We start from the raw sequence: 72,089 nt of genomic DNA on the forward strand, positions 1-72,089 counted from the left end.
GAGGCATCTCAATAATCGAGTAATCCATTGCACGCCAGACGAATAGACAGTCATAAATAATTCTTTTGAGAAATGGGCGTAGAAATATTCCAATTTTTCCCACTTTCACATGAGTCTACCTGTTACCTGTATAGAAAAGCAAAAAAGGGAATAAAGCAGAAAATTCGCGTGAGGCATTAATTATGCACCTTAAGAAGAAAGTGAAAGTAAATACAAGTAGAATAAAAGACTAACCAAGGAAGGCGGTATTTATAAAAAATCGTTGATTCTACCCCACTTGAACCGATTACCTCGTGAACTATGCCATTGTGTTGTAAGTGAGATGAAAGATAACCGATTAAAGTGATGCTCTGTGCCCTCACTGAATAGTGAAGTGCCGCGTACTCACCAACTTCGACTCACGCCAACAAATCGTACGGCCGCATTGCTAAGTTTCTGTTGGGACTTATTTGAAGCAACAATAGTGCACAAAAGTACATAAATGCTTTGTATTTTTCACTTCTCAGCCATTCAGTTGACTAACAATCAAACCACCATTAATGCAAGAAAATAAATAAAAAAATAAAAAAAAAAATGTATGTGCATACATATGAATGGGTGGTACAGAGGGAATATCAAGGAGATAAGAAACAAAACGGTTGGTTATTTAATAAAAAAAATAGAAGCTCAGGAAAATATTTATTTTCACCTTTCAACTGTGCACTCAATCATGAAGCTATTCGAACAATTGCAACTTGATATAACAACCAACGCATCGCCTGCAACAATCAACATTTTGCCACTTTACCACAGACATATTTGATAAATAAATAACAAACATTTCCTTTCAAATAAGGAAATACGTACATACCTACATTTGTGGTTGTGTCATATATACATATGTATATTTCATGCTACCGCTATTGAACAATCGTGCTTTGAATATATGTGTGTATATGTACGTATCTCTCTAAGCACCAGGCTATCAATCTGCATCTGCACATTTCCTTCACACTATTTTCTTTACCTTATTTTTGCTTGTTACTCTATTTTGTATTTCTGCTAGGGGTGTTGAAATTATACCAATTGATGATCCCAAAATTTCGGGACTCGTTGTGGGCTTCGGTCTAGGATAGCATTTTTTTTTTTAATTTAATAAAAATTACAGCTATTTTTTCTTTTTAATGCCTCGTTAAAACATTTTGCTGAAAATTTAGCACATGGGTTTTGAATATTTTTATTTGGTTAAAAAAAAATTTCCTCCTGCAAATTAAAAACGTAGGTTTTGCATATTTTTAATTGATTAAAAATAAGAAACAAACAATTGCCGATCCCGAAATTTGGTGACTCGGTCTGTGTCTCACAATTTTTTTTAACTCAATAAAAATTACTAAAATTTACTACAACTGCCACAACCGGAATACAATTTTTTTCAATATAATACAATAAAAATTGTAAATGATTTATTTTTTTTAATTAGAAAATATTCATATGCCTTTTAAAAAAAGTGCTGTTGAAAACTATAGAAAAAATAAAATAATGGTTAAAAATAAATAATTGTTGATCCCGAAATTTTGCGTATAAAACTTAGCTTTTGAATATTTTTTAATTGGTTAAAAGTAAAAAAACAAATAATTGTTAGTCCGGAATGTCGGGACTCGTTTCGGGATTCATCTCGGAATACAACTTTTTTTTATTATTGTACAATAAAAATTACTAGGTAGTAGTAACTACCGGGATACAATTATTTTAATATAAATAAAATTATAACTATTTACAATTTTTTGTTTTTAATTAGAAAAATTTAAAAATGACACGCTAAAATTAAAAACTTAGGTTTTTAATTGATTAATTAATTCATTCATTAATAATTTTAAAATATCAAATACATATAATTTTTCATTCCGAAATGTTGGGACTCTTTCCGGGATTCTTTCTATATCGACAATTTTTTGTTTTAATTAGAAAACTTGTAACATGTTTGTTAAAAAGTGCTACTGAAAACTAAAGACATAGGTTTTAAATATTATTTATTTAGTTAAAATTTTAAAACAAGTAATTATTGATCCCGAAATTTCGGGACTGCTTTCGGGACTCGTTCCAAGATACACTTTTTTCTAATTCAATAAAAACTACTACAATTTACTACCACTTACTACTATACTTTTTTAATAAAAAATTATAACTATTGTACAATTTTTTTATTAGCAAAATTTTAACATCGCCCATTACAATTAAAAACAAAAATAAGAAAAATTTTTTTTTTTGTTTTATATTTGAAAAGGCAATATTTGATTTCATTTCACAACAGTAATGAATTCGTTTCGATTATAAAAATGAAGTCTAATTTAGTTGAACTTCTCTAAGTAAAAAATGAAAGTGAATCCAAAGTAAATACTGAATACGTGTCCGCAAATTATACGTATCCACTTCAATGCTCTTTGGTAAACCAAATTTTTTGTTCTTTGGTCTGACGTTAACACAAACAAAATGGATGGTTTCCGAACTCGTGAACACGCAACGTATAGCTGCCCATGTGAGAAACAATGATTTTCTAAATTTTTTTGGCATTCGTTCCAATGCTGTTTTGAACATAATAACCACAGCGTTATTAGCGCGAAAAAATGCTTGCAACTGTTCAATAATTCGTCTCTTTTACTGTTGTGTTCCCTGTATATTGCACCGCACATTCAGCTGATCCACCATCGGCGAAATGAAATATATTTCCAGAAATTGATGCGATTCATCTGGTGTTGGCACCATTGAACCATGCAAATGATATATTTGTCCTTGTATCTGTGATGGCAAACAATTAAGATAGAATAATTAATTTATTTATTTTTGAACAATACGGTGTGACTTCTGATCGTGTGATGGTGTAGTGTGTGGCGTATGTGTAGTTGTTATGTATTGGAATTAATTGTGTTGGTGTGATTGATTCGTGTGAGTGATTGGTTGTGTGTGTTGCTTGCAAGTTGGCATGAAGCCGCCTTCTCGAATTATATTAGCTCCAGAGGAAGTCATGCGAAAGCAGTTATTGTATTCAAGGATGCGTTGTAGAAAATGGTTGGGATCGGGATCAGTTCCATCGAACAATGGTTTCAGTGGCTGTGGTGGTGTAAGTAATGGATCCAGTTTGACTTTTCCATTTGCGCAGCACAATCCAGCCGTTTCTCTTTTGAACTTTAACGCATTGCAATATCGGCATACAGTCGTCATTGGTCCAATATCTAAATTGTCATCATCACTGTAGTTCGCAGTGGGATCATATTGGAATGCCAAGCGATTGTATGATGCCAATGATCTTCGTGTGCTCACGCGTTGTCTCAATCGGGCATTTTCTCTAATTATATATTGCTTTTCTTCGCTTAAATTGAGTGAATACACTTGTTGCTGGCTTGCATGTCTTGTGCGGCGGCCGATGTTCGCACGTCGTCCTCTCGGCATTTTGAACAATGGACAGACTGGTGAATTTAACCTAAAATGCACGATCCACATAATTTACACAGTTCAACTTACCACCTTAAAGACAAATACCTGCTGTTGAAGTTGAATAAAAATTTCCACAATACGCGTGATTGATTTGATGGTTTCTAATTGAACTGTTAGGAAATGAATAACTTTAACTGCAATTTCACAATTTCACAGTGAACACAATACCGGTTTTAAGTTAGCGTTTGAAAGAACGTGCACATAATAAATGTCACATGAAATTAACTGAGCAGAGTATATGCTATAAACCTCACGGAGCCCGAGACCTTTTCAACGAACGCAAAACCATGGAAATCGGTTTGTGCGCTCTGGAGTTATAGCGTCAGGAAGGAAAACCCGTATCATTTTTATATTATAGATTTATAATTTTTAGTTTCTTCTTTAATTTAATTAAAATTCGTTAGATTTTACAAATTTTATTTTTAATAAATATTTTAGTATTTAAATTTTTTATATTTGTAAGTTTTATTTTTAATATTAAAATATTTTAAAAATTCTGTATTCATATCAACTATTTCCGCGATTTTCGCTACTTTAATTACATCAAAATCCCGGGATCCCCCAATATCGGAATATCAGGACTAGCATCCCTAATTCCTGCTATTTTAACAATTGTCACATTTGACACACGTCATTGCGGCACTCGTTATTCATGCCATTTTAGAGTGTCAAATGGAGTGCAACACAATGGCAGCATAAATGTTAACAAAAGTAACAGCAACAACAACAACAAATACAGTAATACTAATAGTGGCGCAACAATGCATTATATTGGCAGCTTGCGGCAGCACAACGAAGATTGGCGAATTTCACGTGAAGAAGGAGTGAGTGTGGCAACAAAGAGATTCGCATGTTTGTGTGGGCTTGTGTGTTTATGTGAAGGAGACCCAAATAATAGCAAACTTCGTAGAAGCAGTAACTAAGCAGCTCTGTGTAAATATACGTACAAGTAGGAGTAGGTTTGTTTGTATGTTTTTGTAATTCTACAATTCAACGCTGTGCATCTCTGCGCAACCTAGGCAACACTGACTTTTGTTGCCGCTGCCTTTTGTCATGGCAAATAAATAATCGTATCTCACGAATTGCCAAGCGCCATGCACGCTTCATTTATCGCATACATTTATTTATTTGTGCAACAACGAAAATAATTTATTTATGCATATTTACTTAGTAAGTTTCTTTGTATATGCGTGTGTGTTCTTGTATGCGTGTTTGTGTGCGTCACACTATTTTAACTGCGCATTTCAAGGGAGCAGCAGTCAGCAATTGTTGCTCAGTTGAGCTGATATTCCATTTTATGCTGTTGCTGACTTGCTGACTGGCTGGTTGCCTGCAAATTCCTTGCTTCTACGAGGGTTCCTTATGTATTCATTTTTCGAGTTTATGGACAAGAAATCAATAAATGTTTTCAAGAAATTTTTTTCAAAAAAAAGCTAAGGGATGAATAACACAATTTTAGAAACCAGATCCCCAAGCTCTGGAAAACTACGCGTATTGGATTACTTTGAAAATTTGTTGTTTTAAAAAAATAAATCTACGTAGTAGAACGTTGACTGTAATTTTTTTATTAATTTTTTTTTTGTTTTAATGAAGCGGTTGTCAGATAAAGGTCGCATGGTCTGGAAGGATAAGTAAAAAATGCATACTAAAAATACTGAAGTCCATAGTAACTAAAAAAATTATGTAAACCAAAAAATGTCGGAAATAATGTCGTACTTATAAACAGAACCTGGTAAAATATGCTTCAAATTGCAGAATCGAAACAAAAAGTACGGCGGACCAAAATGTGTATACAAAAATAATAAATTTAAAAAATTCGAAAATTAAAATCTTTACAAAAATTTCGAACTACATTAGTGTCGAGGCACCCAATAACGTGGTTTTAACAGTATCTAGTAATATGCGTTTAAAATGAGAGGATCGAAACCAAAAATGCCGCAGACCAAAGTTGGAAAAATAATAATAAAATCGAAAATTTTAGAAAAATAATATCGAACAAAATATGAAGAATTAATATCGAAAAACAATATTAAATTAAATATATTATAAAAATTTAAATAATATTAAGAAAAAAATTGAAAAATAATATCTTTAAAAGAGTTTCGGAAACAAAATGCCAACAAAATATGAAAAAACATAGAAAAAAAATATTAAATTAAATATATTAAAAAATTTTAAATAAATAATATTAAAAAAATAATTTTTGAAAAATATAAAATACGAACCACTGGAATTACCTATTTTTAGGAGACCTTGTAATATTAAAATTGGAGGATCGGGATATAATATTAGTAATATCAAAAATATAAAAATGTTAATAAAAAACACATTTCAAAGCCCAAAAGTGACAAAATATTCTAATATTCTGCTTTCAATAAGGTCTCGGAAGATACGCCAAAATATCCACAATAATATTATTGAAATCAAAAAATTTTAAAAAATTGAAATCTTGAAAAAAAATTTCAATATCGGAAATTGACAAGACACTCTACCACAGGGCTCTTCACAAGACTGCTTAAGATGCGTTTTAAATATGAGGATAGAATCATTAACACAAATTGCAAACAAAAAATTAATACCAAAATCGAAAAATAATAAAACATAGAAAAAAAAAACAGACTTCAAAGCCCAAAAGTGACGGAACGAACTAATATCGTGGGTTTAGTAGGCTAAGATGAGTTAAGTTCAAAATTTAATTATCGAAGCGAAAAATATTAAGCACAAAAATGTAGGCAAAATAATACTCAAATCCAGAAATTTCGAAAATGAGAATTTAGAAAACAAAAATTTTGAAACGTAAAAGTGATGAAATATCCTAATAGTAACGCACGCAAATTAAAAGGTTTAAATGAGAAAATAATATCAAAATTGAAAAGTTGTGAAAGAGAAAATTTTCGAAAACAGACAAGTTACTCTGCCCGCGCAAAAATGTGAAATTTTTTTTCTGCAAAATATAGTGCTTTTCTTAAGGCCATCACCTCATTTGAAATGGTGTTTTTTGGGTGTTCCCTTAAAAGTGTGTAAAAGGAAACGAAAAAAGATTTTTTATTTTTGTTTTCAGTATTTTATTTTTGAATTCACTGTTAAAAACCGAAATTTTTTCTTGTAGCCATACGAGGTTTGCTCAAAAAATTGTCAGCCTTAAAAAAGTGGTATTCCAAACAAAGGTATGCCACTGGCGACACCAATCCTGGTGTCTGAAATCAAAAAGACAAAAAGGTTATTGTTCAGTATGAATGTCGTTATTGTGTGAGCTACGATCGTTAAAAAAAAATTTTATAAATTGTCGGATGCTCAAACACCCTTTTTTACTTTAAAGGTCCGAAAAAGTACTCAAAAAATTGTTTCCGAATGAAAACGAAAATAAAAAATATTTTTTCGTTTCCGTTTTACACTTTTAAAGAAACACCCAAAAACACCATTTCAAATGAAGTGAGGGCTTTAAATTGGAAATTTTCGGAGTTTCTGTTTGTTTTTTGCAATTTTCTGTAAAAACACAGTTTTTGCCATTATGAGACTTTTCACATTTCGATATCTTAAGATTTAATTTTGTTTTTTGGTTTAGCTTACAGCTTCCATGAGTTGGCGCTCAATAAGTTTTTGGGGAAAATATTGCTAATATTAAAGCAAAAAGCAACAAAACAAAATGGCATGAAAGTTTTAATTCCAACGACATTCGGTTCGACGTTGCCAAAACCGGCCAAGGGTGGTCACTTTGAACAGCATTTGCCAATATTTTATGCGGGATGTTTCATGATGTTGTAACAACAACAACAACTCTTAAGAAATGATACTGAAGCGTAACAGTCCTTGATAGCATCCGATTCGTTCCCCCGGAGGGCACCATTCGGCCGGTGAATAATCAATGGTGCCTTTATTCTTCCTGTAACGAAATTGGCTGTTATAAAAATATGTACATACATTAAAAAATGTTAGCGTTAACAAATTTTTTGCTTGCAGCTTTTTTTTGTTTCAATCCACATATTTCAAACGCATCTTACGCAGTCTTCTTAAGAGCCCTGTGGTAGAGTGTCTTGTCACTTTTAGATATTGAAAGTTTTTTCAAGATTTTAATTTCTGAAATTTTTCGATTTAAATACTATTTTGCCGACATTTTTGTGTCCAATTTTTGGCTTCTACCTTTCAATTTTCACTTATCTTCCGAGGCTCCATTAAGAGCACGGTATTACGATGTTTCTTGACTTTTAGGCTTTGAAATGTGTTTTTTATCAACTTTTTTTATTTTGGGTCGTTTTGGATATTAATTTTCGATTTCGATATTACTTTGCATCGATCTTCCAATTTTAATATTACAAGGTCTCCTTAAAAATAGGTAATTACAGTGTTTCGTATATTTTATACATTAAAAAATATTTTTTTTTTTTTTTTCTGACTACGTCCGACTGATTATTACCGACCGCAATTAGTGGCTTTTGATAACATAAAGATTGCTTGATGGTGAACAAAGGTATTAGCCGACCTTCAAAAAATCTGCTTTAGGATGGCGAATGGTTTGTTGCGTGACTACCATTGGGGACTCACTCCCGTTCAAATCCGTGCATGAACGTCAAATAATAGAAAAAGTTTCTAAAAGCGGTCGCCTATCAGCCGACAAGGGCAAAAATTCGAGTGTATTTCTGCCATGAAAAATCTCTTCATAAAGAATATCTGCCACTCGAAGACGGCTTAAAACTGTAGGTCTCTCTATTTGTGGAACATCATCAAGACGCGTACCTCAAAGTGGAGGAGGAACTCGGCCAAACACCTAACAGAAGTGTACCGGCCAATTATATTTTTTGCTCTTTGGGTGACTCTAAAGTTATCTGACAGTTATGTTTCAAATCTTTCTAGTACACCCCGTCACATGCAGGGAGTATCGCTGCCAGGCCAAGCGGCCTGCCTTCCTCTTTGCAAGGCTACAAAATTGACCGTGAATTCAAGCAAGAAAGTCTTAAGCCGTTTTATTATAATTTTTAGTAGCACACAAGTCACCTTTGACTCCGGTAAGACTCCACTAACACATTTTGTCTATTAACTATCTTGCGTTATAGCTTTTCGTTCATTGTTGTTCGTTGTTAGTACGACTTTCTGTATTTAACCATAGGCAAACGTCATTACATATAGTCCCCGTAGGTTAAGAGTCATTGGGGCTCTTTATCATAATAAAATTTATTAAAACTCTTAACAATATTTCAATATCAATAAAAATATTTAATCATAACTTTAGTTCATGTAAGGTCTCAGAATCTATACTCAAAACTTTCAAATTCTCCGTTATCGTGAAAATGGCAACCGTTTGCCTAGTTGCATGGCAAAGAATATGCAATTTTACGATGCAGTGCGTAAATTATAGCCCAACAGTAACAATTACTTCATCGCGAAAAAGAAGTAGTAACCCTTGTACAAAAGCGCATACATACCTTCATATGTATATTTGTATAAGTATGGATGGTTATTCGGAGTTAATATTTTTCTTTTGCTTTAAAAGTTGTTTACATTAATTTCCACTGAATTCATGCTGAAATATGAGTTTGCCATACGGATGGCACATTTCCATGGACGCTTTGTTGGTTATATTGAAAAATTGTCAGCTCCAGTGAATGCAGCAATTTTTGAATACCTATTATTTTGCCGCCAATGTAAACAGTTTCGTTTTCATTGCAAAATAACAGTTCTCGTTGCATCAGCTGCAATGACTTTACGACGAAAAGCGACACCAGCGGGTATCTTTGTTTGCAATTCGAGCAGTTATTTTTGATAATTTACAAGAAAAATACACACTCAAGCAAATTAATGTATATGTACGAATGCACGCGATTGCCAAAATGAAAAAATGATACTTTGATTTTGCAATTTTTATACGAAAAATTGCTTAGTTAAAAATTGATTCGTTATTTGACCTAAATTTTAATGCAAATTTTGAGTGTCGCTTCGTTTTCAATAACATCCTGTTATTATTAGATAAATACTAAGTTGAAAGGAATTATGAATTACCCTTTGAGAAATGGGTAAATATTTGTATGTACATACATATGCATGTGTATGTAAGTTTATTACCCTGCAGCCAAAAGTAGTGATTCTGAACTACTTTGCTTCCAGTTTGCTTTGCAGCTGAGGTAATTGGTTTTCCATATTTTTTCAATGCAAGCAACTGGTATTTTTAACATGACGAAGGTCTATGAAATGTGAATTGTCAGTTTATGCATTAGCATTATAAAGGGTGATTTTTTAAGAGCTATAGGAAAGTTTTTCAAAAAAACGCACGTAAAATTCAGAAAAATGCATGAAATTTTTATTTAAATCGATGATAGTACAGTCCATATAATTTAATGTTTGAAGATTATATCATGCAAATGTTGACCGCGACTGCGCTTCAAATGATCCATCCGCTTAGTCCGATTTTGGCATACTATTTCCAATGCTTCGGCCGGTATCTCACATATAAATGCTTTAATGTTGTCTTCCAATGCGTTAATTGAAGCTGGCTTGTCTGAATAGACATGAGCTTTAACATAGCCCCACAAAAAATAATCTAAAGGCGTTATATCGCACGATCTGGGTGGCCAATTGACAGGCCCCGAACGGGAAATAAAATGTTCACCAAACTCGCCTCTCAACAAGTCCATTGTTACGCGTGTTGTGTGGCATGTGGCACCGTCTTGCTTAAACCACATGTCATGCAAGTCAAGCTCTTGCATTTTTGGCAAAAAAAAGTTGGATATCGTTTCACGGTAGCGCTCACTATTCACAGTTACGTTACGATTCGCCGCATCTTTGAAGAAGTACGGTCCAATGATACCTCCAGCCCATAAACCGCACCAAACTGTGACATTTTCTGGATACATTGGTAGCTCTTGCAATTCTTCTGGCTGATCTTCAATCCAAAATCGACAATTCTGCTTATTTACGTAACTCCATTGATCCAAAAATGAGCTTCGTCGCTGAACACAATTTTTCGATAAAAAAGTGGATCTTCGGCCAACTTTCCAAGAGCCCATTCACCAAAAATTCATCGTTGCGGTAGGTCGCTCGGCATCAATTCTTGCACCAGCTGTATTTTGAAAGGCTTCACTCCTAAATTCTTTCGCAAAATTTTCGACGTTGTTGGGTACCAGAGGCCCAATTGCTGCGAACGGCGACGAATCGATAATTGATGGTCATCACTAACACTGCCCGATACAGCTGCGATATTTTCTTCAATTCGCACTCTACGTAAGCGTGTTGGTGGCGGGGGGTTGATGTCCAATAATGTAAATTTGGTTCTAAATTTGTTTGTAACCATTACTGAGTACTTTTTGGTCCTAAATTTAGCCCGAATAGCCGCTTCAGTGGGTCGGTTAAACTGACCATAAAATGGAAGAAGCGCACGATAAACTTCCTTAACAGAACACGCATTTTTATAATAAAATTCAATGATTTGAAAGCATTGTTCGTTTTTAAAACGATTCATGGTTAAATTATAGACGAAACTGAAGATGTTTGACAGTGAAACAAAACACAAAACGTGCGTCAGCTGTTTAAACCAACTGTTTAAAAAGATAATAGCCAAAAAATCACCCTTTATTTATTATTGAACTAGTTAGGCTTTTCATCAGCATTAAACCACTTAATTAAGCACTATATTAATGCGTCAGTGATCCACCAGAAAAATGCGAATTATTCCCCACAAACATTTATTCTCGTCTAATCCACATTTCGTTTCACCCTTAATATCTCAAGTAATCACTCCAATATAGTAATATAATAATGTTTGTTTGGCATCTACCTCTAGCAAAGAGACCAACTTTGCAATTACTACAATTCAAGTCACTCTCGAGTCACCCACTGCAGAGTAGTCACATATAAGGATTGATGAATTTAGAGGTATCGGGTTTTAAATTGAAATAGAACAACGAAAATTCAAGTTGATTGGGCAGTCTTTATTATTTTTGAGTAGTACCAGTCACGACATTTATTTTTTTTAAATAATCCCTTTCAAATGTTGGCCGGAACTGCGCCGTAATTCGGCTATCCGTAAACATAAATTTTTAACAATTTTGAATGGTTCGCGAGTTGCTGAAGGACTTCGGTCTGTATCTCGTGAATAACTTTAGTAATGTTGGCTTCTAATGCTTCAATCGATGCTGGTTTATCCACAAAACATTTGGTCTTTACATATATATATGTATATATATACATATATATATATAATTGGCGCGCACACCCTTTTTGGATGTGTGGCCGAGCCCCTTCTCCTATTTGTGGTGTGCGTCTTGATGTTGTTCCACAAATGGAGGGACCTACAGTTTTAAGCCGACTCCGAACGGCAAATATTTATATGAGGAGCTTTTTCATGGCAAAAATACACTCGGAGGTTTGCCATTGCCTGCCGAGGGGCGACCGCTATTCGAAAAATGTTTAATCGAGATTCGAACCGGCGTTCTCTCTGTGAATTGCGAATGGTAGTCACGCACCAACCCATTCGGCTACGGCGCCCTCTGTGGTCTTTACATACTATCACAAATAAGAGTCTAAAAGTGGGATATCACACGCTCTGTGTGTCCAATCCACTCGCCCAAGACGCACGGACTGTATCACAAGTAATGTCGTCTTGTTGGAACCAAGTCTTGTTGTGAGATTACGGATTACCGCTTTAAAAAAAAAAAATTTTTTTCTATTATTTGATGTTCATGCACGGAGACTCGAACCTCCGCACTCTCGAATGGTAGTCCCGCACCAAGCCATCTGCGGCGGCCGCATATTCTATAATTTTCCTTATTTCTTAAAAAATTGCATTTCCTCTTTTGATTTTTCCCTATTTCTCTGGCTATTTTGGATACTGAGAGTCTCTACACATCTCATAACTCGATTTTAGCATTAACGTTAAGGTTATGCGGGTTCCACACACTCCGCTAAACTGATGGAGACACCGTATTTAGTAAGAAATTACGAAATTATGATACCAGATTTGAACGCACTTTGATGCCTATTACGAAGCTTGCCCCATTGGTTATGATGATAGAACATATATTTAGTTTGTTAGCATTACGAATTCTTTCGACTACTTTTCCTCAATAATGAGCACTCCTTCCTGGTTATATTTATCTAAACTGTCTACGTCAGTTTCCATGCAACAAGATATTCCATTTTCAATGGCACATTCGTGCTCTACTAAAGCGCTCTTGCATTTTTTGCTTTTCTTGCTATTCTCACGCGCTGCCCATACGCTTGACAAGTAAGCATTTATTAGCGATACAAAGTAAGCGTAGTCATTGCAATTGCAATTTGTCACATCAGCAATGAATTACTGGCATTTTGCTTACGCTAAATATCAATTTACGCTGCAACATGTCACGCAGAGGAGTACTCGTATAAAGAAAAACAACAAGGCAAAGCAGCAAAACAAACAAGAAACAGACTTTCAAGCGCGACATTTGACGGCCGTTCCGTTCAGACACAAATGCATGTGGCTCTAGTGGCGACAGAGAGGCCAGCGACGCTGTCTGCAGTCGACTGTTTAGCGAACTGCCTGATTGGAGTGGCAACTTTGCCAACTTTAAATCAAAGCAACCACAAACCAAGTGGTCGATTTCTTTAATCGCCATGCAAACATAAACATTTTCAGGTCTCCACCAACTGCCAACGCGGCAGTAAATTCACAAGTACTTACATTCATACGTACATACATACATACATACATATCCATAATACTCGTACATTACAAAAAGTAGCCAATGTGGAATTGAGAGCGATCGACGATGCAGATGTCGAACGCCGAATATGGAGCGTCGCTTGTGACAGTCGCCGCGGTCGCCATGTCACTTGGCTGTAACTTTGTGATTGTGGCTTTGTGCCACTGAAGGCGACATCATCTGCATCGCTGCATCTGTGGCGAAATTAAATGTCAGCTGCGGATCGAATGACAGCTGCGGTTCAACGCCGTAATCGCGATTGCCATGCAAACGGCAATGAATCGTTTTACGAGTACTACATTTTCAACGTTTTTTCCTTGGTAAGTTCGCGTTTATGTTTGCTTGTGTGTATTTTTGTTTGGCGTATGCAAAAATATGACAGATCAGCGGTAAAAATCAACAAGCAATGCATTTCTGCGCTGGTTAATTTTTTTCATTTTGCAACATTTATTTTTCTTTTCTTCATTTCTGCGCTCTTATTTCAGCCTTGCCGGCGAAAACGTTAACGTTCACATTTCTCTGCTTTTAAGATTTTTGTCTTTTATCATTTTTTTTCCTTTTATTCTTGTTTGCTTTTAATTTGTTCCCCTTCTTGCCCCTAACTTTTTGGCTCTGGCAAACTGGCTTTTGTAATGACGTCGCGGGGTGTGTGTGTATGTGTGTAACAGTCGTTGCGATTTTATGGCGCTGATATGCGCATAAAATTGGAGTAATTGAGTCAGCAACAACAGCTACAACAACAGTGCAGCCGTGTAATCTGCTTTTTTAATATTTATATTTATTTTTTAAATGCCGCATCTGCTAAGTGGCAGTGGGCACGACGACGAGCAACCAGTTCTTTAACGGTTAATCTTTTGATGCAAATGCTGTAACAAATTGGCATCAAATTGAAAATTAATTGAATACTTATTGGCCAAAGACAAGTTATAAACACGCATTCACACATCTGCTTTGCACATAGAATAAAATTAAAAATATCAGTTGATCAAATTAGATGTCAGCCACTGTCGTGGAAGCGCATATATGGCCTAGAAAATAGTGTCTGATTTTTCACTTTACGCGAAAATTAATATAAATGAATACTTAAAGCCGTAGATTGCTAGCTACGACTATATAACAGACGTATACCTATGAAACCGGATTTTCTGATAATTTTTTTTATCTGAAATTAACACACACAACCTTATTTTTTTATTTTATTTCCGCATGAGGGCAGAATCAGGGATATTAATAAAATAATTTATAAGATTTAGACAATTGGGAAGTGACTTGCAAAGCGATACAAAATTGTTCGTCTTCCATAACATTTGTGAGGCTTACTGCGCGATTGTTGAAATCTTTTTTGTAATAACATATGTGTATTGAATTGTTTTGACTATTTATTAATTTTTTGTTTTTAATTTAATAATTTTTTTTTTACAAAAATTAATACAAAGTTTCAAAAGCTCGATAAATTTCCAAGTTTTGAGTAAGTATTTTTTGCTAGTTTAACATCATCCACCATTTATATCAACTCGTCCAAATGGCCGGTTTAAAAATTATTTCCTAAGTCTTCTCCATTAACCCTCTAGTACCCAAGACCGCCTGTAGACGGCCTAAGTTTATTTCACGCTTATTCCCTTTTAAAATACCATTTCGTTACTTTTTAAACTCTTTCTAATTCCGGAAAGTCCCAAAATTATTGCTGGTGCATTTGCAGCAGCGTCTTGTTTTTTAATCAGCCGTCATAGTCATTTGAAGTCGGAAAATAGTGAAAAGCGGTCAAATTAATTATTCTGCAAAAGTGGTGTATTTTAAAAATTAAATAAAAATATTAGAAGTGTATTTAGCTTATAATAAAAATTATCATAGTGTTGCTGGTTGTGTTCAAAATACGAAAGTTAAAAATAATAACAAAAAAAAAGTGTTTCCTGTATTTTATAAACCTTTGAAGACAGCCCGTCTAGAGGCGGTCCTGGGATAACTCGGAATAAATAACACTATGTGGTAAGTTTGAAATTTTGATATTTTTAGAGGGGGGCTAAGCTTAAAGTTTTGGTTTTTTAGAAATGGATCAACGACAAAAGTGTAAATTATCATCCCTCAATGATGAAGATATTGCAACATTTTTGGATTTACTAGAAATCGACGATGATACAGACGTGGAAGAAGATTTCGAAGATCTTTTAGACGAAAATGTGGACGATGCAGAATTACCTATCGACACTGGAATTGACGAGGTGATTAACAGGGCGGTAAATTTGTCAGATTCTACGCTGGAATCAAAAGTGTGTGTCAATTTATGTATCGTTGATCATTTCAATAACAGGTTTCAGTCCATTCCGATGACTCAACGTTTATGTGACGATGAACAAATGTGCGCACCGAAGATGAGGACTTTCCTTCGACAATAACTGCAAGATAAACCACATAAATGGGGTATAAAACTCTTCCTTTTGTGGGACTCCTTCGGATTTTGTTATAACATCGAAATATATTGCGGCGCAGGAGACAATGCTGTTCTGACTGATACACCAGATCTTGGGGCATCAGCGAATGTGGTAGTCCGATTTTCCCGTAATATTCCAGATTTAAAAACCATATAACATATTTCGACAACTATTACACGTCACTGCCACTTCTGGTTTATCTAAAATCACGCGGAATACATTCGCTGGGAACTATTCGTTCAAATCGAATTCCGAATTGCAAACTTCCCACAGATCTTGATCTCAGGAAACAACCCCGCGGGTATTCAACTGAATTTTGTGGTTCTTCTTTAGGAGTTGACATTTCTTTATCAGTTTGGAAGGACAATAAAATAGTGTGACTCGCATCGAGTTACGCAGGCGAAAAGCCCTTCCAGAATGAAACAAATGTTATAAATAAGGTGTCGCGGTTCGTCCGCCCAGAAAAAAAATTTGTTGATGTCGATTGCCTCAATGTAGTCCGTGAATATAATAGTCATATATGGGGGGCGTCGACCTCATGGATGGACTAATTGGGCGATATAAGATTCCGGTAAAGAGCAATAAGTACACAAACCGACTTTTTAATCACCTGCTTGATATGGCCATGATAAACGCTTATGTTTTGTTCAGAAGAATTAACAAGATTGACACGCATGCTAGGCAGTACCAACCGCCGAACTTCCGGGCAGAGATCGCATACGTACTATGCAAACAACAATATTCTTCAATACCAAGAGCTCCAGGTCGTCCATGAAAAACTCCTCAAGTAAAATTTACTGGAAGAAAAGCTTACTTACCTCCTGACGACGTTCGCTACGACGGAGTTGGACATTTTGCAAAGTTTTTATCACGCACCGGTAAAAAAAGGTGCGAATATCCTGGCTGCACCTCCGAAACTCAAATCGTGTGCCGAAAATGGAATCTGAATCTTTGTTTTTCCCAGCAAAAGGACTGCTTTCACAATTTTCACCATAAATAATTTGCACCAACTGCCTATTTATGCCCAAAAGCATGCCTTTCTTTTGAATACATTTTTCTAAAACTATTTGAAATAAGACTGACTGTTTGTTTTGTATTGATTTCTGTTAAAAACTTTCTGTTTTGTTCAATAAAAGTACGTAATACACTAAATTTGCAAGTTTTTCATTTAGATTTTTTTTGGCGTTCTTTCCTAAAGCCGCCTGCAGGCGGGGTAAGGTTTTATCCCTATATAATCGGGTGAAGGAACAAAATTTCACTTTCCTGATAAAGAACCTTTAATTTTACATAATCCCCACCCAAAGCAATTTTTTTCATTCAAAAATAAAATTTGGGCACTAGAGGGTTAATTCTTTTTCTAATTTCTTGCTCTTCGCGAATGATATAAAAATATTCTCTTCTGTTAAGGACTCAGTGGATGGTCAGAAGCTTCAACTGAACTTAAACAATCCTCAACATTGGTGCAAAAGATCGCGCCTGTCCTTAAATATTAAAAAATATTTTCATTTAACATTTTCGAGGCATCAGTGCATTTTTAGCACATCCTACACCATTTCAAATGATGTACTACAAAGTATGACAGAGCTTAAGGATCTTGGAGTATTATTCGATACAAAATTTTCCTCTGTGGCCACATTAATATTATTATTTCAAAATCGTATTCGCTTCTAGGCTCCATGTCGCAATACAACTGAATTTTCTCATACATATACCTATAATTTGCTGTTTACGTCTCTTGTTCGTTCTCCCTTAGAGCAGGCTGTTATCATTTGGAGACCGTACGAAGAACTCTCGATTAATATATTAGAACGCGTTCAAAAATTTCTTCTTAAGCAAGCATTACGTTCCCTCCGATTTGTTCCATCCTAAAATTCTCGGCTAAAGCCAATTAATCTGGAATCTCTTGAAAAGAGAAGGACAGTCCTTTCACTTTTGTTTATTTTCAGTGTTGTTAATGACATCGTCGACTGCACAGATCTATCTAAGCTTTAATGTTCCCGAAAGAAGTGTTCGAAATTTTTAACCTTTTTATGAGCAAAACTGTAAGACTAAATTTACGAGTAATGCACCCATTGCTCGTGCACTTTGAGACTAAATAGAAGCTTCAGAAATTATAAAGAGGCTGAAACGATTTCTCGTTCTCCCTGTGTAACGATCTGGAAATGGATAAAAGCGAGTTTCTCAGGCAAATATGGATTGTAAAGATCTGAGAAGATTCATCAGACTCCGTGAGTGGTTCAAGAAGTGAAACTAAAACCTAAAATTATATAATGGGCCAGCCCCATTATCCTGCGTGTGCACTAGCCACTTCTGCTTACCATCGCACTTACTAAATAATGCCTCGGAGAAAAATATGTATTCTCTCCTTCATAAGTGACAACTTTTTAAACAACGCTCGTATTTAAATACGAGTAAATACGTACATTCACACAGCAATATTTGTGTACAACTTTTAATTGACCGGCCTTCTTAAGTTTTCGAAGTTTTTTCCATAATTTTGATATTCCTATTCTGATATTTCAAACTTTTCACATACATTTTTGAGAATAATTGTCCGATTGTTTTACAATTTGCAGCAATGTAAGTTTGCGAAAAGGACTTATTCACAAGCAATTAGCAAAAATATAGAACATACTTACAATTTGAGGCATGCATATTTAGGCATCTACATGTATGAATATTCTTCTAAGTATCAGTATTTTGTTTTACTCACATCCATATGCATATATCGAAGCGCTGCAGTGGAAAGCTGAACTATTCCACAAATATTTCGCATGAGATGCAATTTGATGGAAGAAGTCCAACTAGTTCGAAAGGAAGTAGTATTGTACTAGTTGCAAAATCATCAATTAAAGTGCAAACCCAGCAGCCATTTGATGGAGCACGCACTAGTTGCAAAATTCCCAATTAAAATGCATTTGATGGAATAAGTCCAACTACTTCGAAGGGAACTAGTCTTGTACTAGTCGCAAAATGTCCAATTAATTTGTGAACTTACCTACCATTTGATGGAAGAAGTCCAACTCGTTCGAAAACCAGTAGTATTGTACTTGTTGTAAAATTACCAATTAAAGTGCAAAATTACCTGCCACTTGAAGGAATAAGTCCAACTAGTTCGAAAGGAACTAGTCTTGTACTAGTCGCAAAATAACCAATTAAAGTGCAAGCTTGCCAGCCACTTGATGGAAGAAGTCCAGCTGGTTCGAAGGGGACTAGTATTGTACTAGTTGCAAAATGCCCACTTAAAGTGCAAACTTACCTGCCATTTGATCGAAGAACGCCAACTAGTTCGAAGGGGACTAGCCGTATACTAGACGCTCCATGCTGATCCATCTATTTTTCTACATACAAGAAACATATGTTCAGTTAATAGAAGTTTTAGAGCTTCTTTTTTAAGTACTTTTGCCCGCGCATACACACGCAGGCATACATTCTCGTGTACACGTATGTACGTGCATCAAAAGATGTATTGTTGTTTCTGGTTTTGTAAACAATTAATTCCTTCGTATGATTTCTATATTTTTTCTTCTTTTTTTTTGTTTGTTCATTATATTTAGTTGTTCACTCTTGTTTAGATCGATTTCCTGGCATTTCTTCTCTATTTTTCATGTTAAAAATAAATGCTAAAAAACGTTACTTTTACCTGATAGAGTTTGCAAACTGCATGAAAAATTTTTCGATACGAGTAGTAGTAGATAAATTGAACTTTTAAGTAATGCAAGACAAAATGTTTTATTAGTATGCAAACAAAATATACTTACACAATAACTTCATATTTGGCTCCAATTAAAAGTTTTAAAGAGTGGAAAGGAAAACTTGAGTGATGAAAGAAATAATTTTGATAAACTGCCGTTGAAAAATACTAAAGAAAGAAGGAGGCTTTATATCTTTTATCGAGTACGTTGCCGTAACGGTACTTTATGCGCTTGAATACATCTACTGTGATCACATTCCTTGAAATGCGTTCATTTATCTATTTCTCTTGAAGAGTTCGCATTGATTTTTTGCGTTTTATAGGATTAGGAGCACAGATATAATATTTTTGTCAGAAATTTACTTAAGAAAGAGTCGGACTACATCCAACATTTTTTCATTTATTTTCTGGTTTGTATTGGAACTTGTAAGTAAGTAAAAAAATAAAATATTTGACGTATTTCAACTTATTTTAGATCAAACGATTCAGTAGAGTTGAGAGGAAAAAATTACACCCCAGCTCTTCGAAAAGCAGCGCTATTTTTAAACAATTAAACCTTTCAAAAATGATGGCTTGTAATGTTTTGAAATACAATACTTGTTTCAGTTTAAAACAACAGCAAACGTTTGCAGAAATAATAAAGCGCGAGAGACTACTAGCCAGATTGATTGCGGGATCTTTAGATTGTCAAAACAGGACTGCATGAAGATTGCTGCTGATATTCATCGAGAAAATGTTTGTTTACCTGGAAAAGCCAATAACGACGGAACAGTGTTTCGATTGGCAGAAGTAGGGCTTAACAGTCAACTGGCATGGAAGAAACCATCGGTACCAGCATCGGAACGATAACACCGAATTGAGTTCGCTCGAGCTCACATATTTTCGACTCAAAATCAGTGACGTTATATTTTTGTTCAGCGTTGAAACGAAAATAAATAGAGTTGGTACAGATGGAGATGGCCAAAACGTGTTGCATTCGACTCCAAGTTTGTGTCACGAAACATAAAGCACGGAGGAGGTCCAACAATGGTGCAACCGCACACCATTCCTGGAATGGTGTCGAGCCAATTCATCGCACTAAAAGTAATTATGGAAGCGTTTACGTGTGTTCAGATACTTCAAAATGTAATTCTCCCTTATGCGGAAGAGAATTTACGATTTTTTTTGGAAATTTCAACAAGACAATGATCCGAAGCACACTGCTCGTGTAGCAAAACTGTTTTTCGAAGACAATTTGATCACTATTCTGGATTGCGCATCTTCGAGTGCCAACTTAAATCCAATAGAACATCTTTGGAGCGACGTGAAAAACGTACTCAGCATAGAATATCACAAATTTAGATCAGTTTTTTTCAAAGGCCGAGGTAGCGTGGAAATACATTCTTGTTGAACGTAGTAGCGGTTTAATAATGTCAATGCAGGCGCTTTGCAGCAGCCATAGGTTAGATTAGGTTGAGTGGCTGTCATCCGACACACTTACTATAGGCCTGAATAGTCCTATTGTGATACTACAGGAGCTCATCATTCCCGCTATTGAATCTTTTCTGAACTAACTTGTGGATTTAAAAAATTTTGTTAATTTCGGCGACTTTACTTGAGAGACCTCTTCAAGGTGTCAAGAAAAGCGAATCCGAGCGTTGCAGCAGTAATAAAGTAAAAAAGATTTTCAACAAAATATTAATGCATAATTTTGTCTTTCGCCTGCACATTTCATGATTTTACTATTATTTTGCCTCGTTCTTAAGTATTTGTCTCGAAAAATTTTCGCATTGTATTAATTTTTATACCTGAGGTAAAAAAAATATATTTTTCTTAGATAAAAAAGCTAAAACAGATTGAAAACATTTTAAATTTACGAAATAAAAACTACTATGCAAAATATTTAAGTGATTTTATTGAAAAAAGTCCCAAATGGAGAGAACTGGGTATTGTTCTCAAGCATTTTTCAAGGGTTGTATGTACCAGGTGGGGCAAAAATGAATCATCCTATTTGGTTTTCGAATATATTTTCTACTAAATAAAACAAATATGAATTTGAGTGATGGAAATCTCTATTTTGACCATTTTGTACTCCATTGATTGTAGGTTTGTATACTGCAGCTGTTTAGTTCAAAAGTGTCAAATAAGATTGGCGTACGATGTCATTTGCAAAACTGTATTTCTTTCGATTAATTTTGCGCCACCTTGCACATCGCGGCTTAAAAATTGACGCTGTTGAAGAAATTAAACCCAACGCAAGCGCATGACCCAGATTTATATCCGGCCAAGGACTGTCACTCCAGCAGCATTCCCCGGATCCAAGTATGGTGATTGTTTATGCTGCTACAACAACAACAATAACAACTATTGCCACACACAAATTCTTTGATGAGTTTGCTGATTTTACAGGAAACCCAAAATCAAGGAAGGCTGAAGCGCAAAGTTCTTAACAATTAATAAATCTTTAAATAGTTTATTTTTCTTTTTTTTTTTTTGTTCTTTGGAGAGAAAATTGCATCTGCAGAGGTAGGTTAGAAGCGATATCTTGCTGTTGAGTATTTGGTGACCTTACCTGTCGAGCTCACCGGATCTTCCTTAGGCTTGTAACATATGAAAATACTCAAAGTTCTTCGAACTACAGGTATAAAAACATGAATTTAACTCCGCGAGGAGTTCAGTCTCCAACTAGTGGCTACCGAAATTTGCAAAATCTACTTGTAGAATATTCTAGCCGAACAGCATCAGCAACGACGCGCTTCAAAAAGAGGTGTTTTTTCTCAATTTTTTTTTTCGAGCCGAACAAAGCGACACACAGAAATAATCTCTTGCATTTATTTAAAGACATAATTGAAGAGTAATAACCAATTTTTTAACATAAATAAAAAAACAAAATAGCGGACATATAAGGGATCTCGCACAGCTTCTCGTTGCGCGCTAGTAAACCGGCCGCGGCGTGTAAGATTGCGGTCGTAGTTTTGACCTAAAACACAAAAGAAAACTATTGTCTTATTCAGAAGGCTTTCCTGCATATATGTTAATAGACTACTCTTGTATAAAAATATGAAAAAATGAACACACAATTAATTATTGAAATAAAGTGCTTTTTCGCTTTTTTTCAAAAAAGGTGTTAAATAACATTAAAAAAATGATTTTTTTTTTTTTGTATTTTGCTAGTTAATTAGTTGGAGGCGCATTTTAATTATATTTATATAGATTACCTTTTTGAAATGATAACTTTCGTCGTTTTTTTTTTTAATCTTACACGCCATTTTCAAAAACATGGTGTTGAGAAAACGTGTTGCAAAGTTTTCAGAAGGTAGACAGTACACTCACACGAGGTACGGTACACAGGCCTGTAACTCCGAAATAACTTTCAATTCCGCCATAAAATTTTGAGGGCATATTGTCCTATAATGTATCTATCGATTGCAGTAAAAAAATCGATTCTTTTAAGTCGACTGGTAATAGGCCCCTCTGAATGAATGAAGAACCCATCTTATGGCAAATCAAATGCAGAAAGTGGCACCAGATAGCATCACCAGAATGACGTTGCACTGGAGCCCGCAAGGGAACGGCATGCACGTCGGATTTGGAGGTGCAGAATTTTGGTTTATATGGAAATAGTTTCACAACTGAAACTTCAATACTTCTGTGTTCCATTCGGAGCAAAAAGGATTGGTGATGATGCTGATGATGTCTCTAGGACCAACTTTGCCAAAGACAGTAGGTGTCCAGCGGGTCGTTGTTGTTTTAAGTAGGGTATTATTTTTTTTTTATATTTAGGCGACACACAGTGCGGCCGATTCCCGAAAAGCTGGCCAAAACTCAAAAAATTAAGTAATTGATTCAAAATTTCTTACTCGGTGGTTGTCGGGGTCGCTGATTACGAATTTGATCTAAAAATTTTGAAAATCCAAACCCTTCCACCCCTATTGGCCACCCCCTCACGTGAAATAGCGTATATTCTAGAACATAATCAAGATGCATGTAAATTTATATGTTTTCGGGGTCGCAAGGTAGCAAGTGGTAGCAGCTGAATCTTGTTTTATTCAGTAACCATTACTTTTTTGAGTAACCTTTAATAGGTTTCAAAGCAGCATATGACGGCGTTGTATTACTATACAGTTTGAAAACTCAAATTTTATAAAAAAAAATTGCAAAAAATGTATCTACGTATTGCTGCAGCAAAAAATTTTGTGTCGAGGTATTGATATGTACTAAAGATTTCTCGTATTTTACTAACCTTCCGAAGATGATTCCATTTGGTTTTGTTCAATTTACTCCATTACAAAATCTTTCAAATGTGTACAACTTTCACTATTCATCGACAGTAATACAATGCTCAAACGAAGGTCACGTTGCGACTGAAAATACAGAGGATACTTAGGGTACAGGACGTTGCTATGAACGGTTTTCACTACTCAAGGCATTACTGTAGCCAACCCAAAGACAAAAAAACTCTATCTAGAAACTTTTTTTTCGACTTTTGGCCAGCTTTTTGGGAATCGGCCGCACTGTGCGACAGTGCGATTAGTTGCTTGAAAATATTGTAGTATGGCATTTAGTCCCTTCGCGTGCTATTCGTCCTGCAATTTGTAGTGTGCGTTTTGATGTTGATCCAAAAGAGGAGGGACTTTCAGTTTTATATAACCTCCGAATAGCAGATAATTTTCTTGTAGCGATCTTCCAAATACCTTAACAGGAATTACTTAAAGTCTCAAGACTACTTTAAAAACAATAAAAAAGGAATAAAAAGGAAAAAATTAGAAAGGATAAGGTTCGGGTAAAAATTTCATCTTCAGCCAAGTGTTCTTCAGTCTAACTCTTCTTACTTTGCGTAAGCGAAAGACAACCCCTTCTATAAATGTCTAACCATAAACTGTTTTTTGATATTAATTTAGCGATCAAAGTAAAGAAATCAAAAGTTTGAATACCAAAGACTGTATGGGTCAAACTGTATTTCTAAAAACGCTTATTTTTAATAAAAAGGGTGGTTAGGTTTCAAGGGCTGGTATTGATTTTGAAAAAAATACAATTTTTTTAGAAAATTATTATCACTTCTCTTTATTATGATAATACTAGTATGGCTCAATTAGGTATGGAGCAAAATATTGGCCAAATTGCTGCCGCGGTCTCGGCGGCACACCTCTATCCGATGGCCCAAATTTTCGATGATGCTGAGGCATTATTGAGGTTCTATGCCGTTGCTGGCTTATCGACGTACACCTTTTCTTTCAAATAACCCCAAAGAAAGAAGTCCAACGGTGTCGTTGACGTTTAGGTGTGGTTCACATTCAACATCGGCCCTTGAAAATTAACCACCGTTTATAAAAAAAATATTTCCTTATTTTTTTAGAATTATTGCGGAGACCTGCTGCTACCTGCCTGGAAGCTCCTGCTATTGACAAAATTTTTTATTTCATGTAATATTTCACATTCCACAAGGACATTGAACTCGAAACCAAAATAAAGGCAATCACATGAACTCGAACTCGAATTTTCATTTCTTGCTTATTTATTCAGTTTGATTTGATCTCTTCAAATACTTGTTTGCATTCATTCATTTTAATTATTAAACATTGCTGAATGCAATAAATATCCAAGGCTTAAATAACTATTTATGCTGCTCTCCCCCCTTTCCCTTATTTGCACCCCCTCTCAATCATTTTCATCGTCTCAAATGGCAATTTAATAAAATATTGTGATTCAGTTACAAAATCAACAAAAAAAAAAATTGTAGTAAAGAAAGAAAATACTTCACTTGTACAATAGTTGAGGGAAAGGAAACAACACAGCAAAGCGTAACGAAAATTGCAATTGAACGCAACAGCAGTTTGTACAAACTTTTAGATGGTAATGTCATCAGCTTCTGCGACCACTCCACTGTTACTTTACTTTTCTTTTATCTACTTGAAGATACACTGCGTTAAGTAACTATAGCACTAGGACTTTTTCACGAGTTTTTAACTATTTATTTGTTTCTCATTTAATTTTGAAAAATGTTGTATACAAATATTTCTACAAAACCTTATAAATACAAGCTTCGACTTTCTGCAAATTAAAAAAAAAATACGTATTTTCAACAAAACTTCACACTTTTTACTCCGAATTTTCAGTAAATATTTTCGAACAAGCAGCTTTATAGCCCATTGCATTTTGGTAATAATAAAGTGTTTAAGTCGCCCATAAATCGCACTGTTTTTTGAAACTTTTTTGCTGACGGTCTGTGCATTTTTTCCATTTAGGTAAGCTGAGTTTGGCAGTCGCATTGCACATAGAGACAGCGATATGACTTAGACCACGAAATGGGTCCGTTGTGAGCCGCATGGGCTGGGCTACATTTTTTTCTCCATGTAACGAATGGTAATTTTTTTTATGTGAAAGAAGTGACCCAGCTCCGTCAACCCGACAAAATTGTCTAAAATCAACACCATTTTTGAGCTACTTGAGACTCACATTTTATTACACTAAAATTTAATGGGTTTAAACTCTGCGTACTCGAATGTTTTTCTACAAATTTTGATTAAAAAGCATGAAGTTTTGATGATAATTTATAACTTTGTTTTTAATTTGAGCCAAGTTTGGAACCAAAATTTATTTGCATTTGTAGGAGAATGAACTAAATTTTCATAAACATAATTACTGAAATTAAACGAGAAACAAATAAGTTGTCCAAAGTATTTTGTCAATTTGTCAAATTTGTCCCAGTGCTATAGTTTCTTGAAACAGTGTATTTATAGTTTTTACGAAGTACCATACAACTCATTTTACATTTTATTTTGTGTTGTTGTTTGCTTTCAATGTTTCACTTCTTCCTTTGTTGCTGACATACTTTTACAAGTTGTGAATGAAAATTAATTTCTGTTACGGCAATGCGGCGATAGGAAGTGCAGTAAAATGCGCTTTAGTGGAAATATGCAACTTAATATTCGTAGAAGAGCGAGTGACACAACAAAAGAGTGCCTACGTGCATATATACATACATACACGCATACAAGTACATAAGGATTGAGTTCAAAGCGTAATGCTGCACTATGGAACTGAGAAGCTTTCAAAAGTTGATCACTTGGATGTGTACAAGTAGAGGACATGGTTTGCATGTCAACAAAGTGAAAGTGGCTTTTGGCTTTGAAAAAAAAAATAGTTAAAAAATTTCAATACTGTAATTTTGCCTTACAAAGTCAAAAATATTATTTTCGGCGATATTTTACCCTGAGGCCAGATTTCTTAGGACGCTCAGTGCTGTATGATAATTTTCGAAAACAGTCATACAAGGTGTATTCAAAAACTAGCGCGTGTGTGTTTTTTTTCAAAAGTTATTTATTTATTCCAGCTTCCATTGTGATGACTGAGCTTTGGTGTCCACGTCATAACCATAAACTCATGATTCATTACCAGTTATGACCCTCTGCCTCTGGAGTAAATTTGGGTCGTCGCGGACAGAGTCCAACATCTCATCATCATGCGATGCTGCTGTTGGTCGAAATTGAGGAGTTTTGGTACGAATTTCAATTTTCATTGAAACAAATCGAATGGCACCAGCCAATCGATATGGTTAGGTCCTCAGCAACTTCTCTAATGGTGATTCGACGATTGGCCAATACCATTTTCTTCACTTCATAATTTTTTCGTCTGTTGTTAAAGTACTTTTCGTCGTTCACATCTTCTCAGCTTTCTGAGAACATTTTGTACCACCGATAAACGTTGCTTTGGTCGAAAGTAGCTTCTCCGTGTAGCTTCTCAGTACACATTCGGAATGCATCCGCGCACTTAATTTCGTTTTTCACCAAAATTTTATACAGGTTCTTTGATCCATCTTTTTGAATAGGTAAAAATCGAAGACGAGCCGAAACGCTTTCAAGCAAAGCAGCTGTCAACAATTAACTGGACATTCAAAATGGCCGAACTCGTTGGCATATCGCCACAAAAAAATCGAAATTCGAATATACGTAACCTGCGAAAATTCAAGATTCGCGATAGTTTTTGTACACACCTCATGTATTAGGGATGTCAATCCCGAGATTCCGGTATTGTTTATAATCAACAATCCCGAGATTTTCGGAATTTATAATTTCTTATGGATTAAAACTTCTTATGAAGTACATGAAATGTAAATAAAAAAATACGCTTTTATGGAAAAAAAGTAACAGTGCAAAGCACTTAGCGTTTACAACAATTCTATGGTAGAAATCAGCTGGGTTTTTTGTGTTCAATATTCGCCTCTAATACGACTGAAATATTACCATTAGAGTTGTATCAGATAATATTAAAATCATATGACTGAACGGTCATCTACCATAGAAATGTATACAGGGTGCGTACGGTATTTGAGGACAACTTGAGAGGAAAATTAATTAGCTTTTATTTGGAATAAAATTTAATGAAACTTTAAGAATTTTCCACACAACATTAACTTATTATATGTATATCTATATATCTTATATAGTTGCAATAACCTCCGTGACCCGCGTTCAAAGAAGATTGCATGCCCGCATCAAATACTCCTTATTCATATTGACCATAACGGTGAAAATTGCAGCCCTCAGAGCAGAAATGGTGTTATGAAGATGTTTATTGGTTTCAACTTCAACTACGCCGCATACATAGTAATCCAGGTAATAAGGTCTAGGGAGCTAGGCGGCCATAAGTTCGTTGTTATTTCGTCATGTAAACTCACAGCCATCCAATCTTGTCTCCTCATCGCTTTGTGTGAAGGAGCAGAGTCTTAATGAAAGATGGCATGTGCGGTCACTGCGTACACTATGAATTCAGGGTTTCACTACTGTCTCTAAAACCGCGATATATGCAGCAGAGTTAACTTAAAATCCTTGAGTAAAACAATGCAGTAGCATGACTTGTCTTATGTTACAAGGGGCACCTAAAACCGTAACAGGAACCTCTGTAGTATTAGAACACAGCCACCTGTCACTTCTGCAGCTAGTTTTTTGGTCTTGATCAAAATTGTTTTCGTCAATAAAAAACTCACGCCCTTCAAGGTGTTTAATTTCATTTATAAGCCGCTTTGACTAGATAACTCGCTGCTCTCGTGTTTACTGCAACATAGACAGTCTTCTGCGCATAATATAGGATTTATGCAGAATATCTTCACGGAAAACTAGACGAATAAGGCCCTCAGAAACATTGAACTCCCATTAAGTGCCCTCATAGATTTCGAAGCGTCCTCGTCAATGCTCGCTTGCACTTGTTGAATAAATTCTGCCGATGGAACAGTGTCAGATCGTTCCTCGTGTTGTTTGCGTTTTTTGCGGTTCATCTTTGCCGTTTAAGGGGGGCAGCTCCCGCAACGCTTTGAAATTTTCCATTTTTGTTTTTTGCTTTAAAAATTCATTTATAATCTAAAGAATATTTTTTCTATATTTTAAGCTTCATAGAAAGCCTAAAAAGTGCTTATCAGTGAAGCAATGAGCGTTGAACGAAAGGTGAGCAAGAACGCAAACTTGAATCACCTTCTTCTCGAAATACGTTTTGTTCCGCGCTGTCGAATATAACTCAAAAAGTAATCAAGATATCAGCTTAAAATTTTTCAGGGATATTCTTTAACATATTGGCCTTTGCATGTATCCCCAATTTTTATTTATTATCACTAAAAATGTTGTTTTGATCAATTAGTTTATAAAAAGAGGGTATTTTTTTTTTCTTTTTCACTTCAAATTTTAATTTTTCTCTTTTTTTTTTTTGTTAAAAATAGTTAAGTGCCAAGCGGAGTTCTTTTAATGAGAAATTTTTGTCTGGTTGATTTTTCAATTGATTACAAGGAGATGTACAAGCCACGGCGCAAATTAAAGGAGCCTCGTTTGAACAGCTGTAGCGCCAGCATTTTTTTATTTTTTTTTTATTTGAAACAAATGTTTGTGTATTCATTTAAGTATAAATATTAATATTTAATTTGGTGTAAGATAATAAATACCCTCAGTTTTTCGCAAAAACTGATTGAAAACAGGTTGTCTGCAAGAGCTGCCCCCCTTAATGCTTTTACTTCACGCGAACCTTTTGAACGAATGACCGGGCGCACTTATGAAAATTAAACACTTATAAATCACACATACAAGGAGAAGTCCAAAATAAACATGACTGGTGTCATAAAAATGTTTGATAGAGCCATCTTTTTAATGAGTTAGGGCGTTGGAAGTTACATCCCTAGCTGATTTCCAGTGAAAGCTTGATGACATTCGATTCAGTGGAAGCGAAATTATTGCGTCAAAAGTGTCAGTACTTTTGTGTCATCCGTGCAAAAATGAGTTTCGAATAATGAGCTAATGTCAAATTTTGTTTTTAAATCATTAAAACGTTTACCGAAATATTTGAATTGATGAAAAACGTGTTTGGCGATTGATTGTCTATCTCGTGCCAGAGTTCATAAGTGGTTTACACGTTTCAGAGATGATTGTGAGGACACAAATGACAATGAACATTCGGACTGCCCAAAATCAGTAGTCACCGCGAACTCCATGGAAATTGTTCATAAATTTATCAAAAATGAACCGAAATCATAATACAAATTCAATAAGAGTTTAACTGATCATTTGTGCTGACGAAAGGTCCGTGCACGTTTCATTCAACAAATGTAAACTGAGGACCAAGAATTATTCAGAATTCAACATTCAAAAGGTATCATTAAAAAGGCTAGAAGACGAGAACTTCATTTACAACATTGTAAGTGGTAATGACACGTACTGTTTCCAAGATGAACCTGGAACTAGGCGTCAAAGTGCAGAATGGAAGACGAGCCACTACCCAAGAAATCGCGTTTGGTGAAGTCAAAAATCAAGGTTTCCAAGGGAATTTCCGATTCCAAGGGAATTGTCCACAAGGAATTCGTACCAACGGGCCAAACCGTCAATGCAATGTTCTATTTTGGCGTTTTGAAGCGTTTGTTGCATCGCATTCGCCCTGAATACCGTGAATGATGATGCACCATCTTATCGATCCGCTCTTGTGACTAATTTTTTGACTAGAAATCGCATTTTAACCATCAACCACTCACCGTATTCGCCTGATATCCCTGTGACTTCTACCTATTCGAAAAATTGCATTTGGCCATAAAAGGAAAACGTTTAGCGTCCGTCGAGGCCACCCAAAAGGCTCGTACCGATATCCTGAAGGACATTCCGGTCAATGACCTGAAACACTCTTTCGAAAAGCTTTTAGATCGCGCAAAGCAGAGTATCGAAATCAGAGGGGACTATTTGAATGAATAAACTCAAAATTATCAAAACAAAACATCTGTCGTTTCTATTTTAGCTTAGTCTTGTATATTTTGGACTTCACCTGGTATATCGACATGCAGTTACTCTTCATTTCGTGAGTTAGTTGTAGTTGTAGTTGTAGTTATCTGAAAAAGAGCAAAAAGGAAAATAACTGTTTCGGGATGTTATAGTCACATATGAGCATGTCCATAACTACCGTTTTCACCCTGTACAAATATGAAAATAAAGGTCTGACTTAATCATTTGAAATTATAGTTATATATAATATATATATATATATATTAGGGCGGGTCGATTTAAAAATCGCTCATTACTCTGCGAAAATCGTATTCTAGGGATCAAAATAAGAAACTTGGCCTTTACATGAAAAAATCAGCTAAATGGCTATGTTTTTTCTTTATTTTTATTTATTTATAATAATATCTATTTTTTCTCTTAAGAAATTTATTTAGTCAGAACATATGTAAATGAAAAAATTAATTTAAGTGAGTTATAGAAAAGAAACTAAAAAGTTCGACCCAAATTGGGGGGCATCAGAATTCGTTTTAGAGGTATGGTTCCTTCGGCAAAGTTTCTTATTTTGATCCCTAGAATATGATTTTCACAGAGCAATGGGCAATTTTTTTGCCTCCCCACAAATCGACCCGGCCTAATATATATATATATAAATATATTTCGTCCGAATACCACTGAGTTATTCTGAAGAAACCAACCACTTAAATTTGTCAAAAAATTCATTACTAGAATCTCACTATGAGCAAATGCAAACTGCGCGAAATATCCGAAAAATTTTGGTTAAATATCAGCTGGGTGTCCGCAAAACAGTTGCAAAAGAGTAACAGAGTTGCACGGGTTGCAGTATTACAGTAAACATTGAGTAGCACGCACTGGCCGCTACTCCGCGACAAAGTTATTATTATTGCTTTACCTTTGTGTGGCCCACACCGCCAGTCCCCTCAGCATTACTTATTAATTACCGATAAATGTCAGAGGATGTAATTTGATATTTTTGGTAGACTAACTTCGAATAATTAATATTCATTTTTCGAGAATATGAGCCAAATTAATATTTTAGCTACACATTTATCTATTAGGCCAACTGTGTCTCCCTTCACAAGAAAAGCCATTTATCAACTACTTCTTTTACTCCAACTCGCCTACGTGGCCGTCTAATAATTCCAACCAGCGACAGCCTTTCACCATTTATCCCATGTGAAATTGTTTATCTCACATATAATTACAAATACAATACAATACTACATTGGCTGGCTAACCTTTGAATGCGTGCCAACACAAACGTCAACTGCCAGCGATTACTAATTGACTGCACGTGTATTAGCAAAATGATTACTCCCACCAGTAAATGTGCCAAGAAAAGAGGAAAGAATTGGAGCAGGAAAAGAGCAAATGAGATATCGTGTAGACTGGAGATAAGAAGGTGACAGCAGCATATCGAATGGAGCAGAAGCACATAAATCAACGAGAAGGTGATAAAATGTGACGCCGTCGGTAAAAATGCATACGAGGTGTGGCAATAAAGTTTCAGGAATTGGTAAATAAAACACAAGCAAATTAAGTTGCGAATAAAATTTTATTATCGCCCTTCAGGAAAGTCTTCCTCTAACTCTACGCAATTACCGAAGGGTAGTTTTTCAAACATCTTCCAAGCGGTGGTGTATGTCATCTGTCTATGTGCAGAGATTAACTTAGTCAGAAGGTTGCAGAATAAGCGAATTGCCAGTTTGAGCGACATTCAGGCAGCACTCAAGGCTTTGTCATCTTGTGATTTTAAGTCCCCACTGATCCGAGAGTGTATCAGGAAACTGAATCTGTCATGTGCGCATAATCGCATTCGGCTAATTTTGGTTCCAGTACACAGGGGTATAGCTGGGAACGAAGTAGCGGACACATTAGCAAGAGAGACTGCGACCTCGTCATTAATAAGACCCGAGTCTTTCCTTGCGATGGGACAAGAAACCATTCAGAAGAAGCTTAAGAGTCAAGAGCTACGCTCAGAGAGTTTAGCTGGCACCAAATTATGGGACTAAGCCAGACGAAATCCTTACTTGGTGGTACAACCAAAAGAGGTTAAAAACTCTCATAACTATCCCCAAGAATAAACTGTGAATGCTCTCAGGCACGCTCACAGGTCATTGTAAATGAGGTAGTCATCTGCACATGATCGGGATATGGTCCACTGACTCTTGCCGTTTCTATGCCCAATCCCAGGAGATTACAACGCATCTTTTCCTTGAAGGCAGCGCAACAGTGCGAAGAAGGTTGAGAAATCTCGGCCATTTGCAGCCAGAAGAAAGGCACATATGCTCAGTCTAACCCAGCTCCATCTTAAGTTTATACGGGAACTGGTTCTGTATGAGGTACTGTAATGAGAAGAGAAGGCTTTGAAGTCGAAATGCAAACCTCCAATAAAACTAAATCTAATCTAACTCTAAGCAATAATTGCAAATTTGATTCCGTTTTCAGAAGCACACCTGGCAATTATTTGAAGCGGACCCGTACGCCGCCTTTATGAATTCCTTTAAGATGCGATCACATCTAGAGGAAGAAGAAAAATTCTTAGAGGGTGATATCTAGGAAACTTAGGGTATGTGTGGCCCCATTATGTTGCCTTTTCCCGCGAAAAAGTTTTGCAAAATAAACAAGAAAGAATCACCACGTTTTTTTGGTGAGAGATCTAGCGTATACGGATTGCTCCCGAGAAATGCGTTCCCGCAGTCACTCAAAAGCATAGAACTATCTAGTCACTTTTGGTCCAGCAGCAACATATTCACGATGAAAGATGCAGCGAATATACAAAAATAATCAGGTAAGCAGAAAACGGTCAACGGAAGACAATAGAAAAAAATCCGGCTGAGACATATCTCGCTTCCGTTAACCTTCATTTTCACCCACTGCAGCAACATAAGCACGATGAATGATGCGGCGAATAATAAAAAATGATCAGCGTAGCGCAAAACTGTCAACTGGAGATGATAGTCAGTGCTAAGACACATCTGGCTTCCATTTTCATCCATTGCTGACTTTGTTTATCGGTCGCTAGGGGTGGCATAGTCCTCTTCGGAATAAATAAAATAAATAAATGGTTTTGGTTTGGCCGAGCTCCTCCTCTCCACCTATTTGGTGTTCCATAAATAGAGGGAACTCCGAATAGCAAACGGTTTTTTTATGAGGAGCCGTTCCAAATACGAACAATAAATTCCCGTAGATAGATGTTCGCTAATTTCTGCAAAGAAAGTTTCCCCATTTCCAGACATGGTTGGTTGGTTGGTTCACTCGTATGTATTTACGAAGGCCTTAGTGTTGTCCTAGAACATACTTATAAAAACAAGCAGATTCAGTTCTGGGGCCGTTCTTCTAATAAAATTCCTGTCCTTATTCCTCTTCTTTGGCGTTCCCGATTCGCAAGCTAAAATCAAATTCCCGGAACTAAATTGCCACACCTCGTACGTACAACAGGCAGATCAGGCGATGCCAGACAAAATATGTAAATGGTGCGAAAATCTAGAACAACAAGGCGATTACTACCAGCCTGTTACAAAGCAGACTAGCTAGCTAAAACAGACAATTGAGCATAAGCAATGGAGGAGAAAAAGAGCCAAAAGAGGGCCCAGTGAAGGGTGAGAAATAGCAAAAAATGAATTAAGTACAAGCTTCGTAGGTTTAGCGTTGGCGCTTAATGTACATTTTTTGAACTGGTGTGCAAGAGGAGACGCGAAAGGGCACTTACTAAGTGAATAGTAGACGCTGAGGCGGCACGTTGGTCTGACGCGTGTACTTTTATTGCGCACACTCGACTGATTATGTTAATCGAGTCGAAATGTACGCATTACCAGGTGAATATCAGGCAATTTGTCGCTGCTAATGGCTGGTAGGCGGCGAGAACAATGCGACAGCGGCAGCAGTCAACCAATGAACCGAATGGCAAAAAACGGAGGTTGTAAAGATGAAAAAAGGCATTAAATAAAAAGTAATAAAAGAGAAAAAAATGTGCAATGGAATGACAAGTAAAAAGTAATATAACAAATATATAAAAAAATAGGTAACGCTGTAGGCAGCTTGTAGAAAGTATGCAGGCATAATGAATTTAAATAAAATGGCGTAATAAATCTACATAAATTGAAGTAGACACTGAAGTTGCAAGCGGCGCACGAGTGAAGGGAAATTACTTTCACTTTTCTGACTAATTGCCACACATTAGAACGTTTAACAAACAGTCAGAGGAGAATTTATCGCAATGCAGCCAGCCAGGCAGGCAGCCACATGAAATTGCATGCAACGGTAACTTTTACTTACGTACACCAACGATGAAGCTTTTAGTTCAAGTTGAATAAGCATTTAGATATAAATTTTGCATACCGACAATTTTGGCCTATACGACTAACTAAGCCCAGCTAAACTAACCGCAAATTTGTGTGCACAAAAGCCTAAATTTCTAACTTTCAACAAACCACAAACAGGGTTGACCAAATCCAAATTTACGAAAAGAAAAATAATAAGAGCATGAAATAATTTTTTTCCCATAAATATTTTCGTTTAATTGTAAAGGGCAAACATTCAGATTATTTATGTATGAATTCTTGTCTTACGGTTTCATGCAAGTGACTGCTTCAGTTGGATTTGCGGTTTCGTATTTAGTTAAGTTGTGGTTTATTTGGGTAAGTTTTTAGGCAATTTGTCTTTTAATTTCTAACGCACTAGCACTTGTTTATGAATACACGCACACTCTTGCAAATTTACAATCTGCTCTTTTTTTCAAGACAAGGAACAATTTTTCATTAACTTTCAACAGCTAAGCACTAACTCGACAAATGTGGTGTAGAACGAATGGAAACAAAGCTAGGCGCCTAATCAATCTTCATCGATTTTCAGGAATGTCCCTGTGCCCATATCAGTCACTTGGGCTCAAGTTTTCCCATTGATAATACCAGCTACTGTACTAATGGCACCCTTTTAATCTTAATCAAGCTCAGGAACAGATCGATCTCACAGACCAACTGTAACTCACTTTAAAAGCAAACTAGATGGCTCTGGCCTAGAATGTTTCAAAAAGACCTTATCAATCTAGACCGTCCTTTCATTAGTACAGTTATTGGCACCGCCCAATTTTAACACACTGCTAGTTAGTGAGGTAAACTCGAACAAGTGGATTGGACACAGAGACATTCCTGGAAATGAGCTGACATGGTCAGTAATACTGTCTTTATCTTTTTTTCTTCAAGCAAGCTCTGTATCAGGTCAGTCTACATCGCAGCCCACAACGGGACCCACTTGCGTGATAACTAGGCAGGTCTGGCGAATGTTTGGAAAAAAAACTAGGCACCTCATAACCGGCAAAAGTAAAAGCAAACTCTTACTTCTGCAGATCTCTAGCAGTTTTTGAATCTGCAGATATCTGCAATATTTCATTGTTTATTAGAGACATAAAGTGGTTTCATCCCAAACAAGTATAACACTCTGGAACAAATTCAGGTTAGCAAAAATTAGGTCCATTCTGAGAGTGGCGGGTGAAAATAGAGGCGAAATTAGAAGACCCGTATCGCGCCGTTTTTTTATGTTAGTTCGAATTTTTTTTTAATCGGCCTTCGAAGTTCGAAATCGGAGCAAAATTGTTTATATGATTTTTTGGCTATAACTCGTCGACTAATTGATATTTTTTCAATCTGTAAAAGCCAAATTATTGCTAGAGACCTGTGCAACAATTACAATTTTTGAAAAAATTGATTTCGAAAATTTTTGTGGTACTTATGAAACAATATACTGAAAATCGGCATTTGACTGCAAACTTCGAAGGCCGATTAAAAAAAAAATCGAACTAACATAAACAAACGGCGCAATACGGGTCCTTTAATTTCGCCTCTATTTTCACTCGCCACTCTCAGAATGGACCTAATTTTTGCTAACCTGAATTTGTTCCACTGCATTCCTATAGGAAGCGGATTCTTCCGTAACCTAATCTGGCCTAACCTCACAGTTGAGCATCTGAGGTTTGTATAAGCAACTCTTCGAGCGAAGACGAACGTCACTAAAAGCACCTCAAGTCCGACGGTTCATCTTACAGGGAGACTGTTTAGTAATTGCATCTAGCGGTCGGTCGTCGTGAGCAATAAGCTCAATCGTCAGTTACATTCATCAGCTATTCATCTTGCTACATTTTATCAATACGGCAGTTTTTCTTGCCGCCGCATTCGTCTCTCGTCATTTCTTCGTCTCCAGTCAACGTTGCGAAGTTCCACGATAATTCGTGTTGCAAACGCTTGTATCACCCTCCACTTTTCATCCGACTCAAGCATTTGTGGGACTAAATTATTGGGCGTCAGAAACACACCCGTTTTGCTTGCTAGGTCATCGCGTTCCTTAGCGAACTTTCGACCCATTTCTTTATTTTTCCTTGGTTGGTTTCGTTAATCTATTTGATTTCTGGCAAGGTAGGTGATTAGCCTGCCACTACTAGTCCTAAGTGGTGGAAATGCCCACCTGTCGCTGCTTAAGAACAATGCCTTCTTTACTGCTTGAAGCGCCATCTGTATTTCACATTTTTCTGGCAGAAGGATCACACAGATGGTTGAAGACTTCGCTAAATTTAGTGTGTTTGCGCTTGCCCGTTTCCTCTTGCTGGCGCCACTGATGCAATGTGTAACTGCTTGTTTTCGCTACCGTTTCTTTGCGCTACCGATAAGTCTGTGTGTCCACCTCCCTTGCGTCGCTTAGTCCCCGCGATTGTGCCACTCATCCATGTTCTCCTGTCTTTCTTCTTTGCGCTCTTCAACCGTAAGTCGTCTATTTAGACTTTTGGATTTGTCATATATTCTGCCCCAGTTCGGCTTTGAACCACCTTGTATGAAATTTGTATGTATTGTGTGTGAAAATTTTAGTTGTATGCAACTTCCACTCGTGCAATCGGCGCAAAATTCCATTACCAGTTTTCTCGCACTCGAGGTAGTACAAACTTACATACATACTTGCATTTGCGCTCACAAATATAGCACTTACAATGGTATGCGTAAATTGGTTGTTCCAATTTCGACATAACCTCAATTTGTGCTAATCCTTTTCTGAAAAACCTTATGATTACAGTGCAACTGACCTCATAGTCACATATGCAAGTGTTTCTGTGACTGGCAAATATCCTTACAAATTGCCAATGCGTGTATGTGTGCGTGTAACAGATACTTTATTTATGTATATGTATGAATGCATGAATTCTTGCTTTGTCCACCACTGCTATTTGGAGCAAGTTCAAATCCCTCAGCTTATTAATTTCCATAACAAAAAGCCATAAAATATGCATGCTTTAAAATAAACATAAATTACTAGCCAACAATTTGTAAGTCCATTCTTATTTATCGGTCGCAGCTCAAGCGTAAAGCGGACGAACAATATACGGCTTGGTATTCATATTGCAAATATAATAGAGACAAAGAGGCAGCCTAAATGGCAGGACAACTGGCGCAATTTGTAAGCTTCACTATATGTATACATATACACACGTGAATGTGTGTGTGTGTACTCAAGAGGTGGCTTAAACAATTTGCAAAATTATGCATTTGACAAGCACAAATGGAGCGTAAATAGCTTGTGAGTCACACACACACATACACAGCCATAAAGTATATTGCAAATAACGAACTAACTGCCTGCCATCCCAAAGGAATAAATGGAAAGTGGGTCATTAAATACAGGGTGGCTGAAGAATTTTGCTACATTAAGAAACTCAAATAACTTTTTTTTTAGTGTATGGAATTCATTTATTTTTTTTTTTTCAAGTTGAAGGTCATTAAATTTTATTAAATGTAGCTTAACTAGTTTTAAAAATAATTGAATTTAAATGCCCCCCATGCTCGTTGACACAAGTGCGGCATCTTAGTAAAAATTTGTTCATTGCTGCTTTGAGAGTTGCGACAGGAATAGCCGCAATTGTTGCCCGAATGGATTGTTTTAGTTCATCCAAATTTGTTGGCTTTGTTTTATAAACTTCTTGTTTACATAAACCCCACAAGAAAAAGTCAGGTGCAGTAAGGTCAGGCGACCTGGGGGGCCAACGAAATTCGGAGTTTCTTGAAATCAGTTTATTGGGAAATTTTCGTCGCAACTCTGTCATAACAGTCTGGGCTATGTGAGACGTTGCCCCATCTTGTTGAAATCACACAGAGTTGAAAGGAATTCTCTTTCGGCGTAGTTCTGGATAGAAAAAATCTTTCAGCATTTTCAAATAACGGTCTCCAGTAACCGTAACGATGTGACCATTTTCTTCAAAAAAATTAGGGCCGACAATACAGCGTGAAGAAACCGCACACCACACTGTCACGCGAAGAGGATGCAATTCCGTCTCGTGGAGTATCTGTGGGTTAAAAGTACTCCATATTCGACAATTTTTTTTGTTCACATTGCCGTTTAAATCGAAATGGGCCTCATCAGACATGAAAAGGCAGTTTAACATGTTTTGGTCTTCTTACACCATTTGCAGGATCTTCTGGCAAAATTCCAAGCGAATCGGCAAGTCTGCTGCATTCAGTTTGTTAACCATTTGAATTTTGTAGGGAAATAAGTCTAAATCTTTGTGCATTATTGTTTGCAAAGACTGTCGGCTGACACCAAGTTGAGCAGATAAGCTTCTTGTTGAAACCCTTGGATTGCTTTGTATAGCTGCAGCTACAGCAGCGATCGTTTCCTCCGTCCGATGATAAGGCCTTCTTGCGGCTGTTCCTTGCTCAGCAAAATTATTCACCAGTCTCATTATGGTCCATCTGCTGTTGTCAAATGGAATAAGCGATCACAAGAAATTTTAAAGACATGCGAAAAGCTTAAGAGAGGAAAAGGAAATAATAAGAGCCACCTATGCAAATGGCGCGCTAAGTAAGAAATCTTTAATTAATTTGCTTTTCAATAAATAATAAATAACTAGCGCATACACTTCGGTTAGGTATTTGACCGAGCTTCACCTCCTATTTGTGGCATGCGTCTCGCCATTTTAAGCTGACTCCGAGCGGCAAATGGTTTTTATGAGAAGTTTTTTAAGGAAGGAGTGGTAGTCAGAATTTTCAAAACTATTGATTTGTTTACATTTTCTTAAAGTACAATATCTTGAAAGTATTGTGTGAAAATTTGAAGTAAATCCGACAAATTCTTTTCGAGTTATTCAACAATTAATAAAGGGGCTCGGGCGCTCCGAAGCTCAATAGCAAAGCTTTAAATGCGTTTTTCTTAAAACTATGAAGTGGTGATCACTGTAAATTAAAAAGGGCTTGGATTATTTCAATAAAATTTATATTGCCTTTGAAAAACGTAAAAAACTCGTACCTGATCAAAGGATTTTATTTTTTCAAAAATTTCGACTTTTTTTTAACAATTAATTGCCGGTTTTTTTATCGAAAATGTGAAAAATATTTCCTGAGGCCGCCATACTGTTAATTTTGAAAGCAAAAGCTTCGATCAAGCACAAAATTATCTATTAATAAAACTTGTTTCTCTTGTCCGATTGATTTTAGATGAATCTTCAAGGACTTGTGATGATCACCGCAAGGGACTTCTGGAGAAACGCGCTCCACACAAACAGCGTTAACTTTTATAATTATTTTTTTGTTTTTTGTTGAAGGACGATCGCTATTAGAAAAAACGGTTGATATCATTTTGAATTTCATGCACGGAGGATCGAACATATGCACTCCCGAATGGTAATCATGCTCCAACCCATTCGGCTACGGCGGACAAATCCTTTAGCTAACTGAACATGAAACTGTTGTGTTATAAATAGAGCTCTAGATAGTCGAATATCGGGTAAGGAGAGTAGCTCAATACTCGCTTGAAACTCGTTCATTGCTCAACTGCTCAAAAATGTGTTTAATTTTTCTTCTACTAGGATGGGCTCTGAGACCAATCCTTTCTGCAGCCATCAAAGCCACAATTAGCAAACGCGTTACTTTAACCCCCCAGGAAGCCTGACAAACTAAGAGAGGCTGCAGATGGACAAAACTGATGCTACCTGTCATGTCCGACCGACTGTCACAGATCCTCCTGTCATTAAGCAGAAAGGACCGTAGGCAGCTGGTTGGACTTATGACGGGCCAATTTCTAAGGGAGCAGCACATGGGAAAGGTAAGCATCTCCGACAGTGCACTCTGCTCAGCATGTGGAGAGGAGGATGAGAGGGCGGACCTCTTTCTGTGCGTATGCTCGACCTTAGCTCGAATCAGTTTTGGGGTATTTAGCAATGATGTGTTAAGAAGCGACTACCTTGGCTCTTTCGCGCCACAAGATCTACTCAGATTTCTTCGGAGGTTAGGTAAATTTAAAGAAAATTAAAAAAGGAACCCCAGTGCAGTTCAATGGGGCGTCTCGATATCTGAGGCTGAGGCTTGCTATATATAGCTTTGCCTCATCCCCCATTTCCTACTGACCACTACTAGCCATCAAAAAATTACCTCTGAAGCAAACCATCATAGTCTGCAATTCCCCACAATTACAACACAAATCTATTTAGTTATGCATTTGAAATCATTTAGAATTATTACGCAGAACTTCAGAAAGCCTGCACTCACAGAAGTATACATATTTGTGTATAATTGCTTACATAAGTATGGCAAGTAATATCTTATTTCAAGCATTTATTTTAGCGTCAAGGTAAGGCTGAGCGTTCCTTCCAAGTTTTGTGAAGCATGTTTCTATGTGGTTCCGCGAATGATAACTGCGGGATTTTAAATGCAGTTTTTTTATGGAAGAAAGACATCCAAAGACCTCGACATCCTCCGCCGAGATCTCCCCACCTTCAGTGTCAGCGAGGAGATCGTCTTCCAGCCTCTCCGAATCGGTTGAGAATTGACTGCTGGCCAACCTTTCTGCAGTTTCGCTGCGCAAGCTAGCCTTGTCACTCTCCTTATCTGAGTCCAAAGCTGGCTCGTCGCTGCGATAGATTCGAATGGTTGCGTCAACAAACCCGAACCTCGCGACGTTGTTTTTCTGCGCCAGTGGGGCGAGCGATTCTCCATTGAGGATGAGCTAACTGGCGCCAATTGGACACACCAAGTGAAGTCAAGTCCTTCTCCACCAGATCTTTCCAACGCAAAGGAGGTATTCCTCTTCCTCTGCTACCACCAGCTGGTACCGCATGAAATACTTTCAGACCCGGAGCGCTTGTATTTGTTCATTCGGACGACATGACCCAGCCAGCGTAGCCGCTAGATCTTTATTCGCTGCGCTATGTCTATGTCGTCGTAAAATTCATACAGCTCATCGCCTGCGATATTCGCCGTTGCCACCTACCTTTTGTCTTTTGGCGACCCTTTCTATTGTTTTTTAGGAGTAGCACCCGCCGGTTTTCCCGATTCGGATACTACTCCCTTTGTCCACTCTAGCTATTTAGCCTAGTCTTCGGTTAGCGGGTCTAATGCTACCTCTCCTAATCTAAATAAAACCCTATAAGCCGGCTTCTTCTCATAATTGGTCTGCTTGGAAGTAAAGTGCATTCGCTCAATACTGGAATGTATTTAAGCGACCACACTACTATCCATTGTAAGGTCTGATTAGTGATTACACTAAGCCTCCACACCACGGCAAGGTGTCTGCCTTCCTTGCTTGAGAAAGATAAAATAAAGTTCGTTGTTTTTGTATTGTAAGTTCGTAGGATGATATTGGCAATATTGTGGGAAGTCGAGGTTTCCCATATCGACTGTACTTCCAAAGTTGATTCCTCATCTAGTTCCGTCTTCAAAACTGAGAGAGAGGAATGTATGCGTTGCTATTAAAGTTTTTCAAATTAGAGCTCAAAATCAATGGAATTTAGTCTATGTGGTTGTAGTAATAGGTCTATTTATAAGTTCGTGCGGTTTTACAACAGATGGCGTAACTTGATTATTATTCCATCGATCCACATTTCCAAACATTCATTGGAGAGCTACTGTCGTAAGGCACAAACGTCAGTATAAGTTTTTTATTTGAAGCGTAAACAACAATATTTTTACCACACTTGAAAATGTCGAATTTCGTGCCAAATAATGTGTTTTTGCGGGGAATTCTTCTTCATTATTTTAATATGAAGAAAAAAGCAGCCGAAAGTCATCGTATCTTGGTGGAAGTTTATGGTGAGCATGCTCTATCTGAGCGAACGTGCCAGAAGTGGTTTGCACGCTTTAAAAGTGGTGATTTTGGCTTGGAAGACGAAGAACGCGAGGGTGCGCCGCCAAAGTTCATGGATACCGAATTGGAGGAATTGCTCGATCAAGATCCGGCTCAAACGCAAGAAGAGGTTGCAAAAACTTTGGGAGTTGATCAATCAACCATTTCCAAACGTTTAAAAGCCATGGGAATGATCCGAAAGGTAGGCCATTGGGTGCCGTATGAATTGAACGCCGTTTTATGGCATGCGAACAACTGCTTCAACGGCACAAAAGAAAGGGTTTTTTGCATCGAATTGTGACTGGCGATGAAAAGTGGGTCCATTACGACAATCCAAAACGTCGGGCAACGTATGGATACCCTGGCCATGCTTCAACATCGACGTCGGCGCAGAATATTCATGGCCTGAAGGTTATGCTGTGTATCTGGTGGGACCAGCTGGGTGTTGTGTATTATGAGCTACTGAAACCGAATGAAACGATTACGGGGGATGTCTACCGACGACAATTGATGCGTTTGAGCCGAGCACTGCGAAAAAAACGGCCGCAATACGCCGATAGACACGACAAAGTTATTTTGCAACATGACAATGCTCGGCCACATGTTGCACAAGTGGTCAAAACATACTTAGAAACGCTCAAATGGGATGTCCTACCCCACCCGCCGTATAGTCCAGACCTTGCGCCATCCGATTACTATCTCTTCCGATCGATGCAACATGGCCTGGCTGACCAGCACTTCCGTAATTACGATGAAGTCAAAAAATGGATCGATTCGTGGATTGCGGCAAAACCGACCGAATTTTTCACAAAGGGAATCCGTGAATTGCCAGAAAGATGGGAAAAAGTAGTAGTAAGCGATGGACAATATTTTGAATATTAAATTTGTAACCATTTTACGTCAATAAAGTTTCAAATTTCGAAAAAAAACCCGCGCGAACTTATTCATAGTCCTATTAGATAGGGTAAGTCAAGAGCACGGTTAATAAGCTAAAAAAAAATAGATATAATCAGAGACACACAATTTTGAATTTTTATTCAGCTTTTAATTTCGTTATATTTAGGTCTAAGAGCAATAAGTATTGACCTAATGATATACATATGGGCGTAGGAGTTTTTTAAGTCACTGATGAGCTTTGGAACAGTCGACCTCCAACATTTTTTCTGGAAAATATTTTCATTAAAAGACGCTGCATTTGTTCAAGCAAGAAATTAGGTTTTAGTAGCTAACGAGAGATGACTAAGTAAGGAGGGCATATGCTTTGTTTAAGGATCTACAGATCAACACATTTATGGATTTCACTTACAACAACTAATATTAATTGCATGTATGTATGTAAGTACCCCTCAAAATCATATACATATTGGTAAGAAAATTGCCGATTTGCGCCTAGCTGCAATAGCTCATATTCCCTCCAGTAATTAGGGGCGTTTCTACATAATTGCTTTCATCTTGCTTGGCACAAGGTGGGCTACTCCATCTCAATTTTCAATACAACCAACTAGGACCGAATGACGTAACTCTCTACACTCACTCCATACACCATAGACATTCGACGATTTGTAAATGTCATTACTAAGTGCAACCACACCACTCATACTCCTAGAAGCTATTGAAGGCGCCACAGCGAACATGCCACTTACAGCGCACACAATGTCGATGGCATTAGGGCTTATAACGCATACAAGCGAAGAGGAGAGGAGGACTACTTAAGCAGCGAAATGGACGCCAATAAAACATGCTTGAGTGCCACTGCGTATAAAGAAATTAAAACCTGCGTGCGAGTTAATGTGGCATCATTTTTTCCGTCATACCCTAGGGAGGCGCGAAACATTCCAGCTGATGCTACTGTACACGAGGTTTATGTGAATGTTGGGATAAGTAGGATATGCGCACTTGCCTGCAGCTGGGGATATCACTACAACCCAGATAGTAGCCTAGCTAGCGAAGGGAATTTGATGTTTGAGGCAAAAGCAACCACTGCTATTAATCAGGTTCCGCGTCAGTGCTGCTGGCTATCAATATGCCAACAAATACATACATACTTATTTACCCTACACTGCCTTTAAAACTACTGAAGTAAATGAAACACTGGAGTAAATGATAAGTTTTTGTAACGTATTTGCTTCTATTTAATTTTAATAAATTTTTTATGAAATTATTAATTCTTCTCCTACAAAAACACCGTAAATTTAAGTTTCAAATTTTGTGAATTTTTTTTTTTTTTTTAATTCATTAGAATGTCTAACTTTTTCATCAGAATTTTGACAAAAATTTCGAGTATGCAGTTTTATAGCCCATTCAATCTTAAAGTGAAAACGTAAAGTACCAACAGAGTATTTTTTCCACCAACTGATGTATTTGAAAAAGTGTCAGATGGGTTGCAGAGAGTCAAATAGGGTTTCCAATGTACGAGTACTTAAGATGATATTGAAAAGTAATATTAGGGGAAGTGAAAAGTTCTGAGTTTAACGAAGAGCCATAGCTCACAATGCCTAATTTTCAAAAGGTTATACTGAGCGGTACTTTTAAGGTAATACTACGTTCAAAAAGACGTTCTTTGACAGTTCTCTATTTTGTTTGAAGTGGCTCTAAAATCGCATTAATTTTTGACAATTTATTTGTTGACGGTGTCGGGTGGTTTCTTTCATACAAGAAAATTATCGGATATTCGTTAAGTGGGAAAATGCACAAAGCTGTCAGCAAAAAAAAAATTAAAAAAAAAATCAACACGAAGTTAAACTTTTAATTTCCTTATTTACTCCACTCGGGAGCATAGGGCCTCGACAAGACTCTCCTACGGTACACGGTTCTGGGCTGTTGTTTTTGCGCCGTCGCAGTTGATGTCGGCATCTGCTAGTTCGTGCAACATCGACCTTAGCCAAGTCTTCTTTGGCTGCGACCTCTGCTCCCTTGCGGGTTCGAGTCCAGTGCCATTTACGTGATGCAATCTGATAGTTTTCTAAGCGTGTGACCTATCCATCGCCACTTTCCGCGTTTGATTTGCCAAATCTTTCAATGATCTCCACGGCGCGTCGTTGCCGATGATATTCGGCCAGAATATTCTGCAGATGATGGGAAAGCATTTGTTGAAGACAGATTGTAACTTCTGTGTGATAGTTTTAGAGACTAGCCATATTTCACTTCCGTACAATATTACTGACTTCACACATGAGCTGAATATTCGCAGTTTAAAGCTTCTGGATATTTGCGCCCTAGTCCATACTGCATGCATTCGCCTGAACGCCGCTCTTGCTTTGTTTAGCCTGCAGTTGACACCTTCATCTGCTCCGGCATCTGACGTGATAGTGCAGCCATTATGTGACTTGCTTTATTGTGGTTGACTCTCATAGCCTTCGTCTTGGCGATGTTGACCTCCACTCCGGCAGTGCGTGCCAGCGTGACTAGTCTGTCCGCCTTCGCTTGCATATCAGTGAGTTTGTGAGAGAGGAGACTGATGCCATCGGCGAAGTTCAGGTCCTCAAGAAGTCTTCCGAAACTCTATACGGAACCTTTTTTGTGCAGAGTCAATTGGCTCATGACGGCGTCTATGTCGATGGTGATGAGAAGGGCGATAGGGGGCAACCTTGCCTTACGCCTGCGTTGGTGGAGAATGGGTCGCTGATATTGTCGTTGTGGAGCACTATCAGTTCGTAGTTCTCGTAAAGGACTATGATTAGACGGATTATCTTGGCAAGAACTCCATTCCTACTCAACGCCAACCAGAAAGGAGATCACCGTACCCAACACAAGACAAAGTTTAGACTTTATTAGACCAAAATAATGTGTGTGACCAAATTTTTTCTAAAAATTCTAAGAAAATTTCTTGACTTCGTTTAATTTGCACTATGCTTAGCGCTGGGATTTATATGACCTTTGTGGTACAGTGAATCATATTTTCAAAAAAATTTATTAAAATTAAATGAGAAATAAATAAATTGTGTACGCAGTGTATATACACACTGTACACACATACATATATGCCTGTTTCCTAGGCATGCATTGGAATGCCGCAATACCTCTAACTGCACACAGCCCACTCTTAGCTGAGCTGAATAATAGGGCTATCGCAGCGGCGACGACAATTGATGTCACTGCTTATTTATCGTTCTACACACATACATACATATACATATCAGGCGTTAGAGGCATGGCATCCACAGCTAATGCGTATGTGTTTTCGTTGCTATCTGTGCACAGGCATGTAAGTGAAAGGTAGCGAGTCCAATCTATCTCGCATACTAGAAAGCGCCTGCTCGACAAGTCAAATTTGTCGCATTTCACCTGCCATCGTTGCCGCAAGTGTTTCTCGTTTGAGACGACCCTTCAATAGCCAGCAATAAGTAGCCAGTCAGCCAACCAGTAGTCAAATGTTGTTGAGGGCATACGAAGATGCGGCTATTCATACCACACGAACTTACCCACAATACCCACTTGCAAGCAAATTGACGTACAGTGTGTGTGTGTGCTGCAGCGCTAAGCGCCTCTAAGTATGCAACAACAGCGGAAGTATGTGCCTGCGTATGTGTTAGTGGGCGTTGCACGCATAAGTGTGCAATAGCTACTGTCATGTAATATTTAGTCATTGCCTGCGCAGTGGCATAGATGCAACAATAGTATATTAGCAAAAAGAGTAACAACAACAACAGCACCATCAACAATGTGACTGATTGCTGACGGGCGCCCAGCGCCAACGGTTGCCGTGTGTGTCCAGTCAAGCATCTACTCATTCATACATTCACGCAAAAGTCACAATGTGGCCTATTTAGGGTGATGATATGCAGCACCAGTGCCCTCATCGACATATGTATGTATTTAGGTACCTCACAAACATGCATGGTGAACATTTGCATGTGTGTGCTCGTATGTGCAAATGCATATCATTGTCCCGCACTCCATGATGTAGTGTCATTAGAGAATTCACAGGAATACTCATTACCATTTCATGCCAGTCTCGGTGGGCTTAACTTCGCTTTGGCGCTCTTGTTGTTGTTGTTATATACTTTCGCCTTTGTTGCCGCTGCTGACGCTGAATTATTGCCTTATTTCATTGTTGTAGTTTGTGTTCTTGTGCCTATTGCCTACAATTGGGTTGCTACTAGCATTAGAGTCATTTGCCAGCCCTTTTGGTATTCCTCCGTTGGTTGGTGTGCTAAACCTTATTATCGCTTGCATTTATAACTGTAGTATGCGTCAGTTTCCGTACACATATACGTGTAGGTACATACAGATACACAATTTTTCAATTGATTTTTCGCCAGTTGCCACAAGCCCTAAAAGCACTGATTAGTATTGAAATTAAATTTCTGTCATGAAAAAATGTAAGCAGCAGTGCTGCCAGATTATTATTGGTAAGAAATTTAAAGCACCCTATGAGCGCAGATCGGAAATATGTTAAGTTAAATTAAGGAAGTTAAGTAAAGTTACGTTAAGTTAAGTTAAGTTAAGTTAAGTTAAGTTAAGTTAAGTTAAGTTAAGTTAAGTTAAGTTAAGTTAAGTTAAGTTAAGTTAAGTTAAGTTAAGTTAAGTTAAGTTAAGTTAAGTTAAGTTAAGTTAAGTTAAGTTAAGTTAAGTTAAGTTAAGTTAAGTTAAGTTAAGTTAAGTTAAGTTAAGTTAAGTTAAGTTAAGTTAAGTTAAGTTAAGTTAAGTTAAGTTAAGTTAAGTTAAGTTAAGTTAAGTTAAGTTAAGTTAAGTTAAGTTAAGTTAAGTTAAGTTAAGTTAAGTTAAGTTAAGTTAAATTAAGTTAAGTTAAGTTAAGTTAAGTTAACTTAAGTTAAGTTAAGTTAAGTTAAGTTAAGTTAAGTTAAGTTAAGTTAAGTTAAGTTAAGTTAAGTTAAGTTAAGTTAAGTTAAGTTAAGTTAAGTTAAGTTAAGTTAAGTTAAGTTAAGTTAAGTTAAGTTAAGTTAAGTTAAGTCAAGTTAAGTTAAGTTAACTTAAGTTAAGTTAAGTTATTTATTTATTTTTGGTTTTTTTATTTTATTTATTTATTTCTTAATTCTTTTTTTTTGTATTATGTATTCGCTTCAAGTAATTTAAGTAATTAATTAAATTTATTAATTTAATGCAATTTCATAACACAAGTAAATGTCTATAACCAGCACTGTGCTACATAACTATAGTACAGGGCCTTATTGGCAAGTTTCAAAATACATAAGATTTAATTTGGAATATGAATTTGAATAACTTTTTCATGAAAATATAGCTCATTTTGCTACAAAAGCCATATAAATTTGAGTTTAAAGCTTTGTTCAAATTTAAAAAAAAATTCAGAAAATTTCGTCAAAATTGAACTCTTTTTATTAACAATTTTTAGAAAAATTCTCGAGTAGGCAGTTTTATAGCCCATTGAACTTCGATATAATAAAGTGCAAATTTGAAGTAGCTCAAAAATCTCGTTGATTTTGGGTATCCTTTTTTTCTATATTATATGAAAATTGTCGAGCATTTGTTATATGCAAAAAGCACGCAAAACGGCCAACAAAAAGCAACGCGATTTTTAAGACAAGATTAAAATTTTGTTTAAATTAAATGATTAATGTTTGATTTTTTTGATAAATGGGAAATGATTAAATTAATTTAAATTAATTTTAAAACTTGACAAAAGTCCCCTGTGTCATTGCTATATAACGCAGTGTACACTCGTAAGAAGCCAACAGAATAAATTTCACTTTACTTTCCCTTTTTCACTAAAACTTCTCTCTTTCACTCTCTTCTTACAGCGGACACTCTGCCACATCTCTGCTACAACGTGAAATGTCCGCCCATGTCCGAAATGACCTGTCCGCCGGACAGCAGCGTACGCGAAATTCTCAACACAATTGAAGTGCAGCAAATGACCGCAGCGCCCGATACCGTCGACGAAACGCAATTCAATATCACCGAAATTGATGAAGAAATCTTTGCCGAATGTTGCCTGGGAAAGAAGTGCCTCTGCAAAACTTGCTACATACCCGACTGTCATGGCGAGGATGAAGTAGTCGTGGAGCTGTTGCCCGAATCGATGAACAAACCCGGCCATTGTTGTGGTGAATATGAATGTCAACGCAAACCGAATTGCACAGCAGGAGGCGATAGTCAGCAATATTGGCTGAAAGGTTGTCAGCGCTGCCACTGCTTCTCGGGCAAACCCATGTGCATACAAATCTGCGATGAGGCTGTCAACAAAACCAAAGCAATTTGCAAACCAGAAAAGTTGAACGTCTTCTTTGAGCATGGCGAAAGCTGGCGTGTGGGCTGCTATGAGTGTGAATGTGTCGATGGCGTTGAAAAGTGTGTGCTACCCTTCTGCAGTAACATCAATTGTCCGCGCGAGCGACAGGTGACGCTTAAGGATGGCTGTTGCCCCATTTGTTGGCCCGACTGTGCGCCCATGCCCAACGAGTTGATTAGCGCTAGAAATGGGAATAATAAGTACGGCAGTGGGCCACGTCGTTACGATGATGATATAACAGAGGAGCTAGACGATAATAATACACCGCATAACACCGACTATAGTGCAGAGAATGAGATTGACACATTGCCGGATATACCATTCGGGGAGGAGGACGAACAGCAGCAGGAGGAAACTGAGAAGCAGTTAAGTGGTGCTAACAGCACAGCTGAAGCGCAGACAACTACGAAAGCAGCGGATGGCAACACAACCACCGGCAGCAGCATTAGCGCTGCAAACTCTACAACCACCACTACTACCATAACCACATCCACATCCACCGCCAGCCCAGCAGGCCACACAACTGCTAGCTTAGCGCTTGCCGAGTACTTGCCTATATCGCCCAGCACCGCAGCCCCACAGGCAATCGATGCGCTAGCCAGTGAGCCTGCTATTGTCACCGCTTGCCCGCCTGTTGCGGCCTCACGTCATGACGCACCCGCCACTTTCCAGCTATACCCCGAAGATGTCATGCCAGAAGTTCAAGTCATATCGGAGTCTTGTAAGCACTGGATGATCTACATTGTCATCGGTATTTTGGTTGCTCTCATTGCGGTACTGATAGCTTGGATTATCCAGTTGCGTTTGAAACAACGCTCCTATCGGCCAGTCTCGCATACCGATGATAACTTCAATAAGATGTCCTGTAATATTAAGGCAACAAATGCGTATGTTTAAGAGATGAGCTTTGCAGTAAGAAGGAAGTGCACATGCGTAGGTATCTTGAAGAAATGTATGTGTGTATGTGTGTGTGTACGTGCTAGAATGAAAGAAAGGCGGTTTGAGCAGATATTTTTCCTACGAGGATTCGATGAAAGTATAGTGTTTGTATAATAAAAGGAAGATGAAGGTACCTACATGAAAAACAAAAACAACAACAAGAAAGTACAGAAAAGAAAGTAAGAAAAGCAAAGGCTTTGATCCAAAATACTAACAGTTGATAATTGTATAGTTGAATAACTGAGTTTTACGTTCTTAAAACAGGTGTTAAAATATATCGCTTCCTTGCCAAATCAAATTAAAAGGTAGCTTGAGCAAATTTTTCGAGGAACAGCTGAAGAAAAATGGACTAATGCGGGTAACAAATGATTCATTCACACATTTTTGGAAGCCTTGAATTGCAAAGCTTTTAAATTTCCATTTTAAAAAAACCATCCTTACATGAGCTGAACAGCTCTACAGTTGCTTGTAATTTAGCTTAACTCAGTTACGGCCTGGATACCTTCAGTCCTACTCGAGCTTGACATAAAGCTGATTTTAGAAACCGAACTATAGCAAAGCATCCGGTGGGGCTTCGATACCGCATTTTGTTTGAAAGTTTAGGGATTAGTATAATTTGCGCAGCCATTCATATACAAGAACATCTGAGGGGTACTGAAAGGTGTAGCTTTTTTGAGGGTTCGAAAATGAGTATAGTTGGCTTAGCCATTAGTTGCCGACAAATTCTAGATTTGGTGTTCTGTATTCTTGATTGCTTCATATTTATGCAGCCTTCATTTGACACATCTTAACTTTATCCGTTTTACTCAGAAACTCAATTGGCGAGATAATCATTCATGTACAGACAAATCATTACAACGGACCAAAATCACGTAAGCGGTTATCAAGAAGAAGAATTCACAAGCCTATAAGAGGGCAAAGTGTCCATACAGGAGCCATGTAGGTTTTATCTTAACTAATAAGGAAAATTTCGAAATTTCGTGGAACAAGCGGCATTTTCATATGCAGCAAATGCGTGTACCAGAACATCGAGGACAAATTACATAAGTTTTTGTAGTTGTTTAAAAACGATTTTTCCACACACCAGATGTATCCGATAGACTACCTTTGCTCCAGCTGATGCTAAATAATTCTTATTCTTTCTCAAAATAGGAGACAAAGGTGACATATTACACACCTTTGGAGTAAAATCAATAATCAGTCTCATCGCATTCGTAGTAAACTTTCGACTCTACAATCAGCTGGACCTCATGGTTTACCATTCACTTTTTTTGAACGCCTGGAACATTGAACTAAATATCTTGAGTAGCATTTTGAAGGGCATTTTAAGCTAAGACGATACCAACCGAACTTCCTAATAACAAATTTTAAGGAAATTATTTGAATCCGAGGTAATTACCTCATCACCATTTAAATTATAAAATTTTCTTTACTGCCTAAGGTTAGCTTACTGAACCAAGCAAACTAATATTTTTGCCTACTGCTCTGCCACTAGCCTACACACTATATTTTATTACTTATTCCAAATATTCTACCCATTATTATTAGATAGTTCATGTCCTCGATCCCAATTACGTATCTATTGAAGTCAGAGATTAACCCATGTCATCCAACCGTTTCATATGTCTGATATGAAGTTTGTGGATATGAGACAGACTATTCCAAAAATAGTGCATAATGCGTTCCGTAAATTATTTAAAAATCAGGTGACGCCTGCGTGACATAAAGCGCGGCATTTTGTGTGCCGTAAATATACAGTGAGTCAAAAAAGTTTTGGCACAGTTACTTTTTGTTTGTATTATTCGCAATATTTGTCATGCCAATTTTTTTTTTGTAAATTTTTTGTGAAAATAAAATTCATTTTATTGAAAAAAAATTGTTTCTAAAGATTTAAATTTTATACAACATTAAAAATATTCATCAACTTTTTCAAAAAAAATTCCGAATTTTTATTTTTTTTTTCTGGTATGTAGTTTTACAGTTCATTTAATGCTAGTGCAACAAAGTGCAAGTATGAGGTTGCTGAAAATGCGCGTTGATTTATAATATTTTTTGTGTTTTAAATATTTAAATGCAGTCGGAACATGCAGAGACCGTCAGCAGAGAAATCATAAAAAATTATTAGAAATTAACTATAATTTATAGCATTTTCAAACTTGCTTTTTTTATACTGAAATTTTATTTTATTTTTATTTATTTATTTATTTATTTTTATTTATTTATTTAAGTCTATGAATTACAATCCTTACAGACTATGATATAAAAGTTGCTTAGACTAAACTACAGATATACATGTAATCAGAAACAACTATAATATAGAATTTACGAGATTTAAAAATGCTACTCTTGAAAGCGAAAAATCGAGAACAACATCATTATAAACGGAATTCAATTCCCACAAAGAACGAGTAATGCGAATTAAAGAAGCTCTAAACCTGCATACCAGAAATCTAGTTAAAAATAAATGAATAAATAAAAAAATTACTACGAAGTTCTGTTGAAAACTTCATCCATCTTATTTTTTATTATTTGATTTTGCACAAAGTATGAATTTTTGATTTATACGGCTTTTATTCACGTTGCATTCATGAAAGGTGGTGGCACTACATCAACAACAATGTTTTGTACGTTCGATTGTCACGCATAAGTATTGACAAAGTAGAAAACAAAAACTGAAATTGCCTTGCATCATTCTGCGCTGGCCGGAAAAAAAACATGTCAGCTTATTCTTTTTTTTCGTTGTTCACTCCTCTCGAGCGCATAGGGCCTCAACAAGACTCAGTCTTGCGTTGGCTTCGTTAATCTTAGGTTATTAGGGTGACGCTGTTAGCTCATTTAAATTGCAAAATATTATAAAAAAACACTGTGCCAAAACTTTCGCGGCTGACTGTATAAGTATATTATTATATATTATTTCATTGCACTCGTTTGCTCGAAGAATAAATAGTAAGCAAATAACACAATCTGCTATTCGGAATTGCATACTTTAAGGCGAGAGAGCTAATTACCACAGCACGCATAAGCTCATTTCAATACAGGCATATATTAGCAGATGAAAATCTGAAGTTAACTAGAGCAATAAGCACAATTCTAGTGCAATTCAGTGCAGAAACTTAATGCCCTCGCATACTAAGCAGCAACACCAAGCGCAGGGAATCAGCACATTTTTTGCCTCTGCGCTCCACTCATCTAATGATCTGCACTAAATTATTCAATTATATGGAAACCGCAATTTCTTTTAAGTTGCTACGGTGGTAGCTGAATAAATATCTGGCGATAGAAAGGATATTTCTGTGTAATGAAACATTCCTTAAGGTGTTTTGGCAGTTTTTTTAAAATATATTTTTTACACTTGCCATAATAATTTTTGGCTGATGAAGTTTAATCGTTGCTTATGCCCCAATTTTACACCTACTGTAGAGTCTTGTAGATCCAAGTATTTGGTGTAGCTTTAAATGTGTTATTAAAAAGCATTCACTATTGAGATAATATGAAGCAAAAAACTAAATATTAATGTGGGAAATACTACAGAGTTATAACAGGAAGATCACTAATAAAAAAGATTGACAGAATATATTAATGATAACGAACAAAACTGTCGTTGTAGAAACTACAGGAAACTATTTAAAGATTTTTGACGGAGCTGAGGTGGTAAAACATCTACACAAACACAGATGGCAGCACCACTTGCGGTGGATTGTCGTTGAGCATTAAGTTTTGGGCTCAGACGGCGAGTTTAGGAAATCAGCTTTGCCCAGCAAGGATGAAGTCCAGACGCTTAGGCGCGCCTGCTCGGGTATTTCGGGTTGATGTGCCAAATTAAGGCGGACAAAACAGTATCTCTGCTCAACAGATTGCTGGAGTACTCATGAGAGAAAGCACTTTTAAGGTTTCAAAGTAGTTAAGTTCTAGAAATGAAAAGTGGAAGGCCCAGTAGATCTTAAGATCCCAGCGCATATCTCAGACACATATCGATCTATCCATCTAAAAACATGTCCACCACAATGGCGTTTGTTTACTGGAAAGTGCAAATAAATATTTTTCTTATTCAAGAAATTATCAAGCAATTGCTCAAAGTACGCAAGCACACACATACACACATTTATAGATACTAATTTTACTTTACACTTTTACTTTTTTTTTTTTAAATCGCCATCATTGATTTTTTTGTTTTTATTTTGCATATTGTAGACGAAGATCTCAATTTCCATTTTGATAAAATTTTTTATTTTCACCTAAAAAAGTCTAAGTTTATCGAAAAAAATTCATTGCTACCCACATTTTACATAGACGCATTCAATCACGCGCATATTTGATAAATGCTTACTATGAAATTTAACTAAAAGTATTGCAAAAAAATATATTTTATTTTACTTTATTTTATTTGTAAAGCTCACAAATTTTATTCATTTTTAATTCTAATTTTTAGTACTTTATATGAATAGTAGTTAAAATTTTCTTGATCTTAAGTACATTTTTTGCTTTATTAAACCATAAAATCTAGTTTTACTGCACATTTAGAAATAATTAAATTTTTTTATTTTTTTTGCTTTTTCCCTGGTTAAGCGTTGCAACTTATCCACTACTGGGGGCAAAATAGAAATTTAAGTTAAACTGAGCTGCTATGGAGAATTAGAATTATTGAAGAGAAATATTTATTAGCAGCTAATGTCATTTCTTGTCCAGACAACGAGTTTATAATTTTTTCCATAATATTGTAAAAAAGAAAATTTAATATTTTTTTTCATTATAACCGTAATTTAGCGAAAGAATACCTATAGTATTAACTTACTTTTAGCTTGCGTGTAATCAATTTAGTATAAGTTTCATTGGAAAAATATATACATCTATTCCGTATTTACAGTGAAAGTTCACGCTTGCTTGTTTTAAAGAGTGTGTGGGAATTTCGCAACAAAAAATTGTATTAAAAGTTAGATTTAACTTGGCTGATCAAGAATCATGCCACATAAACCCAAGAACAGGTCACAGAGCACAAGGCAGGTAGATTATCAGGTTTGGCCATCCGAAGCCAAATTGCGAGAGTAACTTCTGCTCCATGTCATTGGAGGCGCGCCATCAATATTTTGCTCTTCCCACACGCATTCATACATTCATCCAATCAATCGATCTTTATGTATGGCAACATAGTAAGATGGATGAGACTGCGTTGATTTCTTCTTATATCACCAACAAAATTTTGTTTGTCGTAAAATAACCGCTCGCATAAACCCAGTTACATGAGCAAATCAGCTGAGGTCTTCAAAATCACTGAGAGCCGGTTAACGGTCGAATGTCAGCCACACCTCTGCATTCTGTCCATCGTATGTAGAGCACTAACTAATCCCACCTGAGAGACCGACCATTTTACTATGATATTTTGTTTTTACAATGCATGCAAAATCAGAAATAGAGAGAGAGAGAGATAGAGTGACAGAAAGAGAGAAAAAGAAATATAGAGAGGTATAGCACGAGTGAGTTAGACAGCGCGAGCGAAAAGTTGCTTGAAGCCAGTGTTGCCAGATTTTTTTTTTTGCAAAAAATGTACATATCCAAAAAAACTGCTTTTGAAAAAAAACTCCAAAACATTTTTTTCTTCAATTCCAGATTTGGTTTTAATTTCATTAAAAATCAATAAGAAAAACTATAACTTAAAATAAAATAATAAAGACAGTTTAAATAATACTTAAACAAAAACAGTCTTTATAAACTGATAACGAAAGCGAGAGAGAAAGAGCGAGAAGTGGCTTGAAGCCAGTATTGCCAGTTATTATTTTTTTTTTAACTTTAAATATCTAAAAACCATTGCTTTCAACCAAAAAACTCTGAAAACTATTTTTTTAATACGGATTTTTTTTTTTTACTTTTATTAAAAATCAATAACAAAAAACTGTAACTTAAAATAAAATAATAAAAGCAGTTTAAATAAAACTTAATTAAACAAAAACAGTCTTTATAAACTAGAATATTTAAATCAGATTTTTTGTTAATTCATTCAGTTTTCTATATTATTTTTTCGTGAATTGCTTAGTTAATTTTTGTATGCTTTTTTCTCGATACCGCAAATTTAGTAATATACAATCTAAATCATTTTTTTTTTTTAATAATTCTTTTATTCCTAAAATGCCAGAGAGTGCTGGAATTTCTAATTTATTTATTTTTGTCTTATTCAAATCGATTTTTTCCACATTTGCCGAGTGCCATTGAGTGCTCCAAAAAGGCAAAGCCTACATCTCCATCGAACTTTTTGTCTTAATAATGTACTCCCAAAATGTTTAAATATCAGTTACATAAATCCAACTAACCGATAAGTCAATTCTATCCAAATATGTGTAACGTAGTTCGCGTTTTTCATCATCAGCTGCCTATAATTCTGCCTAGCTTAAACGACTGTAAATGAAATATATTTTTACTTATATCTTCAATTCAGAAATTTCGGAAAAACTTGAGTTTGTACTAATGAAGTAATTTGAAAAATGATAAGCTTATCTAAAAAACTGTCACTTATAGTTAAAACATTCAATCTGGCAACATTGCTTAGAATATACATGTAAGAGCAGCGACGTTGGCAGCGCAAGCAGGGTATTCAGGCGTAAATAGGAAAACCAAAGATGGCCGATACTGGTATGGAGGAGTGGGCTTCACATCTTACACGTGACGTACTAGATAGTGGGACAACTTTGGTGGATCTTCATGCCTCTCTAACCTACTCGGTGACAAGAGGAATGCGTAATCAAGCCCGCTGTATCCTGGAGAGTAGTCTGAACTGAGTCTGAATGAAGTATTGTGAAGAGTAGAGAATACAAAATTATGTTATTGAAGTGGAAATCCCCATTTTATTCACTTAAACATTCAAAAATTTCAGGAATTCTACTCTCTCGCGCCTCATCTGGCCGCTGGAAAAATAAGATGCTGTAATAGACAGACGGCCGCTGTAGCCGAATGGGTTGGTGCGTGACCAACCATTCGGAATTCACAGAGAGAACGTTGGTTCAAATCTCGGTGAAACCAAAATTAATAAAAACATTTTCTAATAGCGGTCGCCCCTCGGCAGGCAATAGCAAACTTCCGATTGTATTTCTGCTATGAAAAAGCTCCTCATAAAAATATCTGCCATTCGAAGTCGGCTTGAAACTGTAGGTCCCTCCATTTGTGCAACATCATCAAGACGCACGCCACAAATAGGAGGCGGAGCTCTATAATAGATAAATGGGTCGGCAGTCTTTTGTAGTTAATTAATTAGTGCTAAACAGGCTCCTTTGAGTGATTAGATCATCGGACTAAGTTGCAACTATTATACAGCAAATTCACCTCATCAACTTGGAGGTCAGACCACATTTCGATCGAGACGTTTTCTGTAGACCCTTGAGAAGACTCTTGGCTTTCATTGAAGCTTTGTCAAATGAAAGGTGAAAATAACTTTCGAATAATGCTACAGATTGCTTAGAGGCTAGACTTCCTCGGCCTATTCAAGTACTGTCTCTTCAAAATGAAAAAAAGCTGAGTCTCATTTCTACCTTTCATTGAAGGGCGAAGTTTAGCTTTTACCCTGAATTTCCCTGACTAGGCGAACTCTCCATTTTGGGGATATTACTTTTTCCTCCTGCAATGATTGCAATTATAGGACATTTTTCATACTCTTTTTCATTTACACGCAAATCAGCGTGAACTGCACTAATAAAATGTTGAACAAATAAGTCTATGAACATTTTACATGTTTCTGTATGGTAAAAAAAAAACAATGCATAGTTTTAATGAAAACAAAAATGTGCGAAAAAATTCAATAAATTGTATTTAATTTAATTTACTAAATTAAAAAGCGAAACAAACTTAGTAACATTTATATGGTGTGGAAAAATAAATCATTCATAATTTATTCAAGGCATTACACACTATGTATGTATGTGATATTTGTTAGTAAGTGTTGCAAAGGGAAAATGAATAATGAATATGAATATTAAATAGATTTACGATTACTAACTTACTTCAAAGCTTAACTGAAAAAAGGAGTTGCATTGTATGCGCAAAATGAGAAAGGGAAAAAATTTCTAGCTTTTTAGGATCGACAAAGAAACGCTGATCGAACGAACATTTAAAAATTTTATTTTATTTTTTTCAATTAGAATAAAAAGTTATTGTATGAGTTCTGTATTAGCTGTATTTAGGACATTAGCGAAACAAAATAAAAATTAATATTAGAAATTAAATTTAAATATTCGTCTATGTCTACGTAGTTAAGTGTAGTTTACGCAATGAATATAAGAAAGAATAAAAATAAATTCAGAAAAACATAGAATTTGTAGTTTTTTATTTAGTAAAGGGAAACAGTCGAAAAAGTCACAGTAAGTACAAACATTTTTGGTGATAAAATAAACAACATCTGTGATATTTTGCGGCCGGCGTAGACGAATGGGTTCGTGCGTGACTACTATCCGGTAGGCTGTAAGCTTGAAGCCTCTTTCAGACAAATGATAGAGAAAGTTTTTTCTAATAGCGATTACCCCTCGGTAGACGAACTTTCGAGCGTATTTCTGTCAAGAAAAAGTTGATCCTAACAGACATCTGCTGTTTGGAGGCGACATAAAACTGTAGATTCCTTCATTTTCGGAAGAACACCTAGACGCACACTACAAATAATCAGGAAGCTCGTCCAAATAAAATGATGGAAGTGCATTATACATACATCAGGTGGCGCAAAATCAATCACCCTATCAAAAAATTTCGGATTTTTGCAAATGGTGTCACATGTCAATCATATTTGACACTTATGAACTATGCTATATTTTGTTATGGCTCAAAATAAATAGTTCAATCACTCAAAATGAATTTTTTATTTTTTTTTGATTTAGTACAAAAGTTATTCGAAAACCGAATTGGATGATTAATTTTGCGCAGCCTTGTAAAAATCGGTAGTCCCTGCTATTCGATAACTTTCCTAATTATGTTTTGCGTGAAGTGGATCAATTGTTTAATCACATTCGTCGTACTACCCGGTTCAGTGATAGTGTTTGAAGGGCAGGCACCAGGAACCATGTGATCCGGTGCTGCCGACGTTGCTGTGGGGTTTCACCTGGAGGGACAGGGACAGCACGCTCCGCTTGTCTTTTGGCAGGGCAGATCTTTCTTCCCAAGAATTGTGTTACGAGGGGGGTCTACTATTGGCACCATGTTTTGGATGGAGTGTCGTCCCCAGCTTGTCTTGTGACAGGGTTGGGATTGTTACTATGGTGGCCAGAAAGAGGCCTCGCTGCCGTGGAGGCAGTCCCTGAAGGGGTAGAGCGGGAACTGGCTTAGCCAAAGGCTTCACTCCGCTTGTATAAATGGTCTTTTTTATGGACAGACCTGACCTTCGCGAGGGATTGGGTCTTGGTTTTGTTGTGCCTTGGTTTTCCGTTTTTTATTCATTTAATATTTTAATAATCGTCCGCGCTGCTCGACGTGACGAGCGTGGCGGACTAAGTTTTTTTAGGGGGGAAAGGGGAAACGTCGACCACGGCAGTCCCCTCTACCATGGCAAGGTCATTCTACCTCCTGAGATGACCCAGTTTCATAAGGAAGCCATTAGAATACAGCCGGATGCCCCTGGCTGCAAACCATCCATTGGGCACGGTGACAACTTGGATTAAGGGGGGCAAGGGAAGGAAATGATAGTATACCAGGCTAAAGGATCGTCGGTGCGGTAATCTCTGCATGGTGATTGAAGGGCCACCGCCACCGTTTAGCGGATGGGTGGCTAGGCAATACCTATAGGGCGCTTCGCTCTAAGTTCGTGGTGGGTAACCTCCATTATATGGAAGTTAAACCAACACGTAAGCCTCATCACTACGGCAAGGGACCAACTTGATGAGATGGCCTTCACCCCAAGAAGATTCTCCTGTCTATTTGGTGGGATATGGCCGGTATTGTTTATTATGATATCAAACCTGAAGGAGGCACTTAACAAAAATCGGCCGTCTTTAGTGAATAGACGCAAAGTTTTGCTTCACCACGACAACGCAAGACCTCATACCGCAAGGCAAACATTAGGCAAGCTGAACGAGCTCGGATGGGAGCTAATGCCGCATCCACCATATTCTCCGGATACTGCACCTTGTGATTATCGCCTTTTCCGTGGACCTCAATCGTATATGAGTAATAAGAACTACTCCTCAAAAGAAGCTATAAAAATGGATATCGAAGTATATTTTGGCTCCAAGGAGCACTTTGAACATCTTTTTTTTTAATTTTAAAACCACCTTTAAAAACGCACGAACTTATGGGCTGACCTGATATTTAGCTTCCCTATCAGTATTCGCGGCAGAGTTTCTCATCTTTAATGAGTCTATGGTTATCTTTATGTTCGTGTAGTTGACGTGACGTCTTTTATCGCCATTAATTTCTATATTCCATTTTTTTAACCAATCCAGAATTTTGATTAGCTCGTTTGGTAAAATTGTATGTGCTATGTACGGGTCTCTATGAGATGCCATTAGTACAGTGTCGATTCCGGTAAGTCAGCTGTGTAGATCAGATACAGAATGGGTACTAATACACTGCCTTGGAGAATTTGTTTAACTCGAACAACATTTTTCTTTATTATATTGTATATTCAATACTAATTTTCTCCTGTTATTTTATTTTATATTATATTATATTATATTGTATTATTTTTTTACGTACATTTTTTTTTTATACTTTTATTTATTTATTGTCTTTGGTTGGTTGGTTTAAGGGTGACCCCGCATTGGAGTGCCACATAGACCGCAAGTTGGGTCCGTTGTGTTGCCTTAGAGCTCATTATGTTATATGATTTCCCCACCTAACCGAGATTTTTATTGTAGATTTTGGTCAAAGATATTAATTCGTTTCGAGAATTTGATGAGAGATTCGATTTTCAGGTTCGCGAGTACTGAAAGATTGTCAATTGTTGGAGAGCCTAGAAGAGCGAGTCGACTTCTGGCTAGACCAGGACAACTGCACAGCAAATGTCTGCTCGATACTTCCTCATCTTCGTCCTCGCAGTATCTGCACAGGTCGTTTTGAGGAACCCCGAGCCGACGTGCGTGAGTGCCCAAAAGGCAGTGGCCGGTGATAAGAGATATTATATGCCTTAGTTCGTGTTTCGAAAGACTTATAAGGGTTTTTGTCTGTTTCAGATTGTAGGATGGCCAGGTTTGTCTGGTCGTAACGCAAGTAGTTTCCACTCGCCACCTCCGATCAGCAATGCTGTGAAATTCTCGATCAATGAGCAATTTACATGTTGAGAGCGGAATGTGGATTGTGGGTAAGTTACTAACATTTGATTGCGCAGCTCCAGCTCTTGCGAGCTCATCAGCTTTGCAGTTACCTTCGAATCCACTGTGACCCGGTTTCCAGATAACGTGGACAGAATTCTGAACACTTATTTCGTTAAGAGATAAGAGACAGGATCGAACCACATCTGAGTGGGTATAAGAGGAGCTGAGTGCTCGAACGGCCGCTTGACTGTCGGTGAAAAAGCGGATATCCTCTAGATTCTATTTTCTAAGAGAGTTTTCGCAGCATACCAGATAGTGCATACTTCCGCTTGGAATACGCTACAGTAGTCGGGTAATCTAAATGATTGTTTGATGTGAGGGGAATTGGAAAAGATCACAAATCCCACTTTGCTGTCTTGTTTTGATCCATCTGTATATATAATCAGAGGGCCATCGATTTCGGTTAGATTTGTCTTCCATTCTTCCCTAGTTGGGAGTGAACAGGAGAATAGCAAGGGTGGTGATGGAAGACTTACATGATAGTCTATGTCGGAAGAGATAACGGTGTTCCTGTTCAGTATGTCCGAATGTCCAAGATACTTATTCCATTTCGTTATAGCATTCATGCGTGTCGCTGCTTTCGCTGCTACCGCTCTGCAAGCCAGATCGATAGGGAACAAGTGAAGCAACGTATTTAGAGCCTTAGTAGGTGTTGTACTTAGGTATCCTGTTATCAGGAGGCAGGCTGTTCTTTGGACTCGATCAATTGTGGCTACTCTACACCGTTTTTCGAGTGCTGTCCACCATACAACCACACCGTAGAAGAGTATCGGTTTGATGATCGAGGTATATATCCAATAAATGATCCGAGGTGAAAAACCCCAGGTTTTGCCTATAGCTTTCTTACAAGTGTAAAGAGCTATGAAAGCTTTTTTACATCTGTTTTCGATGTTCAATTTCCAACTCAACTTCCTATCTAGAATAACTCCTAGATATTCAGCTGAACCAGATAGGAGTAATGATTCCCCTTTTAAAGTTGTTGTTTGCAGTGGAGGAGATTGTTGTTTCCTATTGAAGAGAACAAGATCTGTCTTTGCTGGATTCGTTGCTGGATTTATTGTCTTTTATTTCATATATTTTTTTATTTATTTTTTATTATTGTTTTTTTTCCTTTTCATAGTTTTTGGCTTCTCTTCTGTAATTAATTTTTATATAATTAATTTAATGAAATTATGAAAATAAACGATTATTTTAATTTATTAGTCAATGTTTTTCATTTTATTTTATAAAAAATATATTTTGCATTCTTTTATTTTATTTAAACCTCTTCAAATAAGATTTGATGTAATTTTCTTTTATTTTGATTTATTTTAGTTGTTCTTAAATTCTCAATTATTTTTTTTATATAATTTTAATATTTTATAATAATTTTTTTTTATTTCTCTTTTAGTTTTTTTTTAATGTTTTTTGGTTCGTTTCTATTAAGTTTTTTTTTTAATTTTTATTTTAGTTTTCTTAATGCTTTTTAGTTCGTTTCAATTAATCAATTAATTTTTTGTTTAATTTTTATTTTTATCCTGCTTTATTCTATTTTAGTTAATTTTACTTTATTGTTTTTTTTATTCTTTTTATTTAGCAGAATCATGTATCACTACCGCCACTGCAAATGAATGGAAATTCACTTACAGTAACCAACGGCATTCATGGAAGACTTTCGCTGATTTTGCCCATTTCTGGCCAGTCATGCAATGCTGCTCCACTCAGTGCAATTCCTGGCACGCACATCGAATATTCCACATACACTGCACTCATATGTGCGAGGGCTACATGAACCTCACACATACACATTCAAATATAGAGCAGTGAAAAAAAATATATTCACATTGGCCAGTCAGTCAGTTTCTGCTAGTCGCAAAGCTGCTATCTCTCGTTTCCTTTCACCAATGCTTTATTAACTAATAGCATTTGCTAGATTGGTGTTGTTGTTATCCAATGCCTGCCAATCGATCATGCAAATCATGTACGTACAAGATTGCAAACAACGTATTTAGATATGTGTGAGAGTGTGTGTGTGTTGAAATTATGCTGTCCACCTATCGTGTATGCCACTTCATCAATTTTCAATACGACCTTGTAAAAATCCTACGATATTGGCAACAAAAGAACATTGCTTTCGCTTTAGAAAAATCGAGAGCTAGGCCGGAAGTAGTGTACGAGCGAGTATGAGTGTGGAAGAGAGAGTGGATGCGTGTGTGTATGTTATGCCATAGCAAATCATACTTTTGCCAAGTTGCAAACATGCAATTTCCATGCCCCGCACGTGCACACACCCACTATTGCCAATGCGAGGAGCCGCTTACATATGCTATGTGGCCCATTTGCATGAAAAAGCCGTCTATCAAAACTTGGCAAAATTCAAGAGAAAAAAATTGGCTTTTCCTTTCACCCGTCCTTACAATATGCACTGATTTATGTACTTTGCCACATTGTGTGACGTGAATGCTTGGGCTTCATATTTGTACTATTGTGGCATAAATAAGCTATTCATACTAATGTACATATAGAAGAATGTGTGCCTGTGTGTGTGTGTGTGTCATGAAAAGTGGCTTTTGTCAAAGTCAGTCAAAGTTGTTTTCAGCTCCTTCCTGGCTTTTCTGCTGCTTCCATTGAATGCTCATCATTTTCTTATGCAACTTCTTTTGCATGTCAACTTTATAAACGGATTACTTATTGGGGTGGCCAGCAAAAATTCAGAATTGTGCAATTTTCATTTTCGATGAATGTGTAACGCCATTGAATAGATGCCTGTGGCAATATCTTCGAAGGAAATTTCTTTGACAGAAAATGTATAGTTTGTATTGCTGATTGCATTGCAGGAAAATCTGATTGAAAGAGAAAGTTTTCTCCGAAGAGTATTTAAATTCAGCAAGCATTTTAATGAATCAATTTTAATTGAACGAAAAAAATGTGCACGACGTTTCAAATACAAGAAAGAGCAAGTGAATTTTTTTTTTTGCGATTACTGCGACGAAAACGTTCTAGAAGAAGTTCACCACATAATCGTGCTTCTGTTCTGCAAAAGAAAAACTCCATAGAATCTTTGGACAATCTCCTTCGCCGGAAACATTCGCTCGAAAAAGTGGAAAGTGGCATGCGACTTGGTGGTCGAAGCCTTATAAGAAATGTAAGTCCGGAATGACTGAGATACAGCAACGGCGGCTAATCGCCTACCCTCTACATGATGTAATAATTGACGGTAATCCCGCGGCGAGAGTTTATGGAAATTAACAGGCTTAGCCTGGCTTCAGAAGGCCACTTGAGGATAACGCGCCACCACAACGCCTATGAAAAAAAATTAAGAAAGTAACAAAAAAAAAACACCCGTTTAAGCTATAATTGGGTGATGAATAGACGTTGTGGTAGCGCGTTATCCTCAAGTGGCCTTCTGAAGCCAGGAGGACATTAAACATTAAGTGATTGAAAAAGTGAAGAAGTCTCTCAGACTATAGATGCCAATAACGTCAAGTCCCATAAAATAAATTTGCGGATAAGCCACAAAGGTTGTATGAAAATGCAAAAATCGGAAATCCTTTCGTGCCCGAAATTCCTAAGAGTTTAATGTCATACCATTTGTAGGGCTTAAGCCAACTAAAGTTAGAGTACAATGAGGTTACGCATGAAATGACTTGGGTCCATTGTGGCAACGTTTACCCTATGGCTTACTATATATTAGCTGAGCAATTCTTTGTTTAGTGATTCAAGTATTTTGGACACTGTCGCACACATTTTTACGAAAATTGCTTTATTTGTAAGTTTGATTATACTAAGAAGTGAACTGAGTTTTTTCAAACGATATTGTAGAGTACCTTCACTTCACTTTCAAACTTTTTTCGAATTCTTTAAATATACTTTTAATAGGTAAATGAACTCAAACTTAAATTATGTAAATCATTTCAATTTACTCTACTCTTTAATTTCAATGACATAATTCTTTTCTTTTTTTTTTTGAAACCCGAAACATAAGTAAAGATATGGCACACACCAAATACATTTTTTTTTTGGCATATGCAAAACCATAGCTTACCATCAAGTAAGTCTGCCTAAGCAAAATTTAAGTCTGGTTAAGCGAAATTTTATTGTATAGTATTTTTATGAATTTACAATTTTGTTATTGATTTTTACTTGTAACAATGTCTGGTTGTAATTATATATTTTTGATGAGAAGGCAAAAAGAAAGTATAAAATAAAGCCATTCTATCAGAAGGCGGGCAGTTCAGTCTTGGCCTGGTAGTTGGAAGGCAGTCATTTGCCCTAACTACAATAAATAAAAAGAAATATTTTATTTAAAAGGAACCTTTAGTCGGTAGGTTTGCTCTAAAGCTCTTTCCGGATAGTAAAGACTTCTCGGTGAACCTTTAGTCGGCAGGTTTGCTCTAAAGCTCTTCCCGGATAGTAAAGACTTCTCGTGGTGAACCTTTAGTCGGCAGATTTGCTCTAAAGCTCTTCCCCGAAGAAAAGTACTTTTCAATATATTGGATATTTTTAACTTTAAAAACATTATATTTTTTCAAACATTTTTTTTTTTGTTCGTGGAAAAAATTGTTTGTTTTTTTACTTTTAGGGAACAAGGTTTTTAACTTATCTTTTTTTTTGCAGTTTCAAATTCATTTGAGTCAATTTGTGCTAAGCACTGAAGACAAAATGTAATGCTGCAGACTAGACTAGGAGCGATTCCATGTCACGTGATTCCAATTTTTTGAAAGTTTGTTTTTAAGGAGAAATAAACGGAAATAATAAAAACAAATTGATAATTCTGGGATTTATTCAATGTTGAAGATTTGGCATGAAACTTTTGAAGTGAAATATCTTCAGTGTGTTTTAACTTAAAAAAAAATCTTTTTAATTTTTTAAAATAAAATCATTAATTCCAAATCGATTTACTATAACTCACAAAGTTATGGTAATCCTACTAAGAAATTTTCAGAGGTTACAGCGCATAGACTCAGCTATTAATGGAAAAAATAAGAAAAATATCTAAAGGGTAGCGTTTTTAAAAGAAGAAAAATAATACTAAATTAAAAAAAAATGTATTTATTAAAAAATTAAAATCAGAAAAAAATCTTAAAGGTTGAGTTTTGCAAAATGAAAACAAAGTTTAATTAATTAAAAAATTAAATCAGAAAAAATCTTAAGGGTTGTGTTTTTCAAAATATAAAAAAAGTTTTTCTACACATTTTGAACAAAAAACACATTTAATTAATTAAAAAGTAAAATAAAAAAATCTTAGCGACTGTTTTTCAAGAAGAACAAAAACAAAATTTTCTAAAACTTAAAACTTATGTCTGAAAATATTTTAGGAAAATTTAAAATTTTTTTTTTAATAATTATGTATAAAAATATTTTTATAATAGAATAGAATATAATAAATAAACATTGTTTTCAATATTTTATCCTAAGATACAAAAATACCGATGCTATTCACTTCAAAAAACTTCACACCAAAATTTTAAACATTGAAACCTATTTTTGTTTTTTTTTTTTCTTTTTAAACTACTCACAACCCTCATCTGGGTACCTGCTCACAGCGACATTGCAGGAAACTGTGAGGCGGATGAGCTGGCCAGACAAGGGGCATGTGAGGGGATTTCCCCGCGAAGGGAAAGAATTGGGATCCCCCTGACTGCCTGCGGTCTGCTCTTGGAAAGATGGGCATCGCGCCAACTCAGCGACCGTTGGGCAAGTATACAAACTTGTAAGGTCGCGAAATCCCTCTGGCCACGTGTGGATCGAGGGCGCTCGGGCGAGCTTCTGAGGTTGACAAAATATCAGCTCTCAAATCTCGTGGGTTTTCTCACTGGTCACTATGCGAGAGGAATGCATGCTGTGAGACTTGGAATCATCCCAGCACCCTTTCCTTAGCTGCCCTGCTCTGGCGGTGCTAAGATCCAGGCATACTTCTTTGCTACGCCTGCTGATATAGCTAGCGGCTGGCTGACATTATAAATCTGATGAATTTCATCAGCAGCACAAAGCGGTTGACGCAAATGCAGCATAGTCATCGTTCGTAATCCACACGCTCCTAACCATCCCAGCACCATCTCTCCTCGCCCTCTCCCTGTATCCCATCGGTCTTTCCCTTTCACCTCACCTCCTTCATAATGGTATCACAAAGGGCGAATCCATTTTTTTCTTCGCCCAAGTGTGCTCAATCCTTGGGCAACCATACCAACCTAACCTAAGCACGCCTATAAGTAAAATAATTTTCAGAAAAACTTACAACAATGATCGAAATATTGGAATCACTTGATATGGAATCGCCCCTATGCCTTCTTCTTCAAAATGGTTAGTCTTTTGTTACCACTACCCTTTGCCTTAAATGCTTTGTACAAATTTTGGTACACTCACGTTTCCGACATTTTTACACTTCCTACAGTTTTAACAAAAGTTTCACTTAGCATAAAATATTAATTGAAGGCGATCGTGTGCACTTAAGTGACATTAAAAAGTTGGCAGCAGCAACTTGGCATCCCAAAGTGGCGGTGATGACAGTGCAACTAACTGCAGACATACTTATTTATTCATACATGCACAGCTCCATACATACATCCACACATTTGTCTGTTAGCTCACCTCATTCACCCAGCCAACGCTTGCGGCATTTACCTACCGAGTGCTTTTTACTCCCGAAAAATGCGGCATGTAATTACAACAACAGCAAGAACGAAGCACAAGTAATTTGCAAACAAGCAACTCATTTTAATTTTCTTTATTTTTCCCGGTGACAATACGAGTAAGTAGATAAGAGACTCCCAAATTTACCAAATGCTTGGCTGATTTCGACGCGCTTTCTCACAGGCCAACTCCGAAAAAAAACAAAGAGAAAGAGAAAAGCGTGAAAAAATCACATTCAGACAAGCACACAAAAAGGCCAACAATTTGCCGCATCAGCGCGCTGAGTGGCAGGCGCAACATTACTGTGCTATGCTGTGCAGCACTACTGAAAGGCGCATTCAAAAATGTTGCAGGAACAGCGCGTTGTTGTAGGATGTGTATCGGTGGTTGTCACTTTGGATTTTTGCTCATTTAATTTTTTGCATTTTTGTTGTTTTTTTTTTTTACTTTTACCAGATTCTCTAAAAATTTGTCAGTACTGCAATTTTTTCGTCACTGCCTGGTACTTTGTTTTTTTATATATATTTGTTTCTGTGTTTGGGTGTCCTTTTTTGCTGTGGGTGCTGCCCTGCAGTCGTTTCATGCACCTGAATTGAATTTTAATTAAAATTTACGCGAAGCCGCGATTGCCCTGTTAATTGCCGGGCTGACAGCGACTGAACCTGCAAACTCACAGGCGTACGTACGTAAATACATACATACATACAAATATACAACCATACATCAATACAAACATACATACATACATCAGTACATACATACACACATACGTACATGCACGCATACATCCATACATACCACCTCCAAGCTTTAAATTGTTGTTGTTGCTATTGCTGTCGATAGCTTGTTGCAATTATTGCTACTGTTGTTGTAAACATATACATACATACATAGGAACTTGTTGCTTGCGCTCGCTCGATTGGTATTGAGGCATTTTAATGCCTTGTCAGATGCCAGATACCATCAATTGGCGGCGTTGCTTGCGCCTCTACGTCCAAAATGTTTGCAAATACTTCCAGGTATGCAGGTGTGTGTGTGTGTCGGAGTTTGCGTATGAGTACAATGGAGTCAGTGCACGGTCGTTGCAGTTTGCCAAATCTCAGCGATGTTGTTTTAATTGTGTTTTCATCGGCTCAGTGTTGTTTGAGGTGCAGTGAGTTTCAAATTTAGTCACCTTGCATTACTTTTCTTTAGTTCATTTTTTCAGACACCCACAAGCATTTTAATTGTATGCAAATTAATTGCAATCACATCAATTTTGTTTATTTTTCTTGCCATTTTGGCAGTAATTAATGCTCACAAGCAGTCAGTCAAGCAATCATTTAGCCAGTTTGTCGATCAAGTGACTCATTTCAAGTTTTTTAAGGCGTTTTTGATAGATTTTCTTAAAGTGACTTTGTAGGTTTCATTTGCTGTCGCAAATGACATTTCAAAGACGTATTTTAAGCAGGTTCATTGGCTTTTCAATATCTGTGTAAATAATGTGGGCTCATGGTGTAATTAGAAGGTAGTGTAAGAAGAGCTCAGTGCAATTGATTTGATATCTGTTTTGTTATTGGTTTAAGTCCTATATCTTCGGCAACGTCTTTTTTATCAGCTTTGGCTGATTGATATGACTAATAACAACTTTAGCCTAGACTACAACTTATAAACTGCCAAAACAAAATCAGCTGGACATTATTTTCTACCGAACAGTCGTGAATTCAAGTTAATAAAAGCCAAAATAAGAATGCAGAATCAAAAGAAAAAAGCAGCATTTGTCAACCCTAATTGCTACAAATTAAAAAAACCGCGCAGGAGAAAAAATATTTTCGATAAAACCAGTGTCGCCGACGAGTATTATTTCCAGCAAACTGCTCGAAAACTCAACTCGGAGGTATTTGTCTTTCGGTTGAAAATTCAGTGAATAATATTGGGTTGGGTATGCGAATAAGTTTCCGTTCTTTCTTAACCAAAGTTACGAATTATTTAAACAATTAAATAATTCATGATATTATGTGAAGTATGTACCATTGGAGGCCACAACTTTACTCAATCTTTTAGGCATCATACGGATTCCTCTTTTGACTTTGATCCATTCATTGAGCCAGTTTGCGATGCTCTCGTAAGAAGTGAACCGCTCTCCAATAAGAGCTGACTGCATTGATCAGAACAGATAGTAATCAGAAGGAGCAATGTCTGGGGAATACGGTGGGTGGGACAAGATTTCCCAATTCAGTCCCTTTTAGCAATATGTGGCCTGGCGTTGTTATGCAGTAAAATGAGATTGTCATGTCTACCGTCCCATTCCGGCCACCATTTGTTTTTGAGATCTTTACGTTAGCTGCAGTCGGTAACGATCGTCAGTGATGGTTTCAAATGGCTTAACCCTTTCCACCCCAACGTTGCCTGTGAGCAACTTCGGCAGTTTAACAGCTTACGTTAAGCGTTCGTTTTGTTTTTGTCTGTTCGTTATAAATGGCAACGGTACTTTTATGTATCTACCCAAAATATGAGCAAAAAAAATATCATTTATAGATCATTTAGCGAAGTTATGTTGAATAAAAGGTAAATGCAGTGCTGAAAATATTATTGTGAAATTCAAAAGAGTTTTTAAAGTGGCTGAGCAACTTTTATAATAATAAAAAAATTAAAAAGTTTATATGCCATGTTTTTTAAAAAGAATTTAACTTTACGAAACTTTTCATTTGTTTAGTTGCTCAAAAGCAACTTTCGGCAGCGCTCAAACCGTGACGACTCAAAATTTTGGGCAATTGCTTCTTAAACAAATACAAAATGATTAAAATTAAAAAAAAAGTTTCATTCCACAAGAAAAAGGTTGGGGTCGAAAGGGTTAAGGAGTTCAGAATAGATGGCATCCTTCTAACCCCACCAGATGCACAACACAACCTTTGAAGTATGAGTATTTGTTTTCACTGTCGATGGTTCTGGTTCATCTGGCAAGCTCCAACATTTTCGACGCTTGGTTTTATCATAATAGAGCAATTTTTCACCGTCAGTGTAGATGCGATGCAGAAAACCTTTTCTTTTCTACCGTTCAAGAAGGATCTCACACGTCACCAAACGTCTTTCGGTATCTCTCTCCTTCAATTGATGCGGCATCCAGTTATCTGCTTTCTGGACCATTCCCATCACGTGCGAACGTTTACCGATGGTTGATCTGTCAAAATCTAACATTTTAGACATATCATCAAGGGTTCGACATGCGTCTTTATCCAATAATTGTTGTAGTTGAGTTGCTTCGAATGTTTTCGGTCCCCTTCGAGATCTTCATAACTCAGTCCAAATTGTCAATTTGGAAGCGTCGAAAGCACTCATTACAAGTTCTGTTTGATGGAGCGTGGTTAACGTAAATATTGATCAATATCCGACACGTTTCAGCTACACTTTTCTTCAAAAGGTAATAATGGATCGTAACTTCCCGCAAATGCTGTTTTTTCGAGACGAAAGTAGA

At 36.7% G+C, this 72,089-nt stretch overlaps 1 protein-coding gene across 1 annotated transcript; it reads left to right on the top strand.

Moving 5' to 3' along the window:
- Positions 1-4,232: 4,232 nt before the first annotated feature.
- Positions 4,233-57,845, top strand: LOC128861920 (uncharacterized). Its single transcript, XM_054100296.1, has 4 exons — positions 4,233-4,295; positions 46,127-46,250; positions 49,321-50,744; positions 54,942-57,845. Exons 1-3 carry the CDS (start codon positions 4,233-4,235, stop codon positions 50,706-50,708), a joined length of 1,575 nt encoding a protein of 524 aa, XP_053956271.1. The 3' UTR covers positions 50,709-50,744; positions 54,942-57,845.
- Positions 57,846-72,089: the final 14,244 nt, after the last annotated feature.

This window comes from Anastrepha ludens, chromosome 4 (genome assembly GCF_028408465.1).
Source record: "Anastrepha ludens isolate Willacy chromosome 4, idAnaLude1.1, whole genome shotgun sequence".
Lineage (NCBI taxonomy): Eukaryota > Metazoa > Arthropoda > Insecta > Diptera > Tephritidae > Anastrepha > Anastrepha ludens.

What these genes read in the sequence shown, in the direction of transcription:
- LOC128861920 (XM_054100296.1), top strand. Translation starts at nt 4,233, where the DNA reads ATGCATTATATTGGCAGCTTGCGGCAGCACAACGAAGATTGGCGAATT. An exon ending in GAATTTCACGTGAAGAAGGA is followed by an intron (nt 4,296 to 46,126) that starts GTGAGTGTGGCA and finishes TTTTTTGTGCAG; the next exon opens with AGTCAATTGGCTCATGACGG. An exon ending in GTCGTTGTGGAGCACTATCA is followed by an intron (nt 46,251 to 49,320) that starts GTTCGTAGTTCT and finishes CTCTTCTTACAG; the next exon opens with CGGACACTCTGCCACATCTC.